This window comes from Adiantum capillus-veneris, chromosome 16, assembly GCF_014529385.1.
Source record: "Adiantum capillus-veneris isolate H3 chromosome 16, ASM1452938v2, whole genome shotgun sequence".
Lineage (NCBI taxonomy): Eukaryota > Viridiplantae > Streptophyta > Polypodiopsida > Polypodiales > Pteridaceae > Adiantum > Adiantum capillus-veneris.
The window spans coordinates 116133492-116205580 of record NC_140946.1 but is presented as its reverse complement, the minus strand read 5'-3'; the positions used below and the strand labels follow the sequence as shown (position 1 = coordinate 116205580).

Sequence of the window (72089 nt, the reverse complement as noted above, 5' to 3'; positions counted from 1 at the left end):
CCAATTTATTAAGAAGATTAAACTTACTACAATCAAAAATTCTCTTCTAATTCTTAATTCTTTGCTGATTATTGAGATTAAGCTTAGGGATACTAATCTAATTAATTATTATGTTATATTAGGGCTAAAATTAATCATTTTAATCATAAATTAATGGTAATTATATTAATTAAACTTAGATTGAGATAAGATAATTATCAAAGCTGTAATAGACTATCAAGATGCTAGGAAAATTATCTCTTAATTTGTCAAATAATTTTTGTAATTATTTAAGCAGAATAACACTGTTTTTAAGAGAAAATTAAAGGGGGGAAATAGCATATTAAACTAAAAAGCTTTGAGATATTTTAAGAGGTAAAATACATCTTAGGAAACCTGTGATAATTATCTTAACTATAGATAATTAGTTTAGCTAAGTATCTTACTAGAAAAACACTATTTTTAAGAGAAAAGTAAAAGGGAAAAGTAGTAAACTAAACTAAAAAGATTTGAGATAACTTTCAGAGGTAAAGTAAATCTTAAGGAACCCATCATAATTATCTTAACCACACACAATTAGTTTAGCTAATTATTTTAGTAGAAAAACATTGCTTTTAAGAGAAAATTAAAGGTGGAAAATAGCAAACTAGAATAAAAACATTTGAGATAATTTTCAAAGGTAAAATACATCTTAGGAAACATTTGATAATTATCTTAACCACAGACAATTAGTTTAGCTAATTATCTTAGTAAAAAAACATTGTTTTTAAGGAAAAATTAAAGGGAGAAATTAGAAAATTAAACTAAAAATATTTGAGATAATTTTCAGAGGTGAAATACATCTTTAAAAACCTATGATAATTAGTTTAACCACAAATAAATATTTTAGCTAATTATCTTAGTAGAAAAACATTGTTTTTGAGGTTAAATAAAAAGAAAAAATTAGAAATACTACTTAGATAATTACTCAATAATTATCAGAGATAAGATTCATAATAAAGAAGTCGGGATAATTATGGTATACTCAAATAATTAGTTTACCTAATTAAATAAGCAAAAAATATCTATTTTTGAGCAAAAATAAAAGGGGAAAATTAGAGAAACTACTTAGATAATTATATAATAATTATCAGACGTATAAAATATTGTTAGAAACTCATAGTAAATAGATCATACCCAAATAATTAGTTAAGCTAATAATCTTAGCTAATATTACTAGATTTTATCTATAAATTGAAAAAAGAAAATTAGTAAATGAATTTATATAATTACACGATAATTATCAGAGATAGGAAACAACTTTTGAAAGTTAAGAAAATTACCTTAACCCCAAATAATTAGTATAACAAATTATCGTAGCCAATATTGTCTAGGTTGGACCATAAATCTAAAAGGGAAATTTATAAATCAATTTTTAAGTTAGCCGGAAAATTATCATGAGTTATAACATATCAAACTCCATCTAGGATAACTATCCCACTAGCAGATAAGTAACTCATAATTTACTAAGGCCAAAATAGGTTATTCTAGAACATAAATTAAAAGAGGAATTTAGTAAAATAGCTCCCATAATTATAAGATAATTATGGGAGAATAATAATAGCACTTGGAAGCTACTAGAGAAATATCTCTAACAAGGATACCTATTTACTCCAAAAATCTCTATTTTTGGATAAAAGGAATAAAAGAGATTATTCATTTAATTCTCTAATCGATTAAGTATCCTTTTATAAAGGCTGCCAATATGGCTCCAAAAAGGACCAGAGGAAATCCTCTTTCCATTGAAGAGAATACATTCCACAAAACAATTAGAGCAACCCATGACCATGAGACTGGGCCTAGTCATAGGCCTACGGAGGAGAGTATGCAGGCGCCAGCACAGCAGCAAATGGCTGACCAGTCTCAGGTGGGTTTTCCATTATTCAATGAATTCTTTCAATAGTTTAATTTCTTTTATAAGTTAGCATTGCATATGTAAGGAGTGAGTAAGAATCAGAAAAGGAATAATTGACCAAAAATGAAAGGTAACTTCCAGCGTGCATTTGTTTATAATGTAGGAAAGAATTATTTGGGTTAAAACTGGTTGAATTAGGAAAGATATGATTGATCATCCTTAAGACAGCTTGTCGTAAGACACCTTCGACTCCTTGGTATAAATTGATGATAATGATGGCTTTCCGGCCACGGATAAGTGTTACCATATACATGTGGTAGTGATGTGTGAACACACTAGGACCGCCAGGCCATTTTTTCCTCTTTAGGAGGTTTTTTCCCCCGTGCATTGTATATACGCCCATCACTCTAGGGCTATCCATCTTTCCATTACACACTAAGTAACACACTTTCTATTGTGTGCCTTGAGCTTCCTTCATCTTCTCCAAGCTGTGTGCGTTTCTGTGCAACCCTAATTCCAAAAATTGGTATCAGAGCAAGTTGCGTCCTCCCGGGCTTAGTTGCCAGCTGCTCCAGTACACGCCTGATCACTTTCTCTGATTTCAGTGAGCTTTGCTAAGTGTTCGCAGGTCGAAAAATACTTTGGGTGAGCTCGTAGGGCCTCGTCTGCTCAGATTTCTTATTTGGGCTCATTTCGGCCTCCGATTCCACTACATGTAGTACTGCACATGCTATTTTGTCATTTTGTGTAGAATTTTTGTCAGTGTTGTTTTCTGCATAACAGGTGCCTTATAGTCTTCTACGGTTTGTGCTATATAGCACGTGTTGTTCCCGCTCCGTTTCTCCTATTTTCGGGCAGTTTTCACATCAGGTGCAGCATTTACCATGGCTGACAACAACAACACAGATGTGTTCAAGATGTTTGTTGCTACTGAGGACAGGTTGGATGGGGACAACTACCCTATGTGGGCTTATATGATGCAACATGTTCTTGTGTCAAAGGGCGTCTGGAACATTGTGCAGGGCATTGATGTACGTTCTGGTTTTGAAGATGTAGGCGATGTTGAGGATGGTGCAGATCTTGCTGCAAGGATTGTTGCTGTTAGAGTTGTTTTGCCTGCGGCAGAATAAGCTCGTTGGGATGTTAAGGATGTGCAGGCTCATGCATTAATTGTGTTGTCTGTGAAGCGCACCATTGTTCCTCACATTCGTTCAGTAAAATCTGATAAACAGGCTTGGGATATTTTGGCTGGTCTTTATGCAAGTCACAATGAGGCTAAAATTGCTTTGCTGCGTAAAGAGTTGGAGTTGAAGATTATGCATGAGGAAGATGATATGGACACTTTCCTTGCTAGTGTCAAGGATATCAATGAGCAACTTATTTCTACAGGAGAAGTCATTTCAGACAGTTCCCTTGTGCAAACTGTTCTTGATGCCTTACCAGATTCTTACCAGACTTTTTCTAGTACTTGGAGACTTATGACCCAAGGAAATCCAGAAGTTGTTCATTATGCACATTGCTGTTGCAAGAGTCACTTTCCAGAAAAAACAGGACTAGGCAGCGTGCAGTTGAACAGGCTTTCATTGCTTCTTCTCAAAGAAAGGGTGGTAACAGTAATGTAGCCACTTCTTATGGTTCTGCTGCGAGTGGCAAAAATTCTGTTCCTAATGCTTTTGCTAGCAGCAATTCGTCTAGAAATTCTAGTAACAAGGGCAAAAACAAGATGTGTTGCCATTATTGTAAAGCTAATGATCACTTGATCAAGTCGTGTCCTAAGTTGAAAGAGGCTAAGAAGAAAGAGGGTGGTTCCACTGCAAATGCTGGTTCCACTACAAATGCAGCCATTGTTGAGTCTTCTGTGAAAGGATATTGTAATGCTGATGTTGACACAGAATGGGCTTTTAGCGCAGAGTGCACTTACAATCCTGTTGTCCATGATGCATTCTTGTCAGTTGCTGCAAATTCACATGTGTGGTATTTCGACATTGGTGCTACAAAGCACATTACCTCACATGGTGAATTGTTTACCTCTCTCGAGTCTGTCCCTCATGGGAATTTAGTCACTTGTGCCAACAACGCCTCTTATCCAGTTCAGGGAGTTGGAAAGATTGTGCTCACTGCTGCTAATGGCAGCTCCTTCACACTTGTTAATGCACTTTATGTACCTGGGATTAAGAATAATCTCTTGTCTGTATCCGTACTTGCTAGACTTGGAATTGTAGTCAAATTTGTGGATGACAGATGTACAGTTCATGATCTCAGTTTTGGTGATGAAATTGTTCCATCTGGGCGTTTGTGCCGTGGGCTTTATAAGCTCACTTTGTATGACAAGTGTGGACAAAACTTTGCAAATGCTGTTGTAGATTCAAGGGCTATTTTAGATGCAAAACTTTGGCATGCACGTTTTGGTCATTTGAATTTTACCAGTTTGCTGCTTCGTGTTTGCAGAAATGTGATATGGTTGCTTCTTTGCCGCCTCTTGAAGCACCTGTCAAACATGTTTGTGAAGGCTGTATTTTGGGTAAGATGCAGCGTTCTAAGTTTCCAAAGGATGGTTCACTGTCCGAGCCACATGCAGGTTGCAGCTTGTGTATAGTGATGTTTGTGGGCCCATGCAAACTCTGTGCTTGGGCAATTACTTGTACTTTGTGACTTTCATTGATGATTACTCCAGGCATGCATGGGTATTTCCGCTTAAAGCGAAGTCCGAAGTTTTTATGTGCTTCAAACAATTTCTGGCTATGGCTGAAAATGTCTCGAAATGTACTATGGGCACCCTTCGTTCCGATCGAGGGGGGGAGTATATGTCTCATGAATTTAATGCATTTCTGGCTAGTCATGGGATAAAACACCAATGTATAGTGCCTTATACACCTCAGAAAAATGGTGTTGCTGAGAGGAAAAACAGGTCACTGACGGAAATGGCATGATGTATGGTCAAAAGTCAAGCTTTGCCGCATTCTTTTTGGCTTGAGTCCATCATGTGTGCCACTTATGTACTAAACAGGTGTCCTACGAAAGCTTTGCAGTCTATTACTCCATATGAAGCATGGCATGATAGAAAGCCTTCTATTGAGCACATGGGTGTTTTTGGCTGTTTGGCATATGCTTTGGTGCCACAAGTGCAGCGCAGAAAATTAGATGATAAGGCTGTCAAATGTATTTTTTTTGGTTATAGTGATGAAAGCAAAGGTTCAAGGTTGTATCATCCGCAAACAAATCATATTCTGGTTTCACGGGATGTAGTGCTTATGGAAGATTCTGTTCAGCCCTTGCTGTCATGTACTAGAGACAGTAATGTAAGCTCACAGGACATTTATGACACTTTGTTGCCTCTTTTCAGTGGTGGAAATACGAATGTAAGTTCCAATGAGGCAAATGTACAGCCTATGGGGGTTTTTGATTTTTTTTTAGATCAGCCTATTACTGATGCAGATGTACATGATGTACTTGATGACGAAAGGGCTGAAAATGAGCAGGCTATTACATCATTACTTGGGTATACAGTTCAAGCACATTCAAATCAGCCTTAAATTCAGCAATATGTCTCTCATTGCATCATTACTTGGGTATACAGTGCAAGCAGTGTGATGGTGGTATTGCCTTGTGTCAAAAAAAGTTACATAGAGACATTGCTATGTAAGTTTGCACTTGAGGATTGCAAACCTATTGCCACTCCCATGGAAACAGGTTTGAAGTTGAGTCTACATGATGCTGGCGATCCTACTGATGTCACTCTTTATCAAACTGCTATTGGATGCCTCATTTATGTATGCAACACGGGGCCGGATATTCAGTTTGCAATCTCACAGGTCAGCAGATTATGCATAGCCTAGGGTCTAAGCATTGGCAGGCTGTCAAGAGGATTTTTCGCTACCTTAGTGACACTTTACATCTTGGCTTGTTTTATCCCAAGGGGAGATCATTGCCGCCAGACTTACATGCTTTTTCGGACTCAGATTGGGCTGGTTGTTTTGACACGAGAGTGTCCACAAGTGGTTTTTATTTCATGCTTGGCAGTTCATGTATATCATGGTTGAGCAAGAAGCAACCTACTGTGGCCACTTTGAGTTGTGAGGCTGAGTACAGGGCAGTCTTCACAGCTACGGTTGAGTGTGTATGGCTCAGACGCCTTATGGCTAATTTGGGTGTTGGACAGGACACTGCCAACACTATCTACACTGACAGTCAGAGCGCATTGGCAGTTGCGAGGAACCTAGTTTTTCATGCTCGCACAAAGCACATTGAGGTGCATTACCAGTATGTCAGGGAGAGGCTCTCAGCAGGAGAGATCAGCTTGGCTTATGTGCCAATACAGGACAACCTTGCAAATCTTTTCACAAAGGCATTGTCTGGTGAGAAGCTTGAAGCTTTCTGCAAAGCTTTGGGCTTACTCCCCTTTGTGGACTGATCATGTACTTAGGGCATGGCACTTCCCTTTACTCATGTGCCAGCTGTCGTTCACCGCATCACTCTAGGGGGGATTTGTTACCATATACATGTGGTAGTGATGTGTGTGAAGACACTAGGACCGCTGGGGCATTTTTTCCTCTTTAGGAGGTTTTTTCCCCCGTGCATTGTTGTTAACCCTCACGACTCACAGACACCCTATCACCTACAAGACAGACGTTGTAACCTACGGTGGACATTGTATTATTTATTTGGTAGAGTCAGGTACCGGGCTTGTCGGTTCAATAGGAAAAGGGTAAGAGTGATCGCCGATGAGAGGCGCACTCTAAATGGGACATTCAAGGGATTAGTTGGCTAAGCATGGGCGCCCAAGTGTGAATGGGGTGAGCTCATATAAAAGCCAACTAAACCTAAAATTCACTCATTCTCTCATTTGTGCAATGCAAGAAGAGTGCTCTTGCTCCATCTCCTTGTGTACTAGTGTGTGTGTGTGTGTGTACTTGAGAGAGAGAGAGTGTGTGTGTGTGATCGAGCATTGCGGCGGCACGACGGCGGTGAAGCGGTTGAGCGCGACATAGCGGTGTCTCCTTCTTCTTCGCGGAGAGGAATCCTCCACAGCAGGAGCATAGAGCGGTGAGTGACACACCATTGCCATCTTTTGAGCTTACTAGTTAAGCTAGTTGTGTGCTTGGAGCCGTCTGTGGCTCGCACACAGTGTTAGGCAAGTCCCTTGCTTCGACAGTGCGGCAAGGAGTGCACATTTTTGGCGCCGTTGCCGGGGAGTCGCCTTGCACTAAGCCCAAGAGGCACTTTGTGCTTCTTCTATGAGTGGTTTGTAGTAGGAAAGAAGAGGAAGAGGAAGAGGAAGAGGAATGAGTTATTTTTTTGCAAGTTGTTAATTTCTGTATTGTCTGCAAGTTCTGTGATTTCTGCATAATCTTGTGTTTTCTGTTTGCACACAGTCTTTGCACAATTAGTAGTCGTTAGCTTGTTCGTAGTGAATGAGTAAGTAGGTAGACAGTTAGCAATTTCTGTTTGCACACAGTCTGTACACAGTTTTCTGTTAAGGTTTGCATGCACACAGTCTTTGCACAGTAACGTAGTGAGAGAGGAAGTAGGTGGATAGTTAGCTCACTGTCAGTAAGCAGTTAGCAGAGTGGTTAACAGATTAGTTAGTAGATTAGTTAGTGGTTAGCAGCACTGTTAGTAAGTAGATAAGGTAGTGAGCTGTGAGTTGTTGACAGAGAGGTTAGGTAGGTGTTGACAGTGTGTGTGTGTGGCCAAGAAAGGGTCACCTTTAAAAAAAATTTAAAAAAAATTGTAAAAAATCCGAAAATAATTGAGCGTGAGTGAGTGGGGGGCTACACTAAAATTTTGATCGTGATCGGTTCCCCAAGCCCAAGCCCAAGCCAAGGCCCAGGCCTCAGTCCTCAGTCTTATGATATATACTAGACTCACTCTTATATATATACCCTACCCCCTCAAGAGGGAATGAGAGCATGTGGGGCAAGTCCTCCACTCTCCTCCCTTCTCTTTCCACTTGCACCCTTAGACTTTCTAATTTGAGCCTAGTTCCCTACTAGAAATTGACGGTTTTAGGGATTCCGAGGGCATAAAGTGACCAAACGGAGGGCTGTAAAGCACGGCACGTTCCTCTGACCGAGACGCTCATTTTGAGCTATCATACGTTCTATTGTATAGCTGGGTCAGAAAAAAAAGGACCAAAAAATAAAAAAAAAAGAAAAGAAAAGACTTGGGTTGGAAAACACCCAAAAATACTAGGTGAGCAGCCTTCACAGGCACTCACTGACACTTCTAGGGGATCAAAGTCATATGAACCTACTCTCTGGACGAGTGTTAGAGCACGAGCATGTTGGTAGTGTCTCCATTTACGCGGGCACCCATTATTCCTCCACCCTAGGTTCTGGACCTTCGGCCGGGACTCAAGGTAGCGCGACCCAAGATCCTCATATCGCGTCTAGTGATTCTTCCTCTGACTACGAAGTCATGGAGGGGTATCCTACACCAAACCCTGATACTTCAATTCAAGACATGCATGCCATGGGCCCACGGCCCGGGTCCAGCGTGTTTAGCCGCTTAAAAGAGACCCTTAGTAGAGCTACTCGCTCCGAACATGCGGTTAAGGAAATAAATGAAGGGAGTGGGGAAGTAAATTCGTCATTCATGCCTAAAATGGACCCTATGCTTCTTGAGAGTGTGCATGTGAATGTTCCATCCACTGCACCTTCTGATCCTTTAAGACTATCTCCCTCTGAGGTTTTACTACCTGATGGTAAGAGTCTTGCCGAAGTACAAGAGATCGAACGCTATATGCAAGCAACAAGGGAGAGGAAAATTGAGAACCTACGAAGGCTAGAACAAAGTTGAGCCCTGAAAGCAAAGGCTCCTATGACAACAATCATGCCAGCCGAGCAACCGAGTGCTCCCAAGGTAGCAATCACGGAGGGGCAAGCGATGGGGAGCAATAATGCTTCCACTTCGAGGGAAACCTCCAGCACGCCAAGCCTAGATGGGATATTCCTAAACGAAAATTGGGAGTATGACCTACAAGCAGAAGCTTTAACTGATCTGTACACAGGACACACCTATCATGTGGGTTGGTTAGATGTTCTACAATCCACATCGGGTGCTACTAGCATAGATGAGCAACAACAGAAAGTCTGTGATGTCCTCCATAGGATTGTCGAGTTAGAAAGACAGAACACAGGGATCAACATGCCTTCAACAGGCCTAATGAGATTCTTGGATACGGGAAAGGCCAACCAACCAACCCTATCACAAATGGAGACTCCCTCAGTGAGCCCCATTGATCCTCCATATGTTGTTTCGTCGGGAGCCTCAGTACAATCTGAGCCCACAAGTGGCAACTTTACCTTCCCAGATCTAGCTCATCTTTCTCTTAATGACACTACGGCTACCATGCATATCCCAGTGGTGAGCATGACAAGAAGTACACCATGGAGTTCATTTGTTAATACTGCGCCGATGCCTAGTAGCACAGTGCCCCCAACTATACCTACATATATGTATCAATCATGTACACCTGTCGTACCTCAGCCTCATGTAGCTCCTACACCTCCGATTATTCCAAGAGCTTACAATCCACAATGGCATTATCCAAGATCTTATACAAGTGGAGCCATGCCATTTAATAATAACATGCCATATCAGGCACCCCCTATGCCTAGGGCCACGCCTGTAAACTTTGGACCACCGTCTGGTACACCACCATACGAAATATGGGACCCAAGAGCCGCGCGTATGCCAAGGCCAAGTCCAACTCCCATCTCACATGTGGTTCCAGGAGCACATACACCCATTATACCTGCTCAAATAGGAGATTTGGCAGCATTTGCTCAAACTATCAGTCGCTCTATTGTGGAAAACATGCGTAGTGCACCTGATAGAGAGCCTAGGAGCAAGGCAGTTCAAGTAGCTAAGCTCACACAGAAATTCAGTGGAGACGGAGATGCTAGAAAGCATATGGAAGTCTTTGAACATGTGTGCGATTCCTTGGACGAGCACAATGAGCTACATAAGTGTAAGGCTTTGAGTTTGACCCTAAGCAGAAAGGCTGGAGATTGGTATAGAACCTTAAGAGTAGAAGAGAAAACGATCTACTCTACTCTTAGGAGATTGTTCTTGAAAGAGCACATACGAGAGGGAGTACTTTGGGGTGTAGCCTCTCAGATACAAAAAGCCCAACGAGAAGAAGGTGAATCTGTGAGAGACTTCATTAGTCGCCTAAAGAATTTGAATTCTCGATGCAATCCAAACGAGCGATTCAACAACAACCAATTACTCGATAGATTCATTAGGGGACTACGACATGAAAGTATCTATAATGGCCTAGTCATTAGAGGTATCACTACTTGGGAAGCAGTCACCATGAATGCAATCCAATTGGAGGATAATTTAATGATTGCAGGAGAAAGAGTGTCTGCCGAGCCGAAGTCTCGAGCCGAAGTCTAGTAGCTCGCAAGCGTCAGGGCATGAGCCAATGAAGATAAAGCCAATCGTGAAAGAGCAAACGATATCTGAGATAACTTTGGCAGATCTCACCAAGGCCATCCAAGAAAGCCTTAGGGGTAATCGTGCTACACAAAACACTCATATGTATCCAAGAACGGAGCAACAATGGTGCTCAATTTGCTTGGGCCCACATACTACGAGTGAATGCCCTACTTTCAGAGTAAAGTTTAACGGGACTTGTAACACGTGTGGTAGGTATGGCCATCAAGCGAAGGATTGCCTAATGCTTAAACGCATCATGGAAAATAGACCGCCTATAGCTTGGGCAGACTCACCTTGAGTTCTTGCATTGATGCCTACCCCACCCATGGAGCAACAGTTGCCATTACAGCACATGGTCCCTAGAACCCAAAATGTGGTCCAAACCACACCGTTGCCACCTCCAGTGCTAGGACCGCAACCCCCTCATCCAAGAGTTACACCTATGAGCCAAATAGGTTGCGAGTAATCTAGTACTTATGTAGATTGTGAAGAGGATATAGACTCTAGTATCACCTATGGAGTCGACATGCTTGAGGAGTGTCCCATGTACTATATGGAAGACCATTGGGGACAAATCAAACCGGTATATCAAGCTACTGCGCTAGCAGCAAGAGGCCAAAACATTAATAGTTTTTCCAAGAGACCACCTCTTCAGTGCTACGAATGTGGTGGACCACATCGAGTAGCTTAGTGCCCCATTAGAATGCAAACGAATGCTGCACTAATGCAAACAAGTCAAGGGAGTGCATTGTCAATGCCAATACTCACTTGTAATCATTGTGGCATAGATCATTTGATCGCACAGTGTCCTAACAATCCAAACGCACCGAAAATCACATCATTGAACTTAATAGAGATTGTTGATGGGACACCACCAACTATAAACATAGTACCAGTAAACGCACTCACACGATCGATGCTCCAAAAACAAAATTATATTCTTGAGGAAAGAGACACGGCATCAATTGCCCAATCTCAGAAAAAGAAGAAAACACGAAGAAAGAGATCGCAAAAAGCAGCGAAGTCAGACCCCAGCTCAAAGACCAACATAGGGACTGGTGATGAACCCGTATATATGAACGACGCTGAAGAAGATTCTGATTCAGGTGAAACCATGGAGACCAAAACGACCACTAACATAGAAACCAACAAGGAAGATCTTCATGAGCCACAATGGCCAGGATCCAAAAAGAAGATAGGAACTTACCCAAACCCTACAGAGGAGATTGAGCGAGTCAAGCAATTAAGGAGTTTGGTAGAAGATACCCAAAGGGATCTAGAACCAGCACCTACGAAGATCCAAATTACAGACACCGTGTTCCCTACGCAACAACAACCTCACCAAGTCCATAGACCCTTGGACATACCTAGTGTCATCCAAGAAGAAAGTGACTTAAAGTCATGGGAAAGTGGGCGTACTCACTTCTTGATGGAAAGAATGTTTACAGAGGGACTACCTGATCCTATCGAAGAAATGGAGATCCCATCTTCCCCACGTCAAGGGAATGAAGTCCAAAAGGTGCCTTCAAACATTGCGAAATTGATGAATTTCATGTCTTCAGAAGTTAGAACCACCATCATGTCCAAACTATATAAAGACCTTGAGCTAGTCTCAGCTCTTCGAGCCTTCCTCAATGGAGAACTAAAGTTTGGGCTACCACAATTTGCACAGATGGATGGAGCTGCGGAGATGCCAATAGAGGAGGAACACATAGATCCACAACCCTACCTAGATGAGAACCTTGTTATAGAAATACCTGTTAACAAGTTGGGGCAATACTTTGAAGGTGATGAATCTAATGCTACTCTACCAATCACTACTAAAGGATTAACTGTAAAGGGGGTCCTTGACGGTGGTGCGGGAGTCAGCATGGTGACAAAGAGTTGTTGGGAGTCTATGGAGAGACCTCACCTTGAAGCCACAAGCGTAGTGGTAAAAATGGCTAATCGATCTATTGTTATGCCTATTGGAATGCTAAAGGATCTCAGGATCAAGGTCTTGGGACACAAGGTAAGGCAAACTTTCATTGTTATGGATTTTTCCAAGCATCCTATGTCATTTGAGATGATCTTAGGGCGTCCATTCATGAGGGAAGAAAAAATGGTGCATGACTGGTCCAAAAACCACGTCTACTTACAGTTCCAAGACTCTGTCATTCGAGTTGATCTTTTAAGTGGTCGAACGCATCCTCTAGGAAATAAATTCATCATTGATAATCGATCAGACACAAAAATTCACTCAGCTCCATTACAGTATTGTTACATGTGTAACGAAGACACGGATATTGGGGAGAACTCTCCTTATATGGATATCCTACCCGGAATGGCTGAGTCAGACAATGTCGATTGGGTACACCTAGCGGCAACTATAGATACATGGGGAGCTAGAGGAACAACCTGGGTAACACCAGATGGGGAAGAGATACCACACATTGCACCAGTAAACATGTTAGGTGTAGCGCATGTAACATCCGATGATAAGAAAGAGGCACACCTACCTGAGAGTGAAACTGATGATTCCTCAAAGGCTTCAGGCCAATACACATTAGAAACGGAATCTCAGGGAGAAATGGATTCAGAACCTGAGGAAACATCGAGTGAACCAAGTATAGAAACTAAACACTCAAGGCCTAGTACGACCATCTATGGTAATTTATATGAGAGTGAAGAAGATACAAGCGAAGACCTATCAGGCGAGTCGAGTTCAAACATTTACCAAAATCAAAACCTTAACAAGAAACAAAGGTCATATAAGAGATGACGATAGCGAGCAAATGTGAGAGCTAGGATAAACAAGGAAAGATCTACTGCAGAATGGCTTAGCTATCTAGGGGCATGTGATGCTCATCGAAAGCTAGTAGACAATTGGGGTGAACATCTCCAGAGTGTCATGTGGTGCAGCCCGCGACCCATTGACCTCGATCAAGTGACCTCGATCAATTGGAGGTTACAGAGCCGAAATTGAGTCGAACTATAAGAAGACGTCAAAACCGAGATTTAGCACAACAACAAAAGGAGGCAGAACTAAAAGAAAGGTCTCTGTCACGACAAGAGCCTGTTGACTTACATACGGCTCCTGAACATTTTAAATCTTATACCACGGGGGAGCAAAAGGTTGTGTATGCCAAAGCCCAACGAATACCTACCAATGGAAGCAGTGGAGTCTATGATGGTCTAGCGGTAGTTAAAGAGATAGAATTAGCAGAACCAGGTGAGGAGTCTAAACCAGTCTTTATTGATCAAGACCTTACCGAAACTGAAGAGGCTGTACTTAAGGAGCTCCTCAAGGAATACAAGGATATCTTTGCTTGGACATATCATGACATGAAGGGAATTTCACCTTCTGTGGTGCAACATACAATTCCCATGATCAACATTGCTAAACCCGTCCAGCAACGACCCTATCCAATGAATCCTAAGTACGCCAAAATTGTACAAGAGGAGATTGAAAAACTTATCCAATGTGGATTCATATACCCTATTGAGCACTAAGAATGGGTTTCTCCAATAGTCATTGTGCCAAAAAAGAATGGGAAACTAAGAGTGTGCGTGGACCTCAAGAAAGTTAATGCAGCTACCAAAAGAGATCATTATCCCTTGCCATATTCAGAACATGTGCTTGAAAGAGTTGCGGGCAAGGAAGCTTATAGCTTTTTAGATGGGTACTCTGGTTACAATCAAATCACAATTGCATTAGAGGACCAAGCTAAAACTGCTTTTATCACAGAGTTTGGAGTGTTTGCATTTCGTGTTATGGCTTTTGGCTTAACAAATGCCCCTGCTACATTCCAACGATTAATAAACAGTGCGTTTAAATAATTTCTAAGGGAGTTTTGTGAAGATTTCCTAGACGGCCTTTGTGTTTATTCTTCTTGGGAGAAGCATTTGTTATATCTACGAAAATTATTTGAAAGGTGCAGATTTTATCGCATCTCATTGAACCCTTTCAAATGCCAATTTTGGGTTAAGCATGGAGTCATTCTAGGGCATATAGTGTCCAAGAACGGGATATCCATAGATGAGAGTAAGATTAAAGCCATTGCCGATTTGCCACCACCTACGAACTATAAAGGAGTTCAAAGATTTATGGGCCATGTTGGTTATTATCGAAGGTTTATTTTAAACTTTGCTGAGATAGCGCGTCCATTGTACAAGCTTCTTATCGAGTTTCACTGGACGGAAGAATGTCATCAATCTTATGAGTTATTAAAGAAGGCCCTAACAAGTGCTCCAATCCTGCGAACACCTGATTGGAATGTACCTTTTCATGTGCATATTGATGCATCAAACTTTGCTATTGGGTGTGTTCTAACTCAACCAGGAGAACATAAATTGGACTACCCTATTAGCTTTGCAAGTCGCCAATTAAATGATGCCAAGATGAACTACACTACTACAGAGCGCGAAGGTCTAGCTATGATTTACGCAGTAAAGAAATTTCGCTATTACCTTCTTGCTACCAAGTTTGTGTTTTATGTTGATCATCAAGCATTGCTATATTTGGTAAACAAGCCGTGTTCCACAGGTCGAATTACACGATGGTTGTTAATTCTTCTTGAGTTTGACTTCACCGTTGTTGTGAGGCCTGGGAGGAAACATGTCATGGTGGATCATTTATCTCGTATCCCTAATGGCGAAGCTCCTACCAGGATTGATGATGAATTGCCTGATACTCCTTTGTTCATTGTTGAGACAATGCATGAATGGAGTGAAAAGATTGTTAACTTCTTAGTTAATGGTTTTCCACCCAAAGAGCTGCGAAAAGATATAGCTCGAATATTAATCAAGGAATGCGAACCCTATTGCTTACTGGCTGGAACTCTCTATAAGAGAGGAAAAGATGATGTTCTTAGATGCTGTGCCCGCGAGGATGAGTATTTATATATTCTACAAGAGGAACACATGGGCGTAGCTGGTGGTCACTTTTCAGGAAAGTTGACTGCCCGAATGATCTTACAGTCAGGCTATTGGTGGCCCACTCTGTTTAAGGATGCATCACTTTTTGCAAAGGGATGTGATGAATGCTAACGCTTCAACAAGCCACAAAGAAGGGATAGGATGCCTCTACATCCCATCAAGGTAACCCAACCATTTGAAAAGTGGGAATTAGACTTTATAGGACCGATTAGTCCGGCTGCACGTAACACGCAATCACGATATATCATTGTGGCTACTGACTATGTAACCAAATGGGCTGAAGCAAAAGCAACACGAAAGGCGGATGCAAAAACAACAGCTAAGTTCCTCTTTGAGAACATTATCACACGTTTTGGATGTCCCTTTGAACTTGTGAGTGACAATGGAACTCATTTTATAAATGAAGTAATAAAAGAACTCACATCAAACTTCATGATATCTCACCACAAGTCTACACCCTATTATCCCCAAGCAAATAGCCAAGTTGAGAGTACCAACAAAACTCTCATCTCCATTTTGACAAAGAGAGTTGAGGCTCATCGCACTGATTGGGATCTAAAGCTTACATCAGCTTTATGGGCTTATCGTACTGCGTATAAAGTTGCTATTAATTGCACACCATTTAAGATGGTGTATGGCCAAGAAGCAGTTATGCCATGGGAGTTTGTCATTCCTAGTCTTTGAGTAGCTTCTCAAGAAGGTTGGGATGGTAACCCCTTAGTGGAGCGATTATATATCCTGGAAAGGCTAGATGAAGAGAGACAATTAGCTATGCGAAATGCTCTAGTTGAGAAGGATAGGAGAAAGAAGTGGTTTGATAGCCATTTAAAGGATAAAGACATCAAGGTTGGTGATAAAGTTCTTATGTACGGGGTACGTAATGAAAAGAAGAAATTGAAATACGTTGGTAAGGGACCATATCGAGTGTGTGAAATTACCCCGCAAGGTACCGTTCGTGTGGAGACTCTAGATGGAGTTGAAACCATTGGATTCCTTAATGGGAGTAAATTCAAAAGATATTATGATCCTCTAAGCCAGGAAGAGTTGCAAGCCATCCATCAAAAGAAGGCTGCCAAGGAACAAGCAGAGCTTAGAAAAATCCAAGCAAGAGTTGAGGCTCGAGAACGACAACAACGTCTTAGACGCCAACGAGAGGCTAATCTGGGAATCACGCAAGCATTTTTCGAGGACACAGATGACGACTCATTAGAATCTGAGCCACCCCTACGATACCCAATTGAGCTAAATAGCCCCTATGGGAAAGTACTATACAATGCCTTATTAGATACGGGAGCTAAACACAATTTGTTATCCTATGGAGTTTGGTGTCAATTAAGGAAATCGACCCTATCCCCGAGTACGATGCTAGTCAAGGGCATTAATAAAAAGAAAACTGCTATTCTTGGAGTCCTTCAGACCCCTGTTGTCTATGACAATGGAAGCATAGTGCAGAGGTTTCTAGTCATGCTCGCGGGAGCTATGGAAGGCAACGTAAACCTGGGACGCACGTGGATGTTGGCAACCAAATGCACTATTGATTGGGATACTGGTAGTGTCACGACGCGACCACCGACTCTTACCCTATCATTCAAGCAAAGTCACCTACGTTGCAAACTCTAGCAAAGTTGAAGGATAGCCAACATTCACAAGCCAAGGTGGTTAACTCGTCTTTGCCGGCTACCCATGAACCTAGCACTTCAACACTTGTAGTTGCAGCAAGCAGTAATATTTCAAGTACTCAACCTGCACGACCTAAGAGTACATATCAATGGGTCCCCAAGGCCTTACTTCCAACTACCTCAACCCTCCCATCCATTCCAAGAAAAAATTTCCCTGGAAAACCAAGAGCGCGCTCTAGGAGAGTCAAGACCAAATCACGATGGATTCCAAAACGACTATTAGAAGACCAAGGCTACTATGATGGAAATGAGCAAATTTGGGTACCTAAACGTAAAATGTGTCCTTCCCTATCGACAACAAACCCATATGAGTCAAACAGTGTAACGCTAAAGCCAATGGCAGATCGTGGGAAGGGAAAGATCACAGAATGCTACACACCTAGTCCAGAGCTAGTTTGGGCTCCAAGGCAAAACCAATTTATTCCACCTAGCTCAGGAAGGGGGGAGTTCCATGAAGCTTCTAGCTCCTCATGTAATACATCCATAGAGGTAAAAGCTTCTACACAACCTCCACCTACAATAGTGGATATCCATGAAGCTACAAAGGAATCCACACCTTCCAGTGTTCAAGAATCACCTGATGAACCACTTCAAGTTCGATCTTGAGAGAGTACCTTACCACCCTTGCAACTCGACGAGGCACCTAAGGTAATAGAAAACTACTGGAAAAAATCTTCACCTATAACAAATTGGAACAACTGGTTTCAAAGGGTGACGACATCATTTCAAACGGTATGATCTACCCAAGGAAGGGGGGAGTGTTTGTAGAAATCCATTATTCACTTGCTTCCCTCTCAACCTTTCTCCCTGACCTCTTAATCTCCAATCTTAGGGAATGTATATATAAAGCCTTATACTCACAAAAACAAGATAAAAACATAAAAGATCAAGAGCCATAACACAAAATCATAAAAACAAATTATGCACAAGAACACGACCCTTGTAATATTTGCACTCTAACCATCATCTATTTCCTGCCTTGGGTGAGAGGTACCCTAGTTACTTTTCACAAATATTTCACATGGTCTTTCCAGTGCTTGCATGTGAATGGGATTTGATAGGTATGCTAGCATGTGAGAGGAATTTTGAGGAGTTAGAATGGCTGATACGTCTCTTGACCACGTCTGATCCATACTTAGTAGAGAGTGTTTCTCCCATTGCACAAGCCTACCCTTTTGACCAAGATGACTATAGGCGTCTAGTGACCTTCTTAGTAAACATCGGCACCTATGATGAAGAAGAAAATTTACAGGACTACACGGATGGCACATATGGTCTCATGGATGATGACTTTGTTTATCTCGACGACGAGGATAGGGGTTTAGCCTTAGGGTTTCCCCCCAACCTTTACAATATCCTATTCCCTTGACTCTCTAGGGGGAGTGCAAATAATTAGGTTAGGGTTCCTTATGTTTTTTGTTGTGTTCAATAAGTGTTGGTACCTTTTCCCACTAATGTGCCTCCTGGAGGTATTCCTTTTGTTTCCTAGTGTGTACAGGAGCGTGTTTCTATTGATAGGATTTGGACCTTCATGGAACCTTTCTCTCGTTCACACTTCAGATCAAGCGCGACCATCAACACAAACAAGTGTTTTTTGTCCATTAGCATTGCCCCTATCTATTTTTCATCCATGTTTGTCTGCTTTAATTGTGATTGGTAGCCTAATATTCACCGCATTTTCTTAGTATCAAACATTTAATTCAATGTAATTTTTTGTCATAATCACTTGTCTAGGTTTAAAAATCAAGCAGTCCGACTAAGGTAGTTTGACCAAGCTAGGTGTTAGAAATCTTCTCTTAATACCATGGGGAATGCCTTCCTAATAAGCAATGGTTACTTAGGTTCTTAATCCGATTTAGGCAGCATTGTGTGAAATGTACTAGGGATTTCTAGTGGGCTTGACCCTATTGACCTTTAGCTTAAGTATTATAAAGTGAGTTTACTAGTGTGATGAGCCTGGGGAGGTGTATTAGAGTTATATGACCCCCCAAAGCTACAAAATTAAAATGATGAAAACAAACAACACAAAAAAATATCAAAGTGCCACAATGTAAAATTTTAAGCTGGAAGAGAAATCCCTGCTTAAATTGTACTCCACTCACATGTATCGCCTATGGTACTAGAGCCCTAGAGGTTCCCAGTGTGGGCGCTTTTCCTTGAAAAGCAAAAAACCCAAGGCATACAAAATAAGCACACACATCAAAATTGAATCACTGTGAAAAGACTTTGGGGGGTCAAAGCAAAGGTAATCAGTCAGGCGATGATTTCATGAGAAATTCCTTTTATCGTAGCTTAACTACAAGGTCCTCTAGGTATAGCCTCTAGTCAGACCTTGAACATGAAATACTTGGCTCTCGCGATTAAACAACTTAATTAACCAGAGAAAATTAAGAAGATTACCCATGGTATTAATAGTCGATCTCTAGTGTCTTTCGTCCGTTAAATTAGCGACCCCAGACTTGTTTAATTTTTTACCTTTACATCTGTTTATGCATTTGATTACATTGCAATTTAATGCTTATTGCTGACAAATTGTTTAAAATTCTGTTACCAATCAATTGTCTGCCTAAAATTGCATATGCTTTTTAATCGCTTAAGAGAATGCAATTACTGTGCAATGTTGTTTGATTTTGCAGTGACTGAAGAAGGCTAAGGACATTCATCTCAAATGCTCTTCCACCTCGACCAACAAGCTTCAACTCAATAGATTCCGAGGATGGAATCTACATCAGGAAGGGGGGCATGTTAACCCTCACGGCTCACGGACACCCTATCACCTACGAGACAGACGTTGTAACCTACGGTGGACATTGTATTATTTATTTGGTAGAGTCAGGTACTGGGCTTGTCGGTCCAATAGGAAAAGGGTAAGAGTGATTGCCGATGAGAGGCACACTCTAACTGGGACATTCAAGGGATTAGTTGGCTAAGCATGGGCGCCCAAGTGTGAATGGGGTGAGCTCATATAAAAGCCAACTAAACCTAAATTTCACTCATTGTCTCATTTGTGCAATGCAAGAAGAGTGCTCTTGCTCCATCTCCTTCTCCATCTCCTTGTGTACTAGTGTGTGTGTGTGTGTGTGTGTGTGTGTACTTGAGAGAGAGAGAGAGAGAGTGTGTGTGTGTGTGATCGAGCATTGCGGCGGCACGACGGCGGTGAAACGGTTGAGCGCGACGTAGCGGAGTCTCCTTCTTCTTCGCGACGAGGAATCCTCCACGGCAGGAGCATAGAGCGGTGAGTGACACACCATTGCCCTCTTTTGAGCTTACTAGTTAAGCTAGTTGTGTTCTTGGAGCCGTCTGTGGCTCGCACACAGTGTTAGGCAAGTCCCTTGCTTTGACAGTGCGGCAAGGAGCGCACAATTGTATATACACCCATCACTCTGGGGCTATCCATCTTTCCATTGCACACTAAGTAACACACTCTCTATTGTGTGCCTTGAGATTCCTTCGTCTTCTCCAAGCTGTGTGCATTTCTCTGCAACCCTAATTCCAACAATAAGTTGATTGGTTACCCCCATGAACGATGAGTTTCTACTCTGTGTCATGTCTTGATGTTTCTACATAAGTTAGGATACCGTTTTTATCCTAGGGGAGCCGCCCGGTTGTATGGGCAACTGGTTTGGTGTATGGGCACCCGGAACCTTGGGTGGGGGTTTATCCACTCTGGATTGTGAACAAGGAATGGGTGCCATTTTTTTTTCACCCTTAGGTGGTCTTGAGACAAGAAGAGTACTGGCCATGCTTATTATGGACAATGTTTTGATTGACAGTACCCTGTCTGAAGTTTAAAGATGTTTGCTTGTTAAAAGGAATGCTTTTCAATACTATCTTTAATACTTGATTGAAGGAATTACTATGACATAACGTTAAAAGAAACCATTATTTTAAATGTTAAAATAATGTGATAGTAATTAGAAAATAAATGAATCATGTGTGAGTGTGGGGTGGTAAGTGGGGATTGACTAAGGTTGTCAATCATGGATGGGTGGACTTGATTAGTCACTTGGAAGAAGAGTCCACCAGCGGCTGTGCCCTCACATCTGTTAGGGGGAAAAAAGCGTTGGTTGAGGATACCTTAGCACTACTTGTGAAATTTATAGGGCCAAAATAGTTTTGGACTTTTAATATGTTGTCCCATTTTCGCTGCGAGATAGGACTAGATCTTCTTCTAGGGCTATAGACCCAAACCATTGTCAATGGTAAAGTTCTATTCCCTGGATTTTTCTTGTTTAGAGACTCTAATTTTTATTAGGCCTAGAGACCTATCAAGGATCCCATCCCACTTTTTGGTGTCGGTGCCGGGTTGGGGATCTCACAAGCTCCACTTTGAGCTCTAGTGGAGCCATATCTAGAAGTAAAGTAGTGGTTTCAGTCTCCTCCATGCACTATAAAGACTATAAAGCCTCTAGCTCCTTGGTAATTGGCTCACAAGTATCTTCCTTTGTGACTATCTACTTGCCCTTGAGTTGCTATTGAGCTGCCTTTAGGTCCTCTTGAAGCTTGGAAATTTGCTTTTGGTAATTTTCTTCTTTGTTTATGAAGTTAAGAGATTCTTTGCATCTATTCAAGATTTAGTTCAGTTTCTAGGTCTTTACTCCTCTTTTCCATGGCTTGGTAGGCAAGATCAAAACCTTGGAGAGTCAAGAAAGTTGGATTTGTCCTTAACTTGTCAAGTAGCTCCTTTTGGTCCTTAAATCAGATTTTTTTAATGTCACTTGGATGTTGGCCACATCCAACTACATTTCAAGCCATTAAACATGAGCATTTGTGTCCAATACTGTAGCATTGAGCTGTTGGATCTTCTTTTCTCGTACCTCATTTGCTGATGCAACCGTTTCACAAGAGTAGTTATTTTAGTGAGCTCGGTCTTTTGCTTCATGTTGGCATCTTGCAAGATCTTGATCTCTAATTTGGATTTCTCATGAAGTGCATTGAACTCTTCCAAGCAGGTGTATGCCACATTGAGTCTCGGTGTAAGGTGCTAGTTTGAGGTATCCGCCTTCTTTATCTTGTTTTTTTGAGCATACACCTTGACCTTCATCTTCTCAATAATGTGGTAGGCATTTAAACTGAGTATACTCTTCTATATCTTTCATGGCATCTAGTCAAGATGTGCTTGCATGTAAGGTCCCCAAACCGTCGACACCAAAAACGGGATGGGACCATTGACAGGTCTCTAGGCCTACTAAAGTCAGAGTCCTTAAACAAGAAAAGTTCCAGGGAATTCACCCTTACCATTGACAATGGTTTTAGGTTTTTAGCCCTAGAAAAAGACCTAGTCCTGTCTCGCAGTAGAAACGGAACAACTAAAAAAAATGTTATTCCGGCCATATAACTTCATCATTCAGATTATGGTTTCCTTAGCCAACGCTTTTCCCCCCCTAACATATGTGAGGGCACAGCCGTTGGTGGATTCCTCTTCCAAGTGAAGAAGTTTCTAAACGTTTTAGTACGCGGGAATGGATAGTTACCTGACTAATCAGGTCCACCCGTCCATGATTGACAACCTTAGTCAATCCCCACTTACCACCCCGCACTCACACATGATTCTTTTGTTATTTAATTACTACCACGTTCTTTTCACAATTAAAACGATGATTCCTTTTAACTTTCATAACTAAATTTCATTAAGACAACCCCTTGAAAATAGTATTGAAAAAATTCTTTCAGCAAACAAACATCTTTAGACTTAAGACAAGGTACTGTCATTTTGAAGTATCTCTGACCAGTACTGGCTTGTCTCAAGACCACCTATACAGGGGTGAAAAAAATGGCACCCATTCCTTATTTATAAAAATCGGGGTGTAAAAATCCATCACCCAAAGACCAGGCGCCCATACGCCAACCAGTTGCCCATACAACCGACGGTTCCTCTAGGATAAACTTGATATCTTAAGTGATATCCACAAACACAAACAAGCACGGGGTAAAGACTCCACACACGTTGAGGAAACCGACTCATCCATGGTGAAATCACCATCATTACTCATTACCTAGAGTAAAATATTCCAAGGAATCAGAGGTGTCTTGAGACAAGCTTTCTTAAGGATGGTGAAACATTTCTTTCCTAGGTCAATCAGTCATAACCCAATCATTTCTTTCCTATTTACAATTATTGCTCGTTGGTTTCTTGGAAGTTACCTTCCATTTACAGCCAGCTTATCCTTCCTAACCCTTACGTATGCAATGCTAACTTAAAAATGAACTTTAAAAGATTTAAGCAAACAAAATAGAAATCCACCTGGGACTGGTCGTCCATGTGCTGCTGCGTTGGAGCCTACAGACTTTCTTCCGTGGCCTATGGCTAGGCCCAGCCTCATGGTCATAAGTGGATTTATTTCTTTTGTTGCTAATATCCTCTTCCTCGGTAAGAGGATTTCCTCTGGTTCTCTTTGGAGCCATATCGGCAGCCTTATAAAAAGACTTAATCAATAAGAGATTGAATAATCTCTTTTCTTCCCTTTTACCCAAAAATAAAGATTTTTGGAGAAGTAGGTATCCTTGATAGTTAATTGGATGAGATATTTCTCCTGTAACTTCCTTGTACTATTGGTAATTTCCATAATTACCATTTAATTAGGGAAGCTATTTAACTAGGTTTCTCCTTAGTCTATATTTCATGAATATTTTATATTTAACCTTAGTAAATTATAATTCCTATCTGCTAATGGCTTACTTACCCTAAATATAATTTGATATGTTCTATCTTTAGGAATTTTCATAAATTTGATTTATAGCCTTTTCCTCCTATACTTATAGTCTAATTTAGGCAAAATTTTGCTGATAGTAATTTGTTATACCAACCATTTATGCTGAGGTAATTTTTCCAACCTTCAATAGTGATTGTTGACCTCAAGTATTTATTTGGTAATTAGATAAATGCATTTACTAATTTCCTTTCTCTATTTTATATGCAAAACCGGTTACTTTTAATGAAGATAAGTATTTAAACTATTAATATGAGGTAAGGATATTTATCACGGATTCCTCAAGGTGTATTCTACCTTTGGTAATTATCTCAAAGGTTTTTGGATTAATTTACTATTTTTTTCTAAAAATAATGTAATTTTACTAAGATAATAAAGTAAAATAATTATCTGAGGGTAAAATAATTTTCATGGTTTCTCTAAGATGTGATTAACCTTTAATAATTATCTTAAAGAATTTTGAATAATTTGCTATTTCCCCCTTTTAATTTGTCCTAAACATAGTGTAATTCTGCTAAGATAATTCAATAAACTAATTATCTAAGGTTAACATAATTATCAAAGGTTTCCTAAGATGTCATTACCCTTTGATAAATAACTCAAATCATTTTGAATCAATTTGCTATTTTCTCCCTTTTAATTTGTCCTAAAAATAGTGTAATTTTGCTAAGATAATTAGTTTACCTGAGATTAACATAATTATCATGGGTTCCCTAAGATGTAATAAATCTTTGATAAATAACTCAAAGCATTTTGCATCAATTTTATATTTTCCCCCTTTTAATTTGTCCTAAAAATAGTGTAATTCTGCTAAGATAACTAGGTAAACTAATTATTTGAGGTTAACATAATTATCATGAGTTTGCTAAGATGTAATTAACCTCTGATAAATAACTCAAAGCATTTTGAATCAATTTCCTATTTTCCCCCTTTTAATTTGTCCTAAAAATAATGTACTTTTTCTAAGATAATTAGGTAAACTAATTATCTGAGGTGAAGATAATTATCACGAGTTCTTTAATATGTAATTAACATCTAATAAATAACTCAAAGCAATTTGAATCAATTGGATTATTTTCCCCTTTATTTTTCTCTAAAAAAAATATAATTCTGATTAATTAATTATGAAAAATTACTCAAAAATTATAAGATAATTTTTCTAGCTTAAAAACAGTCTAACACAGCTCTAATAATTATCTCAATGTAATCTAAACTTAATTAGTATAATTCTCATTAATTTATGGTTAAAATGGATAATTTCAGTCCTAATATGATATAATAATTAATTTGCTTAATATCCCTAAGATTTATCACAATAATCAGCAGAGAACATTTAATTAAGAGAGGATTTTTGAGTATACATAGGATTAATCTTGAAAATAGGTTAACTTAGCTTTGCTAATTAAGAAGGATTAGGCTAATTATCGTTTAATTAACCAACTAGAGCTTGATCTCTAGTGATTTCTGCGTAGCGGTCTCTCTAGATGAGAGAGAGTGTGTCAAGGCTCCGAGTCTAAATTTTTATGAAGGAAAGGGGGTCTTTTTATAGTTTTTCTGGGCCCGGGGATGTTCTTAGCAGGTTCTGACACCTCAAGCAAGCCCCCAGCTTCAAGGTAGGGCTATTTCTATCTCTGGCAGGTTCCCCACATCTCCACATTGCCCCCTGAGCTTCCAGAATCGATTTTGGTTGATTTTATTGATTTTTAATGATGAAAATTGGAATATTAGTTAATTCTAGAACCTTAATATAAGAAAGCCTTTGTTAATAGTAATTACTGAAACCATCCAATTTTTATTAACTAATTGAATTCCCAGTGTAACCTTTCAGGGCCCGTAACTTTTTCAGATTTTATCGGATTCTGATTTTGAAAATTACTAACTATAGTAAAGCTCTGGTTATGATTTCAAAAATACCAATATCAGCCATGATTGAATCACTCAACAATGGTTTTCAAGTTAATTTTATAGGCTTTATACAATTTTTAAGGTTTCAAAAACTGGAAACCTTACAATCACCCCAAAAAGTCCAACATTAAAGGAGTTAATCCTTTATGAAGGACACAACGCTCCAGCTGCCGAAAATCTTGGCTAAAGTAACCTTTCAGGGCCCGTAACATTTCCAAATTCTATCGAATTCTGATTCTGAAAATTACTAACCATAGTAAAGATCTGGTTATGATTCCAAAATTACCAATATTAGCCATGATTGAATCACTCAACAGTGGTTTTCAAGTTAATTTTACAGGCTTTATACAATTTTTAAGGTTTCATAAACTGGAAACCTTACATTGCCTCTCCAGTCTCTATATCTTTGCTTCCTCTTTTTGATCATCTATCTTTGACAAATCTTCTTCTTATTTCTTTTCTTCTGTGTTTGTCTCTTTGGCTCTTTGTTCTTGAGCTTGGTCTTCCCTGTCAGCTTCTAATTCTGCACGTACTTGATCCTCTTTATTTTCTTAGACCGTAGACTTTGGCACTTCTATATTTGTGATTGGAAGCTCTTCTGTAGCTTCTTCTTGCATTCTCTCGTGGGTTTCTTCTTGGATGGGAGAGAAGATTTTTGTTGAGGTATATGGTACAACTATAGTTTTAGAGGTGGCCTCACTCTCAATTTTTTTGTATCTAATGTTCCACCTTCACCCTCTATTCTCTCTCTTTATTCTTGGCCATAAATGATTGTTCGCAACAGGGTCTTTGCCTTGCCTTTTGATCATGTTCTTGGTGCAAATCTTGCAAGGGTTTGGTTGCCATAACTCCTAAAATTCTCCTTGAAGCCCTCTTTCTCTTTCAAAGGCCTCTTTTTCCATTTCTAGCTGGGCAAATCTTTGGGTAGGATCTTTCATAATGACAGGTGGTGGTACCTTTAGTCTCTTGGAGCTCCATTCTCCTACCTTTTTCTTTCCTTTAACCGCTCTCTTCCTTGCCTCTTTGGAATGAGACAACTCATGAGCACTCTCAGCAAATTGCTAATCTTCAAAATTTGGCTCCTCCATAGGCCCTCATCGCTTTCTTTGTCTTCATCTTTTCATGGTTGTACTATTTTTATCTTTGATCTTATTGTGTTAGAGGGGCACGTTCTTGTCCTTCCTCTATTAGTTCTTCATTCTTGACTTGAGCTCTATCAGCTAGTCATTTTGGTTAGGGGCAAGAGGTAAATTGCCAGCCATCCTTGCTGAATGATATGCAATCCTTACGAGTACTTTTGGGGATCCCAATTATGTGATGCCACTGGTTTTCTTTGCACTTTTTAGAGTGTTGAGCACATGTATCGATGCGTGGTCAATTGGCATTGGCAGCTTTTTCTTCAGTTGGAGTAGTGATAAAGGTGGATGTCATTACATGGTTTGAGAATGTGTATCAAGGTCATATCTTTGCAAAGAAGTGGAAGTATATGCCATCTTTGTTTCTTCTCCCAATTCAACTAGGTCAATGCGCTTGGCCTTTTTAAGTCCATCATAGAATGTCCTTGGTTCTTTACGCTCCCTCATCAACTGCTAAAATATGATCTTTTGTTCTTGTATCATGTAATTTTTGTAGTGTGAGAGTGCATCAAATTTTCCCATGTTTGATCCCTCGTCACTCTCCATTTCTGTCATCCAAACCTCTTTCAAGGTTTGCTTCAATTTTTGGTATTCATGTTTTTCCTCAATTTTTTTCATCCTTGATGACGTCTCAGTTCTGTCCTTGAATTTTTCCCGTCTTTATTTCTTTGAAATAATCTTTGTTGAGGTGGATTTTGTGTATCCTCATGTAATTTTGTTCTTGACATAGTCATTTGCTCATATGAGCATCAAATAATGTGTTTTACTTGTCAAAAGAGGCATAGGTTTTCCTTGCGTGCGCTTTTGTTTCCTCACTCATTTTTCTCAATACCTCTTTTGTCTTCTAGACTTCCGGTTGGAAAATTTGTAAAAAATTACCTCTTTCGTTTTTGGTTTCATCTCATTATCAGATCTACTAAATAGCTCATCCTCAACATCAATCTCTAGTGCATTGTCGTGTGAATCTTGGAATCATTGTCACTTTTGTTGCCTGGATCTTTGATGGAAACCTCATCAATTATGCATTTGCAATCAACCGTTTCTTGAGTCTCTAGGTCCTTGATTTTTGACCTTGATTCCACAATAACACTCACCATTTGGAAGGGTGCTATGTCAAAACCCTCTTTGTCATAGAATTTTGTTGGGGTTGTTTTGTTCCCGCATACATCTAGAGTAGCTAGTATTTGATCCCATCCAAAAGGTTCACACGAATATTTTGGAAATGGTTGCAATCTTCTTTAATCAGCCTTTTGGAAATGGTTCTCAAAAGTAGTCCATATCCTCCATCGACCTCTCTAGAATGCAATCTTCTTCAATTAGGCTCTTGCATTTGGATGCTCCACACATCCAAATATACTCTTTGTTGTGCAACCATGCGGGTATTTTATTTTGTGGACTGTAGTTGAATCAAATTCCTCTGAAGGAGTTTGACTGTCATCTCTATAATTATGTTCCTTATGACACTAGTCTTTAGTGTAATGTCCTTATGCCACAAGTAGATATGGTCATAGCCCCAATCTTGCACCTATTTAAGTTGACACATGAATGGTTTGCCCAAGATGATGTTCTCTTGCTAAAATAAACTATGGAAAAGGACTTCTTGTACTAAGATCCACATGAGAAGACTATACTCTATTCTAGCATGGCCACTGGTCTCTCCACAAATCCATCTATGAGTTACAGCTTCATTCTGTTTTCTGGAGAGTTGACCTTCCCATTTATCCCATATTCATTTGGTAGCAATGGCCACTCTAGGTCCATTATCAAGTATAGCAATGGTTTTCACTCCTTTGTGCTCTAGTGGCAAGTTGGTGTTTCCTTCAAGATTCTCCTTTTCAATAATCACCCACCTTGTTTACAGGCACTAGTTTTGCCTTTGGTTTCTCTTGTAGAGTTGTACCCATGTGTTCATCTACAAGGGTGTCTTGATGAGGAATTTTCAACCCCATCTTTTCCAAAATTTTGCCCACTTCATCTCATAAATACGGTGTAATTTGCAAAAGTTGTGAACAAGTTATAGTACACTGTAAAGGAGTTGACATCAATTCATGAAGGCTCTTGGTGTCCATCATCTTTGGAATTGGATTCCATTTAGAGGGCACAATCTTGACCTTTGATTTAGTTTCATGCTCTCCTATGAACAATGGCAAAGTGTTCAATGTTTTGGGTTTTCTTTCTATAGATACTTTTGTTCCTGTTTCATTGCATAAGGACTATATATCTCTAGGATACAACTAAATGTGATCCGTATAGATCTTTGTGATAGGTGCAAAATCACACTACCATCTTTGAAATTTGTGATCATCTCCCATAAGGCTTGTGGCCATGGCTCTTCGATTTTTGGAATGGGCATCATTCCTTGTGACTTGGCATTATCAATGGTATTTACCGCTATTCTTGTATATACAATGGTATCTCTATTCAAGTCTCGTTTGATCAATCAATTTGTTTCCCATGTGCTCAATTTCTTGGTTCTTTTGGTATATCAACACTTCTTTCTGGGTATGTTTGTCCTTTTTGGACGCATTAGAGCTTGAGCTTCTTGGATGTAGATATGTAAACCATCTTTGCTCCAAAGTCTGGTTAATTTTTAGTTTAGCCTTGTAAGCTTGCAATAGAGTCTCCAAATATTCTAGCACTTTGTTTACTAAGACTGAACCACCTAAAGATATTTTGGAATATGAAACTCCTTCCACTCGCTCTTCATTTTCTCTTTCATGTTTAACCTACCTTGTCTCCAAAGTAGTCTTTTCTTTTAGCCTCTTAGCTTTCACTTTGTCTCTTTTTACTTTCCATGATTTTCTCTCAGTCCTTCCATCAAACTCTTGAATTCAATTTGAATTGGTAGTTTTTACTCGTCCTCAATTGACGTATTCTTTGTAGCTTCCTGAGCCTGAGTTCTAGTCACCACATTGATTGGAATTTTTGTCTCGGTCTCTAATCCACTTGACAAGTCAAAATCCAATGGAATTCATCATTGCTTTACCCTCATTTTTAGGATTCATGGGGAAATTTGGAAGTAAATGGTCTATTGCACAACCAATACAAAACTTAAAAATCTTTGTGTGCTCACCCTTGTGTGGAAAAAATCTTGCCCAATGATTACCTTTGATTCATAGCAAGGACCTTCCTGTTGAGTAGCTTGGTATGCCCCCATTGGCTATCCTATCCTAGGAGGATATCCTCTAGGTTTGTAATTCTCATTTACTATAAAAATGAGTTTGTTTTTGTCCATTGTATAACAATTCTTAATGATTTGAGCTATGTATGAAGGTTTTATACCCTTTTCTAAGTTTATCCAAGAAGGATAACCTTTGTTGACATACACAACAACCTGACTTTGGTAGGTCTCTACTAGCTCTTTATAATACAAACTTGGTGGCAACATTTGCTTACTCTCATGAGTGCTTCCACCAAATACATATATCTGACAATTTCTCTATTGCCTTGAGGTAAAGGAGGTTGTTGGCCCAACATGAATTGAGGCTTATCTCCCCCTTGTGATGCGTTACTTGGGCCTGTTTGTACCTTAATAAAGGTGGCAAAGGTTTCACCCGGCCTTTCCTTCATGTAATTCATATTGTGAAAGCACTCATTCCTCTCATGATTGGTGTTCTTATGCTCAATTGCACATCACTGCAACATGCATGATACATTTATTATTGATGGTTGTTGTTGTTGTAGGTTTTGATTCTGTTGATAGACCTAGTTCATTCTCTTAATCACTTCCTCAATTATCTAATCAACATTTGGTACATTTGGATCCTGAACACTCCGCTTTGTTGTGGATTCACTTGTCGTTGACAAGTTGTTGAAGAGGCAATACTGGTAATATTGTTTCCATCTTTCAATACCTCTTTGTAAACCTTGTAGTTGTCAACTAGATAGAACGGCTCTCTAGTGACTTGATCAAATATGGTGCGCACTTTTAAGTGTGGGTCCTTTTTGAGAGTCTCATTTCTCAAGCCCTCAATAAATAGAACTGATCATCTATTTTCTTTCATCAACTCTCTAGCTGGACATCTCTCTATGTATTTCTTGAAGCAAAGCAAAGCTGCCTTCACCTTTTCATTTTTTTTCTACTTAAAAGCATAAACTTGGGACATTGTGTTACGATTGATATCCCTTTGAGAAATCCTCGACAAACTCTTGCAAGAGTTGCTCTATGTTTGGGAAAGATTTGCTATTTAATGGTTGCAACCATGTCATGGTGCTCCCTCCAAAGTCAACCCAAATCCTTTGTACTAGGTTGGAAATTTGCCACTTGTTTTCCTCTCAAGACTTGCTTAAATAATGAAACATGTGCATATGGATCCCCCGAGCCATTGTACTTTCTAGCAACACACTTTGTCACTTGAGATGGTCACATCTGGCACGTTTCAGCAATGACATCTCTAGCTTTGTAACCCCCATTAGGAACTCTAGTTGGAGTTCTCTCGGTGACTCTCTTGTCTGGTTGCACATCTCTGGCTTCTCTCTAAGTATCTAGAACTCTCATTGTAGGGATTGTTTCTAGAACTTCATAGCCTTGGTATGTAGTCATAGGAATCCTTGAATTCAAGGATCCCATCAGTCTTGGTATTGAAAATTTTAGTTGACTAAATGAGTCTTCCACCCCCAAGGGGTCCACCTTTCAAAAATTCCTACAACATGTGCATTCAAGAGGTATTTATAAAACCCCTCTACACACGCACTTCACCATTAATTAAAATATTCCTCTTCCTACCCCACGAGCTTCCACCCTGGTTCTATTAGAACTCACTTTTCTGTTTTTGTGGTCTCGTTTCTAAGAAAAAATGTCTAAATGTGCTAGGAGTGACAAGGATTTGTTCAAATTTTCAATTACCTCGGCTGTTACCTGGGGCATCTGTTTAGAAGTGGGTACTTGTGTTGTCCCCTTAGGTTTAGGAACCTCTATCGAACGCTCTTCCTAAATACAATTCAATTTCTTGTACTTTAGGGCAACCCTAGTTTCAGCGGCATCAAAGGTAGAAGGTGCACCACTTCAACCTTTACCTTGAGTGTGGGAAATGAACCCACTATGAATCTCTCCTTATTTAAAAATTATGTGCCATCCCTGGGGTTAGCACAATATTTCTAACCCATATAGCCCAAAGACATAGAAACTCCTGCTTGTAGGTGTTGTAGTCATCTAGGTATTTTTTCTTGTAGGCACCAATGTCTTGCCATAATTTTTGAGTGTTTTGGGGTTTGGAAAAGTATCGCTTGAAGTGATCCAAAATAGATGCCAGTTTTGAACTGTTTGTATTCAAGACCCAAACCTTGCAGAGAGACTTCTACTTTATCACCATCATCTATTGTAGCACCAATCAATGCAAGTGACTCACATATGTCCTTTATCTTCAATAAATACTCATTGATGGACAGAATTTTCTTGTGCATACTATTTAGCTCAGTCTTCAACTACAGCTTTCTTGCCTTAGTGTTGGTCACATCCAATGGCAAAAAAGTGTCCCAAGCCTCAATAGGAGATTGAGCATCCTGTATATGTACAATCATAGTTTCCTATACACTGATTAAAAGACAATACATGACTTTTCAATCTCCATGGTTCCAATCGAATGTCTAAATTTGTGCAGCAGTCGCACCTTCCTCTAGCAGTATGATGCTACCGCATGCTCTCCATCAATGTAGTCCCAATAACCTTTGCCCATAAGGAAATTAGTCATTCTAAACTTCCAAGCATGGAAGTTTTCCCTGTCCATCTTCTCACTGACAACTTGGTTAAGCCCATCATTGTTGGACAACATGTTGTAACCCTTCACACAGTCTTTGAGCAGCCTGCTAAAAATAGTCGGCAATCATCTGTAACCACAATCTGCATACATACACCTGTTTCAGTGTACTAAACAATGTTTGTGCACATTTCAACCAGTTTGTATAACGGACTATTTTACAAAAATAATTCTCTCCTTATGAGAGACCTCACATGAGGATTTTGAAGCAATCATACAATTTCAAAAAGTTTCCAACTGTCATGAAAATTTAACTAGATATTCCTTTTCAATTTGACATCCAGTGTTACAAGGAAAGAGATAGAACAAGATATCTATGAGTTCACGAAGCCCATGCCATAATAAATAGCTCCAAAACTTGTGATACCCACACATTGCAAACAAAATTTACACGACTATCAAGCGTGATATTTATCAAAAGAGTCCGAGAATGGAAGGAGGCATTTTTGAGGGGAAATATGCACCCGTGCACACACAAACAATACTTCTAATTTATTTGAATTAGACCCTAATGTCATCTCAATTTTGAGCACTCAATAATGAGTGAAAAGAAAAAAGTACATTTTGCAATAAGGTCATCTTAATATTGAGCAATCATCAATGAATGACAAGAAGATTGACAATAACGATATTGTCCCACTAGTTTTGGCATTGTTATGCCCATATATGTATAATATCTTTATGAGGCTTCAAAGAAAACATCGCTCTGCACCAAATGACAATAGCATATTGCAAGCCCATAATCAAGTGTTTGCATAGACAAAACAAGCTTAATGTAGTCCAAAAGTCTAGGCAATGTTTTGCCCAAATACATATTTCTCAAAGTTTAATAAAACTAAAAGACAATAGTAGTGCATGGCTAGAATCAAGTTTTTGCACACCCAAAAAGAAGCTAAGTGATCATGCAAAATAAGATCCACTCTAAAGAAGACTACTCCAAATCTATGTGGTCATCACAATGAAGATATAGCTTCGCCTTCGCCTCTCACGCACGAGTGATTGGTCATATGAATAGGTGGTCTCCATGTGCCTTGCCATTGCCTCTGCATAGCAAGGTAGCTCACTATCAATCACAGTGAGATAATAATGTCATAAAAATTAAAAATTAGGTGCTACAAAATAATGAATAAAGAAAACTCACTAGTCTGAAGGCACATCATTAACAACCAAATCATTCCCCACATCATCAATGCTATCATTACTATCTCCAAGAACGGAAAACTATGGAGCACCATAGTACTCCTATACAAAAGGAGACAAGTATCCCTCGCATATCTCTAGATCACTCTCCATGACCAAGCAACCACAAGAAGTGTGCATAGCCGCCTTTAATAAATGCCCTGTACCACCACCAAGCTCCAAACATGTACCTATTTTAGGACATAAAGCCTCTACAAACAATAGCATATGGGAAACACTCCTCTCTAACATGCCTCTCCACCCACCGCTCTTGCGATTATGTGTTGCGTGAGTAGACGATGGCAAGTAGTGAAATAATCTCCATTGAGAGATCTTGTTGCAAGACTCTCCCCACCTATCATACAAGAAAATGAGGCAACTATGCATGAATATTTAAGAATTTTAGTGCAAAAACAATCACATTGAATAATAAACAATGACACAAAAACCTTTTGAGCACCCTCATGATCAAATGAAGGATTACTTCTAGCCTTGTGAAATGCCAAAGCATAGAATACATTCATCTATCATAGCCATGGACACAACACATAAAAAAGCCAATTTTGCATGTATCAAATTTCTTTTAAAGAATTGCTCATGTTTCTTGAAGGATGATTTATTACCTTTCGTGTATGCCCATTCTTTGTTCGTGATGAAAATGGCTCAGAGCTCTCCATGATCCACCTAAAACTTAGTTCTAGGCTTGTGAGTATGGCCAAGTGCTCCACAAGACTAAGAGCGGTGCTAGAACAAAGAACGTCACTTAACCCATGTCATCCATCATTGTAGATGCAACCACCAATGAAAACTTGACATGGTCATTTGTTAGCTCATTCCATGTAGGAATGTCATCAAAACCTTGAACGAGCCCACCTACAAGTAAAATTATTGTATTTGAGTGTTAAGATTTTGAGCTAAGTATATGCATGGTGTATACAAGATAGCATTGAAAATTCTCTTACCGGTAGGAAGATCAATAACAGTAAGATCAACACTCCATGCTCTAGGTTTTCCATTTCTTATCTTCTCACATTCACCCAAGCCAACAAAAAACTCTCCCATCACCACAAAACCATCCTTGAAGTTTCTTGCAGTGAACTCCTTGCCAAGCTCAATGTAATCATAAATCCAAACCTTTGACTGTTTTATGTATCCTTTCTTTTGAATGGAATGGAAACTAGCCAAAGGTGCATGAAACAAAGCTCCCTTTACAACATTCTTTTGGGTATGAGAACTTCCTAAGTTTCTTGTATCTAACAATAGCCAAAAAAGTTACTCATTTTTCTTCAAATCAATCCGTGCCATAATGATTAGCATAAGACATAACAAAAGAGAGAATAGCAAGAACATATTGTTACCACCAACAATTTAACTTACTTACTCTTGATTGACATTCCACCCTTGCTTGATGGTGGATGGCCACCACAATTCTCGCCTTGCTCTTGTCTTTCTTGATCCTCTTTTTCTTTGAGAGCTTTCAACTCTTCCTCCATCTTCTTCCTTTGCTCAACAGTCATCTCTCCTGATGATCCTGAATCAGACTTACATTCACCCTTCAAATGACGAAGATAATTCTCCTTCTCCTCTTCTAGACACTCACCTTTCTTCATATCAATCCACCAAGGTTAGTGCTTATGCTCCCAATCCGTGAGAAGAAAGGCTCCACCAGAATCATTGTTCTCTCTGAAGATAGTGGAGGTGTGCATTCTATATGTAGGAGGACACATAGTTGTCCATGCTTTACATATGTCAGGCATGCAAGTGATCTTCTTACTTCTTACACTACAAGAGGCTATTCATATTAGCGACGCTCAAAAAAAAAAAATCCCGGCGTCGCTATGAGCGTCGCAAATTTACAAGTAAATTTGCGACGCTCATAGCGACGCCGGCTAGGCTAAAAAAAATAACAGAGAGCGCCCAAAAACTCAGATCTCAGATCTGAGTTTTTCGGCGCCCTCAAGCAAGGAGCAGGTAACGCTCTCCCTCTCCCTCTCCCTCTCTCTCTCTCTCTCTCTCTCTCTCTCTTTCTTCTCCACACACACACACACACACACACACACACGAGGAGAGGAAGGAGAGCCAGGTATGCTCCTTCCCTCTCCTCACTCTCATGTTCCCTTCCCCTCTTTCTCTCTCCCTCTCTCTCTCTCTCTCTCTCTCTCTCACACACACACACACACATAGTGTTTTTGAGAGAGAGAGAGAGAGAGAGAGAGAGAGAGAGAGAGAGAGAGAGAGAGAGAGAACAAACATAAACAAAAACGCACACACACATACATAAACAAAGAATGCACACACACACATTGAGAGAGGAAAAGAGAGAGAGAGCATGCATAAACAAAAAACGCACACATTGAGAGAGGAAAAGAAGAGAGAACATGCATAAACAAAAAACGCACACATTGAGAGAGGAAAAGAGAGAGAAAACATGCATAAACAAAAAAACGCACACACATTGAGAGAGAAAGAGAGAGAGAAAACATGCATAAACAAAAAAACGCACACACATTGAGAGAGAAAGAGAGAGAAACTAATTTAACATCGTAGGAAACTAATTAAAATTAAAAGACCTAAAGATCTAGCCGACGAGGAGTTGAACTCAAGACCTATTATTCAAGAGGGAAATGGCATAACCAATCTATCATACTTGGCATGGGTGATAGAAAGGTTATACCATTTATCTCTTTTTATTGGCACACACATCCACACACGCGCACACACACAAGAAGAAGAGAGTTATAACGTCGTAGGAAACTATCCTAAAAGACGTTAAAGATTAGGTTAGATGTAGACTTACGTTAAATTAGATTTAGGTTTATTTAAGTTAAATTAGATTAGATTTAGGTTTATTTTTAGTTAGATTTACATTTATTTATGCTAGATTTAGATTTACGTTATATTAGATTAGATTTAGGTCTCCATAGACTGCGATGCCTGCATGAAGCGGGTGAAGAAAGCCCTGAATGGAATATAGGGTATTGCTGCCTTCACTCATGGTGGGCTCCGTCGATCCAAAATTACTGATGAAATGTCTTCAAAAGATAGGGAAGAAGGTGGATCTTCAGGGCAGCAAGAGTCACTACATCCCCAACAATGACCATCTAGACAACCTCTAGTCATTCAACAGCAACTTCAAAGTTAGTAACAAGAGCAAGAACGGTCCAAAGGGCCAATTGCTGTTGTCAGATGTGGATGGAGATGAGGCAGCGTCACCGCCGGAAGTTAACTCTCACATCTTTAGTGATGAGAATGCCAACTCTTGCCAAGTTATGTGAAAAATTATGTGTTAAATCACTTTTAAGGTTCTTATAATCCCTGTTAGTTTAGTTCTTTGTTTTTAATATAACATAATTTACGCTAGATTTAGATTTATGTTATATTATATTAGACTTAGTTTTATTTAGGTTTACCCACACACATACACACACACACACAAGAAGAAGAGAGTTTTAACGTCGTAGGAAACTATCCCAAAAGACGTTAAAGATTAGGTTAGATGTAGACTTACGTTAAATTAGATTTAGGTTTATTTTTAGTTAGATTTACGTTTATTTAAATTTACGCTTATTTACGTTAGATCGAGTCCACGCAAGAATTACTTATGGTTTAGGGTTTAGAGTTAGACGAACAGTGAAAAGATCTACTGTGAAAAGATGTTAAGATGTTGTGAAGTGCTACAGCTAGAGAAGAGGCAAAGGGGTTTTGTCCACTACATGCAGTTCATGTAGACGTGGGTCTGTATATTTCTTGTACCCACAAATATAGGTATTGACCAATAAAGACGAGATTATAACCCGGTGGTTCTGATCTCCGTGCACCTCTAGACCGAGGTGTGCGGGGATTGGACATGACTAGAGAATGTGAGGTAGAGAGAGAGAGAGAGAGAGAGAGAGAGAGAGAGAGAGAGAGAGAGAGAGAGAGAGAGAGAGAGAGAGAGAGAGAGAGAGAGAGAGAGAGAGAGAAGACGAAGAATGCCAATAGAATATTAAATTTGTTGTCCAGGTTATAAGATTTTTATCCTCATTATGAGTAGTAACGAGAATGTGGGACCGTCCAACCGAAACACCTATCTCTCAACGAGGGTCTTATGTCCTTGTAATCAATGCAAGCATGCTGTGCGACGGACAAGACGTGTTTCTTTGCAGCACGTTCACGAATTTGGCGAGTTCTATCCATCTATTATAGATCGAGTTGTTGCCAATTATAACTCGTTGGACTCTGACGCTGGCCAACAAGCAGCAATCTTGCAACCCAATAGACGTGTTCGCAGGCGCTTTGGTCAAGCAGCATATGTGAGGCCACAAGATGTAGCCTCTGACAGCTCGGGGGATGATCATGAAGAGCACATTCCCAACGAGGCAATGTTTGAGCCCGAGATTGATGAAATGATCGAGACGATCATGAATTCAGAAAGGCTTATCTATGATGATATGAAAAGTGATGCCGATACGCCATTGTATAATGGAGCACGTATGTCTAGATTGAAAGCACTCCTGGTTCTTCTCAACATGCAGGAAAAGTTTGGATGGAGTGACACTAGCGTCACAGCGCTTTTCAGGTGATCTATTACAATTAGTTTACTTTAATAAAACTCTAAATTTATAATGATCTGATAGATTTTTACACGACTGTATCGTATTTTTATGTTGTGTAGATTGCTTAAAGAGCACATACTACTAGCTGACAATGTGATGCCAGATTCCCGAGATGAAGCAAGAAAGATTTTGCGAAACTTGGGGATGGATTACAATTCTATCCACGCTTGTCCTAATGACTGCATTCTTTTCAGAGGGGAATACATAGACATGGAGAAGTATCCGAAATGTGATTCCAAAAGATATCGAGTAGATCTCCACGGGACAAAAATTCCACAAAAGGTTTTGCGACATTTTCCTCTGCTTCCTCGCATCAAGCATTTCTTCGAATGTAAGTCCATGGCCGAGAACGCAAAGTAAAAGAGAACATTCGATCTTTGTGGACCCCCACTGGCGTAATGCACTCGCTCCGAACGTGTTTTACTAAAGAAGGAAAGCTTACCGGTTTGAAGTCACACGATTGGCATAAAATGTGTCAGGTACGTTCATAGTGGACTTTAATATCATTGCATAAAATGTGGACTCTAATATCATTGCTGCTCATACTTTATAGTTTATTTTACCGGTTTCCATTGAGGGATGTTTGTCTCTCGACATCCATAACACAATCTACAAACTTGCAAAGCTGGTGCAATGGATCTCACAAAAGGAGATCAATGTAGACTCCATACCATTCGCCAAACTAAATGCTGCCGAGCTTGTGTGCATGTTTGAGAAACATTTTCCTACTACCATGCTAACCATTCAGGTGCATCTTCTTGTTCACATAGTTGATGAGGTGGAAATAGCTGGCACAGTTCATTCCAGATGGATGTTCTTCTTAGAACGTTTCATGAAAACGCTTAAGGAATATGTGCGTCAAAAGGCACGTCCAGAGGGTAGCATGGCAGAAGGTTGGTTGTTCACAAGATCCCAAGAACGCAAAGTAAAAGAGACCATTCGATCTTTGCGGACCCCCACTGGCGTAATGCACTCACTCCGAACGTGTTTTACTAAAGAAGGAAAGCTTACCGGTTTGAAGTCACACGATTGTCATAAAATGTGTCAGGTACGTTCATAGTGGACTTTAATATCATTGCATAAAATGTGGACTTTAATATCATTGCTTCTCATACTTTACAGTTTATTTTACCGGTTGCCATTGAGGGATGTTTGTCTCTCGACATCCGTAACACAATCTACAAACTTGCAAAGCTGGTGCAATGGATCTCACAAAAGGAGATCAACGTAGACTCCATACCATTCGCCAAACTAAGTGCTGCGGAGCTTGTGTGCATGTTTGAGAAACATTTTCCTACTACCATGCTAACCATTCAGGTGCATCTTCTTGTTCACATAGTTGATGAGGTGGAAATAGCTGGCACAGTTCATTCCAGATGGATGTTCTTCTTAGAACGTTTCATGAAAATGCTTAAGGGATATGTGCATCAAAAGGCACGTCCGGAGGGTAGCATGGCAGAAGGTTGGTTGGTATCAGAGTCCCTAGTGTACATTGGAGAGTGGCGAACCATAGATGATGAGCGCATATCTGGGATTGTCATGTGCAATCTCGGTGTTGAGAAGAAGATGACGGAAGATCTAGAGGCTAAAATCAACCGATTTTGCATGCTTCACAATCCACTGATGCAAAAGTGGATTTCACAATATGAGGATGCAAAGCAAGAGCGACAAAGGGCACGAATCGAGTGGAGATGGGGAAGACGACCACCGATGCACTATCCGACGGTTCTGGAGAGCCTACCAACATTCATGAGCTTAAGATGGTTGCACAACCAATTGATAAGCGCACAACAATGCGGTGACGAAGTGACTGAGGAAGAGTGGGAGTACTCTCGGGGTTGCGCGACCAAGGTAAGTTTACAATGTACGACTAGCTAGTGACTTTATTTCTAAACGTTTGAACGGCCACTCATAATCTTTGTTCGTTGTAGTATAAGTCATACACAGCAGCATGGTGTAAAGGTCGACATTTTAGGGTGGAACGGATCGACAAAAAGCGTTTTACTCAAGATTGTGGAATCATGGCAAAATTTGAACAGTCTAGTCGACGACGTTCCTCTGATACAGATCCTGTGGTGGCGGAACTCACATACTTCGGCAGGCTACAAGAGATTTTGAGGATCGATTACAGAGGATTTTTTGTCGACTTGTTCGACGTGCAATGGTTCAAGATAATCATGGAGGGTCGCAACGCTACTGTGCGTAGAGGAGAGTCTGGTTTTCTTGAGGTGGATTCTACTAAGAAATGGACTGACCTAAGAGACACTTTCGTACTACCCGAGCATTGTGAACAAGTAAGTATGTAAATAGTTAACATCCCCCTTTTACAAGTTATGTGCTTGAAAGCTCGCATGTAAGTTATGTGGCTCTGGAAGGTAATATTTCATCCTACAAAGTCTACATCAAACTGGTGGTACGTCATAGAGGTAGCCCCTCGTAGTGCAAGGACGTATGAAGGCTACCATGTGCCAATCACAACGGCATCAATGGAGGAGATCAGAGAAGATGCTCAATCAAAAGCCGATGCGGTGGTGCCAGACGAGCATCAAGATGCTACTACTCTATATGGGGTGCATGCAGAGGAGCTACAAAATGAAACAGAGGATATGTGTTTAAACGGAGAGCTCTATATAGATATAGGAAGTTATGCTGAGTTATGCAAGGATGAGAGAGAGATCTCTTAAAGCCACAAATATTGTATTTGAACTATTTTGAACAATCATGAGACGGATTTTATACGTCTTTTTGAACCATGTATATTATTACATTTGTCACCGCAGTTCATTTTGCCAATCAATTCTTTATGCCTATGATGTTGGCCAATTGTCATTATTACATTTGCCAATCAATTCATTTTGCCTATGATGTGTACAATTGTCAATTTTACGCTTGTCAATTTTGCAAACAATGCGTCTTGTGGGTGACTATTTTGGGTCTATTATCTACCCTTGCACTTTTTTTAAAAAGTGAATCAAGTACAATATGGTTGATGGGTGGCAGGGCATTCAATGCCCTGTCACCAAAAAAAATAATTCTCGGGCGTCGCTATAACCGTCGCTATTTATGGCTCTGGAGCGTCTCTATAGACTTCTGTGTAAACGTCGCTATGTGCGTCGCTATAAGCGTCGCTATAGACTTCTTTGTAAACATCGCTATGACCGTCGCTATGAGCGTCTCTATATAGCGACGCATATAGCGATGCTATTAGCGACGCTATTAGCGACGGTTTTAGCGACGCCGGTGGTTATAAAAACCCAGTGTATTTCCGTCGCTAACAGCGTCACAAGAGCACACAACCTCTTGTAGTGTTATCCTTGATGGCTCGTTCATTTTTGGCCTCCTTACCTCCCCATGGATGAATCTAGTGTCATGATAAGGAACTTGGCAGCCATGTTGTGCCTCTTATTTCTTACCCGATGTTTAGCACCCATTGCATGTACTGGATTGAACAAGGAAGGCCATGTTTTATTGCAGTTTTGAAAGGGAATTAGCGAAGATCCTTGGTTGACACAATTGAAAAACTACATTCCCTGTCATAGGACCGTGGTGTTGCCAAATTCAATAAACTTTATCCTATTTGACTTGGGCACCCGACTCATTTGAAATAAATGATTTGAGGTGTTCTATAAGCACTCAAATGAAAAGAACAAAGGCAAGCCAAGAGCATGTTAGGTTATCAAATTTGTGTGGAGGTAGGCATGTCATTTTGGGCACCCATTGCTAAAAGTACCTTCCAATCAACAACTTTCACATAACTGATCGAGAGAGACCAAAAGAACATTCTCAAGTTTTAGATCTGTGTGAATGAGGCTCAAATTGTGCATGTTTGCATGGTCAAAACATTCTTGGTGAGATAGCAAAAAAAATGATCATGTAGTCAACAACCATTCAAAGAGGCATTTAACATAAGCAGACACACACATGCTACTGTTTCCAAAAGCTATCGTCCAAGGCCTTAGAACAGATCATAGAAAATGGATGCTAGTCATAAGACTGCAAAAAGTCATACAAGCTTGGACCAAGCTTCTCAAATAATTGGTAACAAATGCAAGTGAAGCTCAAAATGAAAGAAAATATCAGATTTATATAACTAGCCATAGAGACCTATCCATATTATTCACTATGCATAAGTGGTTTTCTTAATCAAACCATCTCTTGATCTGGACACAACCTTATTAAAGCAACAAAAACTTTTGCCAATCAAGTAGTCCTAGATATGCACGTTCATAAAATATTCTCAGACGAGAGAGAGAGAGAGAGAGAGAGAGAGAGAGAGAGAGAGAGAGAGAGAGAGAGAGAGAGAGAGAGAGAGAGAGAGAGAGAGAGAGAGAGACAGAGAGAGACCAACCTAGAACCCAATCTATCTTTTTTTGCAAGAGTGTGAAAAGCAACAATTTCAAACATTCTAGCTTCCATGTACTTATCGGCATTACATACGACTTTAATGGCAACAACTTCATCAGATTCTTGATCCAAGCATTCCAGCACCTACCCAAACATGCCTTCACCCATTCTTTGTAAAATTTTGTCTACACATGACCAATGCTATTTAAATTATTTGTTGCATTTTTTTGCAAATCTTGAGTCTCTCTTGAAGTAGCCGCAAAGGGGAGAGGGAGAAGCCACTTCTGTAGCTTGTGCAAGAGTGACGCCAAGGAATGTAGATGGCAAGAAAATCTCAAAAATGAAGAGAAAGGAGAAGATTGCTTCTGTACTCAGACTCCTCAACCTGACAACAAAGGTAGTTCTTTGGGCTACACGCTACCCTGCTCTTTTGCAAGCCCCTACTGATGAGCCCACGTGACTTCTCTTTTCCACCTGCACTTCTCCTTCCATGCAAAAAATTGCTTGCTGCCCTAACGTTTTTTCTCTCTGTTATACCAATAATTCCATGGGTGCCAAAGGCTTAGTAGGCAAGAGCCCTTGCCCACAATGTGTACATGGCGAGTGGGCACAAGTAGATGAGGTAGGTACTAGATGCTATTCATGAACCTTTTATCTATGATATTCCTTCATAGCAAGAAGGGACAAAGAATGAAGTAGGTCCAATTGCAACAACAGGTGGAACTTTCTCCTCCCAAAGAACATAGCACTAAGGAAAAGGAAAATATGGGTGATCCTTCCCCTAGCCAGAGAAACATTTAGAATGATACCCTACTGGCCTCTTGATCTGACAGTGAGGTGGAAACTATTCCTAACTCTCAACCTATCAACCCACAAGTTATAGAAAGGGGACACTTTTGCTGAGTAGTTGGCTACTCAAGATGAAGAAATTAAAGCTCAAATGTTGGAGGATCCTACTCAATCAATATATATCCTCACGACCCAAGCAAAGGAGGAAAGGATTTCCACTCCACCTATAATGAAACCTAAGAAAAAAGAGTCCTCACAAGACGCTACAAGAATTTTAGTTTCCCTAGCTTAACCACCCAAAAACATTAAAGAATATAGGATCCCCTTTTTAAAGGTGTCAGCCTCAACTGCAAAGGCCTTACAAATGCAATAAGGGCACAAGTAATTGAAAATTGGCTTATGGACACTAAGCATAGACCATATTTCGTCTGCTTGCAAGAGGTCAAAATCTCAGGGATGAATATTTTAACCTCAAAAGACTAGGAAATGGATTTAAGTGCTTCTATACAAATCATCCTCAATAAAGAGGGGGCGTTGCTATTGTGGGGGATGACCATTTTGCGAGCATATTCCCACGAGAAAGACGAGTGATGGCAAAAAAAGTAACATAATAAAAAAAACCCAAAAACATAAACATTATGCTTGATGTATTTCACTAAGAAACACTCGATAAAAATCAAACATAGTTTTGCATCTTATCACAAAGAACCTTGTGAAGCAAAGGTACATCAATGCTACATGTTGCAAACTCCCTTTATGATATGTATGAGCATCATAGTATCAATACCTTTGATAAAGATTATTCTATTCAACAAACAAATTAGCGAGGATAATTTTGTTTTGCAATTTCATTTGGATTTAACTCATAGAAATTGCATGTAGTAATGGTGGTTTTATTTGAGAAACATTTCCAAGAATCACAAGACCATATGCAAATTGAATCTTTATGCATTGTAAATGTATCACTAGAAAAACAAGAAATCACACTTTGTTAAGATCTACCTTTAGTTAGCTCTCTACCTGTTTGAATACCTAATTGTGGAATGTATATAATAATAGCCAAGGATACATGCTCATTTTAGACTAAAAACTTTGAAGGTTGTATACCAAAAACAGTGCATTTGGAAATAACTCAATTGCTAGAAAAAATACCTTGTAAGTAAATAGACAATTGCAAGTTTTTAAAATTGTGTATAGTACAACTATAGGGAAAAACTTGAGACAATATAGTCCAGCTGCGAGATTTTTAAGACTGTATATAGAAGCTAAAAATATTTTCTCAAAAGAGGCCCAGAACATATAGAAATGTGTATATGAGCAATCACGTAATGTATACAAATACAACAATCGCACATGGTAGTTTTGATACAATCACATATGGTAGTTTGATTGAGCAGCTATACATAGACAACATTTTCCAAAATTTGCAAAAATATTGAAGGTAATCTAAAATCTATGACAAAAGTCTAAGTGCTTGATGGAGCTCTCTTTTAGTCAAGGATGCTTGATGAACAAACCTTTCATGAAACACATCTAACCCAAGATTTTTTGTGAAGAAAAAATGAAGATGCTTGCAAGGCATATATTTTTTACCCTCTCGTAAATGCTTTCAAAAATCCTCACAAGTGCAAGAAGGAAAAGTGGACACTACCACCCAATAGCTCTCTTCATTTTGCTCGCTTGCATTGGTTGTCAAAGTAAGTTACACATGCTCATTTTGAATCACCAAACGTTGGCCATGAATTGTGCAAATCAACTCTGCAACTCTATTGATCCTTGCCTCCATCTCTTTTGTTATGACCCTAGTGACCACCACCACCCTACCATCACGGTGCTTAGGACGCACATCAGAATCATCTGCATTGTGCACCAAATTTGCATTTTGTTGCAATGTGGTTTCAATATTTTGCAAGTCAAATCCTGCAGCCCACAATGCTTCTATTTTTGTATAATATAAGGATGTTCCTTTTGCAATTGGCCATATAGTAGGAAGGCTTGCTGGTCTCTCCTTCACAATTTCTGCTGGTCCCATGTATGATCAATGTTGTTGCCACAAAACCATACAAATTGTTTTCTTAGACCTGAAGAGATTTCAATGAAACCCTCAAAACAATGGGTAGGCACCCCTAATAATCCTCCTCTACCCTTCTTATCAATCAGCTCATTGCACTTTTTGTTTTTATGTCATAAGTACCCTTGGCATCACACTTCATTCCCTGGATTTGTCCTTCGAATAGCCCATCGTGTGTGGTGAACATCCACCTCAATAGTGCTTTGTATTCCAATTGAGCTATGGGTAGGAGTTGAGCAATGTGCAGCTTGTGTAATATACTCAAATTCAAGCCGATGTGAATCTCTATCTCTAATTGGATTATTGTGTCTGCCTTGTCATCGCCACCTCACTGTCCTTGAATCACCATCTGCCAAAAAGTTTCTACTAGCACCATTACGCTCAAATGTTGCCTAATTAGTTAGGTCCACCACTTCTGTAGGTCTTGGGAGGGTTGCAATAGATGAAGCTCGGCTTTTTTCAATCTTCTCAATTCCAGGGCTACATCCAAGGTGTCCACCCTTAAGAAAAGAGTCATATTTTGACTACTGTAATAGAATAGTACAAAGAACACCATAACAAACACTGTATAGAGAAATATATTTAACCCCATCATTGGAAGCTAACCAGCTTCCATGCACGGACTTCGCTAAGTTTGCCTGTGGTACTAGTTGCCTGTCACTTCCCTCCAAAGCCTGGAATAAATTAAGAAACATTTAAACTTGCAATTATTTAATCTACTCTAAATATTTAACAATGACTCACCTTGACCATGTATTCACCCCAATGTGAAACTCTGGCATGCCACCAGACAAGCCATGTCTCGAGAGTTGAAATCTTAGTCTTGTCTAAATGTCCTTTTCTCAACCACATACGTAGATTGTCCAATCCTGTTTCGGTAACCTCTTCAGAAGGTGCAATCCCCCATGCTCTACACCTTTGTTTAAACTCTTCTTGACTGTGAGTAAGGATACATTTTCTTGCATGTTGTTGCATACTCTATTTCCAATGAAATGAGCATGATCTTTCCTATCCAACCATAACATTATTAGGGCCCCCATTAAAACCTGTCCTCACAACTCGCCAATTTGCTTGAGCCTCATTAGCCATAAATTCTCTGAATTCAGCCTTTTTGTAACCCTCCTTCTCCATCACTTGATTCAGTAGCAGCCAAAAAATATTTTGAGCTTCAGTATCTTCCACTTTAAGATCTCCAATAGTTAATTATGGTTTGCATTTCTTGAACATAAGGGTTATAGACATGGCATGCCATAGTTGTCCATTCTTGCATTCTTTTAACAAAATCAAAGAAAACCCAACAACTTTCGAATTCACCACCAGGACGCATTTTATTAACCAAATCCACACCATTGCCAGGTCCTTGGGTTGACATTCTAAAAATGTGACATCTATCAAAGCCAGAGAACTCTAGCTGACCAAGAAAGGCCATGCTTTGAAAAAAGTAAAAAAGCAAGCACTTATTCAAACTAAAAATGGAATCATAGCCAGTAGTGAGTTGGCCAACCTCCTCTTGTGCTTCTTTCCTCCACCGTGTGACAATTTTCTTTTGTCAAGTGTAGGTGCAAGTTTAGCAAGGACCTCACCTAAGTTTAGCAAGTTTAGCTTACAAGGGCATTCAGATATGCAAGTTGGGTGAAGATTGCAATAAAAGCATTTTAGGCTTCCATAGCTGCTTGTCATGGATCCCGACGGACAGACTTTTGACAAAGTCCCTATCCAAAAAAAATCGTTCATTTCTTTTGATCTTTGTACTCCTGAACATATATAGTTTAGGAACATCATGTGTCCACCACATTTTTTGAATCTAACAATCCCATCAAATCGAGCGATATTGCTTGTTACTGCATTTGTCCAAATATGTCCATCAAATTTGTCATTTTCTCCTGTTGTCCTGTTGGCAGGGTCTGCATATGGAAGCTCAAACATAATATTTCCATCATATCTTTGTGGTAGCTCATCAATCTTTCTTATCTTGTGAACGAGCTCAAAGTTTCTCTTTTGTGGTAGATTTCTAAGCATCTCAACTATGCTATGTGCACTGGCAGTTTCCAAGCTAGCATTTTCGTGTTGCTTTTGGCTTACCTTTCTCATCCACTACCTGCTGTATTGAACACTCTTCCACAATTTCTATAGCAGGAGCTTGTCTTGATAACTATCTGCCATGCAAAACAAATGTCCTTCCAAATTGAATATCCAACTAAAACACATTATCCTCTCCTCAGTGAATATTTGGCACCTCGAAAGAAAGACCTTCATTCTGATCACCAAATATTTGATGCAAACTTATTGTATGATCTACTAATCTAAAACGTGCACTTAACTCATGGCGTGAGATCTCCACAACACTGTTTTGAGTTGCAAGCTCTATCTGTTTAGTGCTCCGCTCATCTCGTATAATTGCAATATTCATATTTGCAAAAAGTAGAAGGTGAAAGTGGCAAAAGACAGTGTTAAACAGAAAACAAGACTCGTTTATATGATGGTATGAGAGTGAGTAATAAAGCACACGATATTTTGTTTTTAAAGTGATGATTGACGGTATTCAATGCGGAATATCTTACTTTAGATATGAATCAGGCATGTAATATCATTTTTATTATTTATCATGTATTATCATTTTTATAGTTTCCACACTACATATATTCAATAACTAAAAAAATAGATTTAAAATAGATTCATCCTACACGATGTGATCATTTCAAGTGAATGCATCAATAGCCCCTTTAACTCTCATATGCTCATTAAGATTAACATGCCTAGTGAAATGAAACGCTTGCCTGGCCTCTTAGTATTTCTGCTCCAAATGCTTGCGGATTGCGTGGAGCGCTTGAAACCACAACTTTGTATCCTCCTCTATGATCCCTAGAGCACACAATGAAACGGTGCAACCATAAAAAATGTAACCAGGTACTCCTCTCTCTCAGCTTCCTATTAGCATAGGTTGTCTCCCCAACTGTTTATTAGCAAAAACATGACCAGGTACTGGAGGGGTTTTGGTGGCAAACCTCGTCTCTTTCTTCAGCTTCCTACATACTCATTAAATCTATACCTTAACCACTAAGAAACTGAGCCTCTTTTGAAACAAGTCTAGATCCCATTTTTGCTAAGAAGAAGATCTCCATCTTGAAAAGTTCCACTTGTTGTACTGGTAATACTAGCATACCCACATTAGGAGCACGTTTACATAAGCTGCCTTGCCTGGCTTGTACACAGGTGTATGCATCACGGCTATGAACACTTCTTGCACGAGCATCAAGGTCAAGATCAAGATAATGCCAAAGGCAATTGATGCCGACAAGCGATGGAGATTACAAAAGTAGAAAATGCAAGTAGCAGTTCCATGATTCAAAAATCAAGTTTCCCCTAATTTTCCATAAGATCCACCCACACATGGCATACTTGTCAAAAACGTGACCAGGCACTGGAGGTGTTTTGGCGGCAAAACTCCCCTCTTCGTTGGCTTCCTATCAGCATAGGTTGGGCTGCCACACTTTGTAGGTTGAAATGAGCAGGTGGCTCAGAGATTTTGGGATGACATGATTATATGATGCTATGGAAACGACTAAGCAGGTTGCTGGGAGCTCTTTGGATGATGCCGAATCCAACATATGAGCTCTTGGGATGACTGAGCAGGTGGTCGAGATCCAGCATGTGAGCTCTTGGGATGATGACTAAGCACGATTGGAGTGTGACATTCTAGGGGTTTCACTGGCGAAATCCCTATGAGGACGTAGAATTATGAGAATAAAGAATGGTTGTGGGGGGGTGTGGGGGCAGGGGGGGATGTAACATCCTTTGCAATGTTACCTGGCTTTGATGTGGGTGTGTTGCCAAACTCCTCATACAGTTCATCTGGCTCCGTACCCATTGACCTGTGGCCAATGAGAATCCCAAGCTCCAACACTCCTATTGCATCCATTAGTGCAAATAGGAGGCTTCATATCTACTTTGCACTAGGCCTGATGTTGCTGCTGTTGATTGGGGCTGGGTTGAAGTGTGCCATTCCAAGGCTTTCACCGGTGAAACCCCTGTGGGATGTAGAATGGTGAGGAGGGCTGAGAATGGTGAGAATCAGCTTCATGCCAGGGGTTTCGCCGTTGAAACCCCTGCGAGGATTTAGAATGCTGTATGGAAGAGAACACACACACACACACACACACACACACACACTACGTACACATAAATGGTGAGGCTGGATACAAAGTCCAATTCTACAGGATGTGATGTCGAAATTGACTAAAATGCATGTTCTTAAGTTTCGAATTTTAAATTTGGCCCGTAAATAAGCATCTTGTTTTGAAGATATTTTAAATGTATGTAAGTTTAATATTTTTGTTGATATTGATTTATTTGTTCTTTATGAAAGGCTTCTAGCTTTGGAAATAGGACCAAAGGTTCATCGAAAGTCATACACAAGAAGAGGAAATTTGTTGCTAGCAGTGATGGTAGCGAGATAGTGTTGCTAGCGTGATGGTAGCTCCGAGTTTATAGACAATTTAACCCTGAATAAAGGATGTATACCCCCTATAATTCCTCTTTGTAGGTGTTTGATAAATGAGAGAGTATGAGATCTTAGAAAGGACCTTTCTCTACTTAAGAAGGTTTTTGAAGAAGAAGGGTACCTTAAGATGAAAGGTATGTTCATCTTATCCATAAATATTCCAGATGGTTCAACTAGAGATGTTGACAATGACATTACAAAAACTTGGGACAAGTATTGGCATATGGTTAACAAAGAGTTTGAGGATGAGCTTGAAAACAACGATCAATGATCCATGTTGAAGGGAAAGATGTTCTTTGTCTGGGAAGGGAATCATCAAGCAGCCTCTTGGATGGAGAGCATAAGCGAGGTCTCATGTAATGCCAAGAAGAAACATGTGAGGGTTTTGGCACAATTTATTGTCCCTACCCAGCAAGAGGAGTTAAGATTAATTGTTCCTCTTCAAAGATTGAACATGTAAGTCTTATTTTCATTTGTACATTAAATTTTGCTTTGTCTTTGTTTTAATGATACATCTTGAGGTAAATTTTTAATGGTTTATTGTTTATGTAGAATGAATGAAGAAGCAATCATTAAGACCAACCTCAAAGAATACTTGTATCATACAAGTACCATTGTTCTTTAGATGGGTCTCAAATCACTAAAAATTTTATTGAGGTTGAATGAGTGTCAATGGAGAAAGCAAGGGCTCAAGAAGCACAATCAGGAAAGAGGGTTTGGTATCCTCTTACCCAGTATATCCTTGGTCCCATGGTTTATGGGGTATGTACTTAAATTGATAAGATTTGGTAAGGTTCTAATAATCTTCTTGGTTCTTGATACATTTTATTGAAATGGTATGTGCAGAATAAATGGAAGTATGATTTACAGGTAGCATTAAATAAGATACCTCTTACTTTGTCACAAAAGATGAGCGTGTGAGGGCTGAGATTCAAGCAAAGAGGAATGTTGTTAAAGCTTACAATAAACGCATGACTTGGGTGACTAATACACTCTATTAAAAGTGTAATAAAAAGATTTTTTTTTGTTTATTTTGTTTGGTTATTGTAGAATCTATCCGTGGTGAATCCTGCTAATGGAGAAGAATGGTTTCTAATTTTATGGAGTCTTCCTTTTGAGGATGAAACATTCAAGATTACAATAGAGAAACTTTACTCTATATCTTGTGCTACATGTTCTCAAGAGCTAAAGATAAAAATGCTAAAGCTTTTGGGAGCAGATGAGAACTTTTGCCAAAGTTTTGGAATGCCTTTGGGAGATCATTTCTATATCCCTTGGTTGGCCAAGGAAGTATGGACGGATCAAGTCTTGGAGGATGCAAGAAGGCTTTTACAATAGGTTGTAGATTCCACACATGGAGTTCACAAGGTGGTTTTGCCTTGAGATGTTCACTTGGAGTCATATTTTGAAGACAATGTTAGTAGATATAGAGGAGTACTTTTTTACAAATTTCAAAAGGAGATGAATGTGGCTACTCCACCATCAAAGCATGTGGACTTGAAAAATTCTTTCTGTCAATTGGTCTATAGGTAATTCCTATGTTATGCACTTTGCTAAGTGACTATTGTTTTATTATATAAGTTTGTTTTATTTAAGGTTTAAGTAATCATATTGTTGTAGGTTCTTGATGAATCTCATAACACTACAAGAGGTTGTGTGCTCTTGTGACGCTGTTAGCGACGGAAATACACTGGGTTTTTATAACCCCCGGCGTCGCTAATAGCGTCGCTACGAGAGCGTCTCTATATGCGTCGCTATATAGAGATGCTCATAGCGACGGTTACACAGAAGTCTATAGCGACGCTCCAAAGCCATAAATAGCGACGGTTATAGCGACGCCCGAGAGAAAGTTTTTTTGGTGACAGAGCATTGAATGCTCTGCCACCCATCAACCATATTGTACTTGATTTACTTTTTAAAAAAAGTGCAAGGGTAGATAATAGACCCAAAATAGTCACCCACAAGACGCATTGTTTGCAAAATTGACAAGCATAAAATTGACAATTGTACACATCATAGGCAAAATGAATTGATTGGCAAATGTAATAATGACAATTGTACAACATCATAGGCATAAAGAATTGATTGGCAAAATGAACTGAGGTGACAAATGTAATAATATACATGGTTCAAAAAGACGTATAAAATCCGTCTCATGATACATAAGCTATGAGAAACCCTAAACTAATGCTATCTAGCTACGGCTAAACTGACATCGTCTAGTCAGACGTCTCATCGCGTCCAAGCAGCGTATCTGTCGGATTCTGCAAAAAAAGACAATAAGACAGCTTTCAGTAAGTATAAACATATAATGACATTTATAAAACAATACAAAAAATAAAAAAGAGTAAACCCTAATACTAACCATGCCGCCGCGAGAACTGAGAATGTCTATCAGGGCGTTTAAGCCCTTCCTGCCGGCGTACTCACGCTCGTACGGTGTGGGATCACGTCCTGTCATGACCACTGTCAAAACATACAAAGATTTCATTATGTTAGAATTAAAAAACTCATAAACCCTAAACTATCGAACATAAAGAGCAATTTTAAAACACTTACAAAATCGGCCTCAAATGATGCCCATCCACCGCTCCCCAAGTGGTGCGAGCTCCCTGCCTCTACTCGCGCTCTGGCTGCATCCTTTTGTTGCTTCCACTTGTCGGGATTCTCGCGCGCTGCTTTCTTCGCATTCTTCCAATCTTCTTTGGCCAGCCAATCTGGCCTGTTCCACCCATGCTTGATTGCTTTTTGCACTTCGGAACGCTTGTGTTTGCAGTATTCGCGCATTCAAATCTTCATCAGGTCTTCATTGAAGCGCTGATCCCGTGTTGGAACGGGAAACTCATCATGAAGTATGCTGATGACTCTGTTTTTTAAATCACTTGGTACTTCACTCCATTTGTGTAGTATGTAGTGTCTAAACAGCTGAGAGCAAAGACCACGCATGCGCGAGATCACCTTCTTGCCGTCATCATCCATGATGATGCCGCCGCTGAAGTTGACGGAGTAAGGCAAGCCCTCTGGCCGATGACGCGTGAACCTGGGTGTCCCGGCAGGGGTCTCTAGCGGCGTGTCGATGGGGGTACGGACGTCAGGTGTCTCACAACAACCACCACCACCACCACTAGAGCGCCGATGTCTAGACGAGTGTGAAGATCGTCTCGTCGACGCCGAAGCTTCGGAGCGCGCCGAATGCTCCGAAAGAGAGGGAGATGCGGATGGAGTAGGAACGCGCGATAATGCGCCAGAGCGATGACGCTCCACGTACCACTGTCTCTGCTGCGGTGACAAAGAAGAAAGAAACTCCTCATCATCCATAACTGCATTAAACACACGAATATTTAAACTTAATATTGAATGAATAGAGTAGACAATGATGCAAAGACCATTAAATACAATGACGTAATGACGCATATAAATACAATGACGCAATAAATTGAGTGATAGAAGAGGCAAGTCGAAAACTCAGAATTTTCAATCAAAAGATGTGAGCGTAAGTAGAAAAGAGCGTTATACACCATGGAAGGTACTTAGAGAGCCAGAGCTTTTACAACACGGAGCAAAATTGTTCAAATACAATATTTGTGGCTTTACGAGATCTCTCTCTCATCCTCGCATAACTCAGCATAACTTCCTATATCTATATAGAGCTCTCCGTTTAAACACATATCCTCTGTTTCATTTTGTAGCTCCTCTGCATGCACCCCATATAGAGTAGTAGCATCTTGATGCTCGTCTGGCACCACCGCAGCGGCTTCTGATTGAGCATCTTCTCTGATCTCCTCCATTGATGTCGTTGTGATTGGCACATAGTAGCCTTCATACGTCCTTGCACTACGAGGGGCTATCTCTATGACGTACCACCAGTTTGATGTAGACTTTGTAGGATGAAATATTACCTGCCAGAGCCACATAACTTACATGAGATCTTTCAAGCACATAACTTGTAAAAGGGGGATGTTAACTATTTACATACTTACTTGTTCACAATGCTCGGGTAGTACGAAAGTGTCTCTTAGGTCAATCCATTTCTTAGTAGAATCCACCTCAAGAAAACCAGACTCTCCTCTACGCACAGTAGCATTGCGACCCTCCATGATTATCTTGAACCATTGCATGTCGAACAAGTCGACAAAAAATCCTCTGTAATCGATCCTCAAAATCTCTTGTAGCGTGCCGAAGTAAGTGAGTTCCGCCACCACAGGATCTGCATCAGAGGAACGTCGTCAACTAGACTGTTCAAATTTTGCCATGATTCCACAATCTTGAGTAAAACGCTTTTTGTCGATCCGTTCCACCCTAAAATGTCGACCTTTACACCATGCTGCTGTGTATGACTTATACTACAATGAACAAAGATTATGAGTGGCCGTTCAAACGTTTAGAAATAAAGTCACTAGCTAGTCGTACATTGCAAACTTACCTTGGTCGCGCAACCCCGAGAGTACTCCCACTCTTCCTCAGTCACTTCGTCACCGCATTGTTGTGCGCTTATCAATTGGTTGTGCAACCATCTTAAGCTCATGAATGTTGGTAGGCTCTCCAGAACCGTCGGATAGTGCATCGGTGGTCGTCTTCCCCATCTCCACTCGATTCGTGCCCTTTGTCGCTCTTGCTTTGCATCCTCATATTGTGAAATCCACTTTTGCATCAGTGGATTGTGAAGCATGCAAAATCGGTTGATTTTAGCCTCTAGATCTTCCGTCATCTTCTTCTCAACACCGAGATTGCACATGACAATCCCAGATATGCGCTCATCATCTATGGTTCGCCATAGCGTGTCCCGGGCTTTATCAAATCCGTCTAGCCACCCTCCAATGTACACTAGGGGCTCTGATACCAACCAACCTTCTGCCATGCTACCCTCCGGACGTGCCTTTTGACGCACATATCCCTTAAGCGTTTTCATGAAACGTTCTAAGAAGAACATCCATCTGGAATGAACTGTGCCAGCTATTTCCACCTCATCAACTATGTGAACAAGAAGATGCACCTGAATGGTTAGCATGGTAGTAGGAAAATGTTTCTCAAACATGCACACAAGCTCCGCAGCACTTAGTTTGGCAAATGGTATGGAGTCTACGTTGATCTCCTTTTGTGAGATCCATTGCACCAGCTTTGCAAGTTTGTAGATTGTGTTACGGATGTCGAGAGACAAACATCCCTCAATGGCAACCGGTAAAATAAACTATAAAGTATGAGAAGCAATGATATTAAAGTCCACATTTTATGCAATGATATTAAAGTCCACTATGAACGTACCTGACACATTTTATGACAATCGTGTGACTTCAAACCGGTAAGCTTTCCTTCTTTAGTAAAACACGTTCGGAGCGAGTGCATTATGCCAGTGGGGGTCCGCAAAGATCGAATGGTCTCTTTTACTTTGCGTTCTTGGGATCCTGTGAACAACCAACCTTCTGCCATGCTACCCTCCGGACGTGCCTTTTGACGCACATATCCCTTAAGCGTTTTCATGAAACGTTCTAAGAAGAACATCCATCTGGAATGAACTGTGCCAGCTATTTCCACCTCATCAACTATGTGAACAAGAAGATGCACCTGAATGGTTAGCATGGTAGTAGGAAAATGTTTCTCAAACATGCACACAAGCTCGGCAGCATTTAGTTTGGCGAATGGTATGGAGTCTACATTGATCTCCTTTTGTGAGATCCATTGCACCAGCTTTGCAAGTTTGTAGATTGTGTTACGGATGTCGAGAGACAAACATCCCTCAATGGAAACCGATAAAATAAACTATAAAGTATGAGCAGCAATGATATTAAAGTCCACATTTTATGCAATGATATTAAAGTCCACTATGAACGTACCTGACACATTTTATGCCAATCGTGTGACTTCAAACCGGTAAGCTTTCCTTCTTTAGTAAAACACGTTCAGAGCGAGTGCATTACGCCAGTGGGGGTCCACAAAGATCGAATGTTCTCTTTTACTTTGCGTTCTCGGCCATGGACTTACATTCGAAGAAATGCTTGATGCGAGGAAGCAGAGGAAAATGTCGCAAAACCTTTTGTGGAATTTTTGTCTCGTGGAGATCTACTCGATATCTTTCGGAATCACATTTTGGACACTTCTCCATGTCTATGTATTCCCCTCTGAAAAGAATGCAGTCATTAGGACAAGCGTGGATAGAATTGTAATCCATCCCCAAGTTTTGCAAAATCTTTCTTGCTTCATCTCGGGAATCTGGCATCACATTGTCAGCTAGTAGTATGTGCTCTTTAAGCAATCTACACAACATAAAAATACGATACACTCGTGTAAAAATCTATCAGATCATTATACATTTAGAGTTTTATTAAAGTAAACTAATTGTAATATATCACCTAAAAAGCGCTGTGACGCTAGTGTCACTCCATCCAAACTTTGCCTGCATGTTGAGAAGAACCAGGAGTGCTTTCAATCTAGACATACGTGCTCCATTATACAATGGCGTATCGGCTTCACTTTTCATATCATCATAGATAAGCCTTTCTGAATCCATGATCGTCTCGATCATTTCATCAATCTCGGGCTCAAACATTGCCTCGTTGGGAATGTGCTCTTCATGATCATCCCCCGAGCTGTCAGAGGCTACATCTTGTGGCCTCACATATGCTACTTAACCAAAGCGCCTGCGAACACGTCTATTGGGTTGCAAGATTGCTGCTTGTTGGCCAGCGTCAGAGTCCGACGAGTTACAATTGGCAACAACTCGATCTATAATAGATGGATAGAACTCGCCAAATTCGTGAACGTGCTGCAAAGAAACACGTCTTGTCCGTCGCACAGCATGCTTGCATTGATTACAAGGACATAAGACCCTCGTTGAGAGATAGGTGTTTCGGTTGGACGGTCCCACATTCTCGTCACTACTCATAATGAGGATAAAAATCTTATAACCTAGACAACAAATTTAATATTCTATTGGCATTCTTCGTCTTCTCTCTCTCTCTCTCTCTCTCTCTCTCTCTCTCTCTCTCTCTCTCTCTCTCTCTCTCTCTCTCTCTCTCTCTCTCTCTCTCTCTCACATTCTCTAGTCATGTCCAATCCTCGCACACCTCGGTCTAGAGGTGCACGGAGATCAGAACCACCGGGTTATAATCTCGTCTTTATTGGTCAATACCTATATTTGTGGGTACAAGAAATCTACAGACCCACGTCTACATGATACTGCATGTAGTGGACAAAACCCCTTTGCCTCTTCTCTAGTTGTAGCACTTCACAGCATCTTAACATCTTTTCACAGTAGATCTTTTCACTGTTCGTCTAACTCTAAACCCTAAACCGTAAGTAATTCTTGCGTGGACTCGATCTAATGTAAATAAGCGTAAATCTAAATAAACGTAAATCTAACTAAAAATAAACCTAAATCTAATTTAACGTAAGTCTACATCTAACCTAATCTTTAACGTCTTTTGGGATAGTTTCCTACGACGTTAAAACTCTCTTCTTCTTGTGTGTGTGTGTGTGTGTGTGTGTGTGTGTGTGTGTGTGTGTGTGTGTGTGTGTGTGTGTGTGTGTGTGTGTGTGTGTGTGGGTAAACCTAAATAAACCTAAGTCTAATCTAATATAACATAAATCTAAATCTAACGTAAATTATGTTATATTAAAAACAAAGAACTAAACTAACAGGGATTATAAGAACCTCAAAACTGATTTAACACATAATTTTTCACATAACTCGGCAAGAGTTGGCATTCTCATCACTAAAGATGTGAGAGTTAACTTCCGGCGGTGACGCTGCCTCATCTCCATCCACATCTGACGACAGCAATTGGCCCTTTGGACCATTCTTGCTCTTGTTACTAACTTTGAAGTTGCTGTTGAATGACTAGAGGTTGTCTAGATGGTCATTGTCGGGGATGTAGTGACTCTTTCCGCCCTGAAGATCCACCTTCTTCCCTATCTTCTGAAGACATTTCACCAGTACTTTTGGATCGACGGAGCCCACCATGAGTGAAGGCAGCAATACCCTATATTCCATTGAGGGCTTTCTTCACCCGCTTCATGCAGGCATCGCAGTCTATGGAGACCTAAATCTAATCTAATATAACGTAAATGTAAATCTAGCGTAAATAAACATAAATCTAACTAAAAATAAACCTAAATCTAATCTAATTTAACTTAAATAAACCTAAATCTAATTTAACGTAAGTCTACATCTAACCTAATCTTTAACGTCATTTAGGATAGTTTCCTACGACGTTATAACTCTCTTCTTCTTGTGTGTGTGCACGTGTGTGGATGTGTGTGCCAATAAAAAGAGATAAATGGTATAACCTTTCTATCACCCATGCCAAGTATGATAGATTGGTTATGCCATTTCCCTCTTGAATAATAGGTCTTGAGTTCAACTCCTCGTCGGCTAGATCTTTAGGTCTTTTAATTTTAATTAGTTTCCTACGACGTTAAATTAGTTTCTCTCTCTTTCTCTCTCAATGTGTGTGCGTTTTTTTGTTTATGCATGTTTTCTCTCTCTTTTCCTCTCTTAATGTGTGCGTTTTTTGTTTATGCATGTTCTCTCTCTCTTTTCCTCTCTCAATGTGTGCGTTTTTTGTTTATGCATGCTCTCTCTCTCTCTTTTCCTCTCTCAATGTGTGTGTGCATTCTTTGTTTATGTATCTGTGTGTGTGTTTTTGTTTATGTTTGTACTCTCTCTCTCTCTCTCTCTCTCTCTCTCTCTCTCTCTCTCTCTCTCTCTCTCTCTCTCTCAAAAACACTATGTGTGTGTGTGTGTGTGAGAGAGAGAGAGAGAGAGGGAGAGAGAAAGAGGGGAAGGGAACATGAGAGTGAGGAGAGGGAAGGAGCATACCTGGCTCTCCTTTCTCTCCTCGTTTGTGTGTGTGTGTGTGTGTGTGGAGAAGAAAGAGAGAGAGAGAGAGAGAGAGAGAGAGAGAGAGAGGGAGAGCGTTACCTGCTCCTTGCTTGAGGGCGCCGAAAAACTCAGATCTGAGATCTGAGTTTTTGAGCGCTCTCTGTTATTTTTTTTAGCCCAGCCGGCGTCGCTATGAGCGTCGCAAATTTACTTGTAAATTTGCGACGCTCATAGCGACGCCGGGATTTTTTTTTTTTGATGGTCACTGTGTGAGCGTCGCTAATATGAATAGCCTCTTGTAGTGTAATGAAGCTGAGGGAGGAAGATAGAGAACACGCGATGAGCTAAAATGTTAGAGAGAGGGATTGACAAATCCATGACAATGAAAGGTGGACTATGGAGTACCTACGGATCTGTATGCAAGGTATGGAAACACAGGCCATGGAGATTTGCAAGTGTGGGGCTTGAGGCCAAAGTGGAGGCAAGTGTAGAGAATATCACAAAGTCTGAGCATGGATTGATTAATGTGGAGAGCCAGTACTTGCATGCGAGTTGGGTGTAGACAGGTTCCTATTCTTAGTGTATAGGCCATGTTGAGTTTTTTATGACGGTGGAGGGTTTAAGGTAGATGCCATGTATGGCATCAACTTAGATGTTAAAGAGTTGGAATGGCAAAGTGAAGGTGACAATCCCAATGTTGTGCACCAAATGCTCAAGGTTCTTATGAGTGGGTGCCAAGCATTACAAAGGCAAGGTTGTCTGTAAAACCACAACTCAAGGATACAACCGAGCACAACTCACAACTCATCTGTAGAAGTGACTCAAATAATTCTCTGCAAGAGTTTCTTAATGAATGCTTGGAGACAAAATAAGGAAATTTTGGATGTGGGAAAGAGTGGCCTCCAACTCCGCTTGTCTGCACGGTACGATCAACAGGAAACTAGCATGCACCTCAAATGGCACACTATGGTCAACGAGGTGGTGATTAAGTCAAATTTACAGCTTGTTGAGTCGGTACCATACGGTTTCATGCTTAATTTTCTTGTGACTGTAGTCAATAATTTTCATACGATGCCTTGATGATCAGATCTTAGGAAGAGGTCCACTTATGTACATAATTTCTGGCACATTTCTTGATCTTGTATTGTATTTATTTCTCACTCATTATGTGATGGTTGCCTTTGTGATAATTTGAGATTTTCCATGTCCCATGATATATGGTGTAGTGGGTAGAGTTCCAAGGTTTCCAATTGTAGAAGCGTAACATCTATGTGCTTCCAAATCCATGCTTGAACAAGGACGACACCGCATACCTCTACCCTGATTTCTACCTCTCACCTAGAAAATAAGAAAGTGGCATGCTAAGTACTTATCATCCACACCTCTCAGTAATCATATTGAAATATTCCTTGCTTCTGAGCTTCAAAAGTAACAAGAGGAGTATGTAGTGGACAAAAGAATCTCTCCTGCTGAGGTACCAGATCTGATCCCTCTTTGTTTGTTAATTGTTAACAGTATATGTACCTCTTTATATAAGAATAAGGCTACACTACTACACTACTACACTACAATACTACTCATCATTTCCATCATAGAGTACAAGGTTTATGCTAGGAATATATGTAACATTCATGATTCATGAATATCATAAAATTTGACATAGACATGTTGATTTTCAATCTAACTATGGATGTATGTGTATCATGTTGTATAATTATCTATGGTTTGTTCTTGCAACTATCTAATATATGAGGAGATAAAACTAATCCCCAAGAGCCCTACCTATGCCTTCATTTTTCCTATGTATATGTGAGCAACATGTTCCATCCATCAATGGACTTTATGGTGCATATAGTTTCTTCATTTTCCGTACAAAATGAGTCTTACCACGCACTGAGCGAGTTTTTCCGAGCAAAAACAAACCCGAGCAAGTGTTTGTATGCTATATACTAGATTTTATCATCAAGAAAATATTTATTGTTTGTTATATATTGATGCACTACAACAAAAAGAGTTTTCAATGGATAGACTACCTCCTAAATTCTAAAAGATCAAAGTTTACTTTAAAAAAAAGTAACACAATATTTGAAAATATTATCTTCTGGCTCAATCTCTATTTATCTAACTATAATCTCCTCTGCTTCTACTCTTCTTTGGATTGGATTTTTCTTGCTTGGGCTTCACATGTTTGAGCATGAAGTAAGCTTGATAGACTAATAAGAGCTCTAGGCCTTTACTTAATGCTTAAGTCATCCTATGTTTCAGTCTATAAGGTAAGTGCTCCCTTGTCTCGTACTTTGGTTCTTGATTTTCATTTATACTTGAGAGCATGTGCATCCTTCCTCCTCTGGACCACATCAATTTGATAGCAATCATCCCTTCCATGTCTTCTTGCCCTGTCCATACTACAAGGTTGTGATCTTCATACAAGGGCACTCTTTTTACATGACACATGTCCGACAAACACCATTATTTATGAAAGACTTCTTTTGTTACAATAAAATCATATTTTTATTTAATTGACCAATATATGCCCTTTTTAATCAATTTACAAAAACAACAATCGAAATTAATAGAGTTCTATGCCTGAAATTTTCTAGAAAGACATCATCATTATTGAAAAAAGTTAGTTGGAAAAAAAATTAAAAATATTGAGGATCTTTTTACCATGTGACAACTTCAAAGCTTCAATTGAACAACTTCTTTCACAAAGATTGAAGATGCTGCTCCTTTCAATTTTGAATCATTGTTTGAAAAAATGTGGCAGATGTCAAGAAGGCCATAGCATCCACCACACAATGGGCACATCATTGTCGGAATATGCTTTACATCTTTGGTCATGTGCAATATTCATGCTGCCACCAATTATAAGAGGCAAATTTGACTCCAATTCATGAAGATCAAAGCCATGCCATACCCTAAAAGGTGGTACTAGAGCCTTCTTCAAATCTGGATTGATAGTTTCAACAAGAGGGAAGGTCGCTGCAGTGACTTTACATAGTAATTTGTTTGCAGCAAATTCAATCTATTTTAAGCTTATGTCTGCTCGAGATAAGGTGGTATCCATTAGAAAGAACAATGCTAAGTGAGAGAAGATGCTTAGATCTCTCTCTCTCTCTCTCTCTCTCTCTCTCTCTCTCTCTCTCTCTCTCTCTCTCTCTCTCTCTCTCTCTCTCTCTCTCTCTCTCTCTCTCTCTCTCTCTCTAATGAAAAATAATATCACTATCATTAAAAACGAGGCCTTAAATGTATTTTTAAGGGCTAAAATCAAAAATTCCAGGCTAGTTTTGAGGCTAGCATTGAAGAAAACTGGCTAAATTTGGAGGATTTTAGTGTAAAACTCAGTAAAAATCCAAAGTTTTTAATTAAGATATTCAATGTTTTTTTTCCATTGGTTCCTACAAAAGGTTTTGGTGAACACTTCCTTGCAGGATCCTCTCTCTCTCTCTCTCTCTCTCTCTCTCTCTCTCTCTCTCTCTCTCTCTCTCTCTCTCTCTCTCTCTCTCTCTCTCTCTCTCTATCTCTCTCTCTCTCTCAGTCAAGAGGATAGAAGATCCTTGGAATACCAGTACTTTTCAAGTCATAACCAAAACTCCTATTAACTATTTCAGTATTTAGATCTCCACTCACAATTTTAATTGGTCTTGATCTTTCAATCATTTAAATTGTCTTACTAGAAAGTGGATATTTACAGCATGACTCCATCAATGCTGATAACTAGCGTGTCGTGCGTATATGGCACATAAAAAAGAGGCTAAACTATAAACCATCAGATAATTGCTCGACCTAAAACACCATTCAGCAGGCAACATGGGCATGTTTTTCTCCCCACGCAGCAGTTTTAATTCTTCTGGTGAAAATTGGCTTCGACAAAGCATACATCCCCATCAAACGAGAGTTTTAGCATGGTTAATAATCGATCCACTTGCAAAACAGTGAGGCAATCCCTAAAATTCTACATTGCATGTACATCATTCCTCACAATTGCTTTGGTATGATCAACAAACTTTTGGAGGCACAATTGCTTCATAGAGCCAAGTACGTCTATGACAGTGAGTTTGCCCTACCGAATAACATCTTTAACAAGCCAATCCAAGGCATTAGATGAGATAGCATAGAGCAAAGGAGAAAGTGTGCACCCTTGTCTTATGGATTTATGCAATGGAAAAACATCAGTAAGAGTACCATTAGCTGAAATTCTAGCTGATGCATTCCCAAAAAGAATGTGAAAAAGAATCTGTCCAAACCCATATCATATAGACTTTGAAGTATGAACTCCCATTCAATTCTATCATAGGCCTTATCATACGCTCTGTGGCCGATTGATTGTGGGAAGATCTTCTAGAAGAGAGTTTTTGCAATTTTGCAGTGTAGTGATTAGCATCATATCTTATAAGCAATGAATTATTATGCTCTTAGAATGTTGCATGTTGGTGCTAGTACTACTACTTGTAGTCAGTTGAGATATTGGCCGCTGCAGGAATCATATCATAGTAGTGGAAGCTACTCATAGTGAAAGTTGCTGCTCATGCCTCCTGCTTCTTCCAATATCGGATGGGCAATTAGCTCTCACTTGCTAATTGCACCTGCATGACTTACTACTTGACTTCCGCTGCAATGTTGTTGCATCTCCTTGGAGCTACGTCATATTAAACAACTCTTGCAAACACCGTACTCTGCGTTGGATCGGTCATGAGAGATGTTTCTGTTTGTCTGTAAATTGTTCCAAAATGCTTGCCTTATGAGATTTTCAAATAGGTTATCAACAAAGCTGGGACGAGGAGTGTGGCTGAAGCCAAAGGCTCATCAGACCATGACTTGCACTAGTGGCAATATTCCCCAATGCCTTACCCTCGACATTGAGTTGTTTGCCAGTAATCCCCTCACACACTCTGCTAAAAGTGCAAGCAGCTATAAGCTGCATTGAAGCCGCAGGCTTAATTACTTGAGGATTATAACCATCATAAGCTTTTCTACCCTCATGTCCACTTTGACGTTTGTTTCTTTGCCCTCTGTTGTCTACATCGCCAACAGCATGATAGCATCATGGCGATTTCTCAGTACTACAAATGGTACAAATCTTTAGGGATCTCAGGGCCCAAACCGTGCCCTTTCAGAATTCGCAGGACCTTGCTGCCAGTTACACTCTTAACCTGGCCAATTCCATGAGAGTCTCTCAAAATAACACCAATTTGAGATGGAGTTAAACCCTTCTTCGCAAGCTTGCAGATATGATCCTCAACCTCTTGATTGGAGATCTTCAGCCAGCTAGGGGGAGTCCTCTTGTATGGTAGGGCAGATGAGGACATACCCTTCCCGCGACTGTGCATACGACCCATGATGGGCAAGCTTGTTGAAGCAGGCCGGCAGGGGCGATAGAAACTCTACCTGCAACAAAAATCACCCGCCGAAGATCTGGGTGCAGAACTCTCTCTCTCTCTCTCTCTCTCTGAGTCAAAAAACTCTCTCTATTAGTGAAAAAGAAACTCTCTCAAAGCGCGCGCTCTTTGAGGCCCACTCTCACGAAACCCTAATGCGACGAAGGGTACGGTCTTCTTCTTCTTCTTCTCCTCCCTCTCATGAAACAAGCTCACATACCATTTCCTTCTAGGCTTGCCTGTCGATAGCCTCCTCACTTCCGCATCCATAGCGATCTCCTCTCTGCACAACTCGCTCCATTCCAATGCCACCTGACCAACATCCAGTCGGGATGCTATTGGAGCCCACGACCAGTCTAGCGCTACTCCTCTATTGCCGCCACCGGACTTCATCTCTTTCAGCTCATACATTGCAATCATGGGCACTTATACGCCCTTATGCCAATATATCTCCACCACCCACTAGTATCTTTTCTACCGATCGAAGCGGCACTACCTTGAAAGATGAGTGTCCTGCTAAAACTGTTGCACCCCACTCATCTTCCCTCGCCCTGTAAACATAGAGATTCATGCTAAGGTGGATGCTTAAGAAGAAAAAGTCTCCCGTGGCAAGGAACTGAAGGATGACGTTATCATGCCCAAGGTTGCAGCGCCAGCTATCTTATGCCGAAAGCCCTGCGCAAGCTTCCATTGCCTGGTTGAAGAGTTGTAGACTTGTAATTGCGAGAGAGGACCTGGGATGAAGGCCTGCAGCTGCAAGAGGTCCCGGCGAATGAAGTTGCCATTGTGGAAGTTCCGACCACTCCATGCATGTTGATCAGACGTAGTAGGGCTCCAGCACCAGCCGGACGCGCAGCAATCTTGGTCCTTTGAAAACATGTGTAGGGCCAATCTGCAAGGTAATGATGACGACGATGCGACATGCCTCTCTCTCTTAGTAAAAATAAACTCTCTCCACTTGCCGTCGACTGCCAATAGCTTCCATGGCACTGAGCTGAGCGGCTCAGATAGTGGCCATGTCAGCAATCTGGTTGTTGGCCCGCTTTTTGTAGTGTTGTTGGACGTCTTGAGCGTAGTGGCAGGATTCAATGGCCGCTTCTAAGAAAAAGGCACCATGGAGAACGGTGTGTTAGCTGCATTCCTTATAAGGCTTAAGCGTTTGCGAGCCATGGGTTGGAGCATCAATCAATTGAAGAGATCCTAAACGGAGCAAAGGGAGTTGGACGAATTTGAAGCATCTGAGCTCTTTATGTGTGGAGGTAGTGGTCTTCTTGCCCGCGGCCTGACGCAATCGCTGCCCAAGCACTGCTCATTGGATTCCACGTGGGCTGCTCACTCGATTCCACCTCTATGGCTGTCGAGAGCTGGCTGCAGCCCTTGCAGGTATTTGCTGCCACATGGCAACATACCCTCTTATTTTAATATAGATATATAAGATGTGCCTTTTCTATTTATTTTGTGTAGCTTTGCTATTTATTAGCCTTGAGTTCCACGTGTATAGGGAGGCCATTTTAGACCTTTACTATCGGCCTTGTTATCAAATTGCACTTAGCTCGTTGGTGACATAAGCAAGAGCTGCGAGGGAGCACTTTGCTCGAAGGCCTGCTCCATGCGAGGTGCAAGGAGAAAGGAGGCCCAAGTTGGTCGAATGCTCACATGGAGTTGCTAAGAGTGCTACGCTTCTTGGTGGTTTTGTCGTGCGGAGGTGGGTATCAATGTCTGGCTCGATCCCAATGAGGTCAATGAAATCTCTCATATGGCCAATTTAGGGCAAAAGATAAGAAAGTTGGTCAAAGATGGCTTTGTGATTCGAAAATCGACCAAGATACACTCGCAGGCAAGAGCAAAGCGTGCTTTGGAGGCTAAAAGGAAAGGCCATCATTCAGGATATGGTAAGAGGCGGGGTACTAGGGAGGCCACGCTACCCTCTAAAGTTCTCTGATTGAGGCGGATGCGAGTGCTTCGTCAGTTGCTAAGAAAGTACTGGGATGCTAAGAAGATTGACAAGCATATGTACCATGGTATGTATATGAAGGTCAAGGGTAACATGTTCAAAAATAAGCGCGTGCTCATGGAGCAAGTTTAAAGCTGAGAAGGCTCATGAAAAGACACTGTCTAATCAGTTTGAAGCCCGTAGAGTTAAGGGAAAAGCTATCAGGGAGCGAAAAATTCTAGGAGGGAAGAGCGCTTGGCACATGTATTGAGTACTGAAGCATCCCTGCAGCTACCCCTAAGGCCACAAAGAAGTCCAAGAAGTGAGTGGCATAGCAAGATTTAGCTAAGAGCTATGACTCGATAGTACTTAAATAGAAACCTTGGACCTTTGAGCTTGTGTAATGAAATACAGTTTTTGCTTTACTCTTGAAAGCATGACTATTACAAGCCTAAAAGGGTTTTCATTTTGCAAATTTCCCCCATCTCTTTCTTTGACTATTTGTTATTGTTGCCGAGACTGTTACTATGTCTTTTATGTTGTTTTTAAAGGGAGAAAGAAGAAGAAGAAGAGATTTTTAACTTCGTAAAAAACTATCCCAAGAGACCTTAAAGATCTAGCCGACAAGGAGAGAGAGAAGTGTGATTTAGCAGTTGCGCGCCTCTCCGGAGGTCGCCTTTTGTTGCCTCTACCCGTCCACGCTGGCGCGAGCTCGTTTAGAGACTTTTTTTTTTTGAAGAGATTGAGAGAGAGCGAGGAGAGAAAAAGGGAGGGGGAGGGGTTGAAAAAGAAAACCTAGGTTCAGTGTAATCACATCTGCAAATTTTGAGATTTATCTCTAAATTTTAAACTTGAAAGTGAGAAAACCTACAAAATTTAGAGAAATTTAGCGTCATATGGTGTAAAAACCTTCAAATTTAGTCTCATAGGTAGGTTTGTCAAGTTTTCAGAACAAAGTTTTTTCGAACACTGGTCCCTGGCCGTACGTGAAAGAGTTCGCGTCTCTTTCAAAGAGATTTTTAAAAGGGTTTTGTTTATATCTTCTTGCCTCATCTATTGTGAGTTTCCTATGATTCCTTCAAAACCAAATTTTTCAATGATTAGGGACCCTGAGATTTACCTTTCCTAGCCAGCACAATTGTCTCAATGTGGCGCAATGTTGTTTGTTGTAGCACAACCAACCTCCCAGTTACCCCTTCGAGGGGGTTACCTTATGGTGTGCTAGGGATCGATGCTTGGGCCACACCATCTTGCAAGAGGACAGATGCATGCGTAATGCTAGACTACCATCCATTTGAATTGCTATGAGGCATTGATGGACGTACAACTCCCAAATAGTAGATAGAGTACAAACAAAAATGGAGGGCTAAGCTGCATTAGGAAAAGAATTTCAAAGGAGTACAATGACAATCATACACCATGTCTCTAAGAAGTGTATTCAGCATAGAGGCATCACACGTTGGCTGAGTAATCTAGGACGAGGCATGACAGACAACTCACTAGACTAGGAACTTTGAGCTGTGCTCATATAAACATGGAAAATTTAAGAGAAGGTTTTTACACTAAAATTTTGTAAATCTTGTAGGTTTATTCACCTTACTTTGAATTTTGAAGATAAATCTCAAAATTTGTAGGTGGAAGTACACTAAACCTAGGTTTCTATTGATATGAGTAGGTGAAAGAGAACTAGCATGTGGACAAAGTTGTCATAAGAAAAGTGTTCATAGCTTTATCAACTTTGCGTACTCTTCTATCAAATCACTCTTTATAGTCCCCCACCATTACCACCTCCCTTGACATGTTTGTCGCCACCACCTTTGGCAACACCACTAACTCCCACTCCCCCCCCCCCCCCCCCGATGAAAGGCTACCTATGATGGTGTGATCCAAAATTTAATACATACCATGATGTGTATTTTCTCAAAAGAATAGCCTCATTGCAATAATAGGATTATTTTCAAGTTTCCACCATTTTCTCTAGAGTAACTTAAAATGCATAGTATGTTATCATACATCAACCCACAATAACTTAAGGTAGAGCAAGAGAGAGGAGGAGAAGAAGAAGAAAATGTGAAGAGAAGCTCAAGCTCCTAGACTCTTCTTATTCATGAGATTTATTCAAGTGGAAACAACCTTACTCTTTTAGTGTAAGTCTCATGGTCCTACATGTAGGGAGGTAGGAATATGAGATTTATATCCATTGGAATCATGGTGCCACTATTTCCAACAAGGATCAACGGTGGTAGAAATGAGCTTCTAATATCCTAGGGCAACTAGTTCCAAGAAGAGGAGTATCAACATACCATTGTATGGGTTCCAATTGTTCTAGCCCATCAATGGAAACATTCTACCAAATCCTTGTTCAAGGGTTTTTTTTTGTAGGACATTTGTGGTCGTTTATCATTATAATTAGGTGTAATCTTGTTTTAGTTTTTTTTTGTGATTGAAGTCACCTAACAAATCTTGTTTGGTTTTTGTTTTGTATAGTGTGCCTTGGCCACTCTTGCTCGTTTTAGGGATTGCTCGGAAAATCTCGCTCGAAATTTGAGATTCCTCGTACAGAATCCGTATGAGGGGGGTGGCTCATCACAAGAACATGCATATCTTGTCTATATGTAGGGGGAAGGTTAGCATGTAAGAAACCATACATAGGGTGGTTTCTCTAATTTGGATGCACATAGGTGACATCCCCCACTACTAATAGTGAATGCCCCAGGCTTCCAACCCCCATTTTTCCACAATGTCAAAATATTCAATTTTTAATTATTTTCACTCCGTTTAGATCCATGTGGAAGGTTCCTCTTTACTGGCTCTAACATCCATCTCAAATTCCACTGTATGATTATCAAATTTAACCACATATTTCTCATTAGGTTCCAGATAAGTCTGAGCCCCATGTTTGTTGGTCTTATAGAAGGTCAATATATGCTTGAACCTAAGAGAGGTCACAACACTTGAGTGATTTGAAAAGGAATACATTTCCGAATAAGAGTCGTAGTAAGTGTCTGACACCTCTTCAACTATGGTATCTAATGGTCCCCCTTGGTTTACACCTCTACACTCTCCTTAGTAGACACTCTACTCTTGTTTTTCCAATTACTTATCCTTGATTTTTAAGTACATGGCTTGATATAAGGTACATAAACCCCAATAACTCTCAATGAAATTGAATGCCTGGCCTTTAGAAGCAATACCAATCCATTTTGATGTTGCAGTTCCAAATTTGCTGTCGACTCAAGCTTGATCTTGATCAAGCTGATCTTGATCAATCTTGTAAATTCAACAATCTACAAGTCAGACTATTAGTTGCAAGTATGTACAAGGACTCTTGGTAAAAATAAATTGCTTCAGTATCATAAAAGTAGCAAAGGACCAATCTACAACCTTCAATTCCTAAAAACTCGGTTTCTAGTAGCAAACAATGTCCAAATGACTTCAATTTCTCACGCTACCTGTGTGATAAGTCTTCTACCCTTGGTAACCAAAAAATATCAAATTTGAGATCTGTCTCATCAAATTTAGATTAATTTTGGGTATACTTACCTTCAATTCCCTATCAAACAAGGGTGGAAGTTGTTTCGACTCAATTTTGTACACGAATGAAATCCAAACTTTTAGAGCATTCAATAAAGTGTTACTTCACCTAAATAAGATGTACTTGAGCTCCAAAAATATGATGCTTATAATCTACACGCCTTTTTGTTGTTGAAATTTTGATGCCATTCAGATCTTATACAACATATTGCCGGTACTTTTGGCCAAAAAAATCAAATGGACATGCATAAATCACTGTGGATACAACATTAACTTTTTTTGCTAAACCTTGATTTTTTTTCAAAAGCTAGTGATGACTTACTGATGAGTTTCCATAGATTTTCTGAGACCAATTTTGACCAAAAAAAATGTTATTTTGTGGTCTTTTGAGCTTACCTTATGATTTTGAAGCCTAAAAACTCTGAAATTTTGTAAAGAAACTCATTAACAACAATTCAGAGTGTGAGATAGGTTGGGAATTTACCTTGGGGATAGATAATGACTAAAGACACATGCCTATGGCCTCAAATTCCTCTTTTGATAACTCTTCAAAATTGCATTTACTCTCTACATGGAAGATTTGACCTAACTATTTTCTATCTAAAATGCACTCTGTAGCTTAGCAATGCTATCTTAATACCCCTTGTATGCATAAAATACAATTTGAAAGCATAAAACTTGAGTTATAAATATATTAAGAAGAGGATTAGCTACAACAAACCACATATCTATCCCATGAAACTTACAAAGTTGCGAAGAGCTTTCACCTAGAACCGCAATGGAATAGATGGCGCTCTAAACAAACCATTTGAGAGAGAGTTACAAGCTCGATAAGAAAGAGGAGGATGCACATTGCTTAGAGACTATACATGCGTTTATTATACATAAAACTTCATTCTAGATTAAGGAGCTTTTTACAAAAGCTGGCTTTTATATTTTAGCCAAAGGTGAAATAGACTCAAATCTAGGTAGGTAGAGGCTAAAAATAACATAGCGATAATTACAAAGTGGAAGCTCTTGGCCTTGACTATCAGCTTTCTATTCTTGTAAGAATAATTAAAATTATATCTTTGGACACAACGGGATTTTTATATCAAAAATAAAGGTAATTACAAAATTGGATAAAAAATGTGTTGCTATGTTAGCCTACTACTAACACATATCATGCAAGACTATATAGGAATCTTGGACTTGGATAGGTGTTGTTTGATTCTTCACTTGTGTAGATTTAGTATGAGTTGTGCTTGTTTACAAATCTACTTCCAAATCTTGGTGTATGATGTTGCATGATCAAAGTTAGTCCTTCATGCTCAATTTTGTAACAAAGTTGTAGATTTTGTATACGTAAATATTTACATAAAATTGTATCCATGAAAATTTTCATTAGCTCTAATCTTCCAATTTTTGGTGGATCAAGGCTTTCATGTAATTGCATTCCATTATATAAGCCATCAATTGGAATGTTTGAACTCCATTTTGATAGTTTTGAGCATTGTTTGATGGGTGCATTTTGCTAAGATTCCATCTATTCTTTTGTATTAGGTTCACCCACACCGTGAGTTGGTGGCCTTGTATATCGACGCTTTTCATGTGTGTCATTTGCTTGCAAGCGTACCATGTCTTCATAGCATGATGTTCCTATGGGTCATCAATATAGTTTAAGCAATCAAATTGGGATGACCTTCCTACTAATGATGATGCACTACTGCTATGGTTTTCACCCTTGTTGCTAGTTCCTAATACAATCTTTTGAAAAATGTCTCTCTGCTTACCACAACCATAGGATCTTACTTTTATTGGCACTAAATTCTTGTCACGACCCACGTCCTTCCACTGATCTAGTGCTCCACATTTGGTAAATGCTTGATCATAGGAGGTCTAGCTCCTTAATTTTCATAAAACACATTGTAGTAGCCTCTGGCAGTGCAATATAGGCTCATTCTACCATAGGAGGTCTAGATCCTTGATTTGCCTAAAATACACTATATTAGCCTCTAGCGGTGCATAGTAGGTTCATTCTACCATAGGCACATGTTGTGGTACATATTATCCCTCTTCTAATGGTAGGGTTGAACTACTCTCTTCATATGTAAGGATTGGCATGAAGGATTTCTCTTCCATTGATTCTTTGGGCACCATAAGTTTGACATGAATTGCATTGTTTCTTGGCAATGGAGATTTTCCACCCAAAACTTGTCGAGATTTCTAGTCCCATTACAAGCTTCTACACTTGGGAGATTCACTATTAGTAATGGGGGGATGTCACCTGTGTGCATCCAAATTAGAGAACCCCCCATGATAATTTGCTACTTACATACGGACAAGATATGCATGTTCTTGCAATGAGTCAACCCCCCCCCCCCCCCCCCCCCCCCCCCCCCCCCTCAATACAAATTTTGTACAAAATATAATGACAAAATGACATGCACTAGAAGCCATTGGTAGATGGAACATGTTCCTCACATAGATATATGAAAAATCAAGGCAGAGGTAGGGCTCTTGGGAATTAGTTTTGTCTCCTCATAT

At 40.0% G+C, this 72089-nt stretch overlaps 1 protein-coding gene and 2 pseudogenes across 1 annotated transcript; 1 reads left to right on the top strand and 2 right to left on the bottom strand.

Annotated features, from left to right (window-relative positions):
- Positions 1 to 34363: 34363 nt before the first annotated feature.
- Positions 34364 to 35210, bottom strand: LOC147439706 (uncharacterized). The gene is made up of 3 exons (XM_086484376.1): positions 34982 to 35210; positions 34563 to 34853; positions 34364 to 34473 (listed from the first exon to the last, which is right to left on the bottom strand). The coding sequence occupies exons 1-3, from the start codon at positions 35208 to 35210 to the stop codon at positions 34364 to 34366; spliced, it is 630 nt and encodes a 209-aa protein (XP_086340502.1).
- A 6472-nt stretch (positions 35211 to 41682) lies between these two features.
- LOC147439705 (serine/threonine-protein kinase AFC1-like) lies at positions 41683 to 42716 on the bottom strand (annotated as a pseudogene).
- A 22629-nt stretch (positions 42717 to 65345) lies between these two features.
- On the top strand, positions 65346 to 66300 carry LOC147439704 (large ribosomal subunit protein eL19y pseudogene; annotated as a pseudogene).
- Positions 66301 to 72089: the final 5789 nt, after the last annotated feature.

Coding starts and splice junctions, on each gene's coding strand:
- LOC147439706 (XM_086484376.1), bottom strand. CDS start 35,210: ATGAAGAAAGGTGAGTGTCTAGAAGAGGAGAAGGAGAATTATCTTCGT. Junction 34,854..34,981: donor GGGTGGAATGTCAATCAAGA/GTAAGTAAGTTA, acceptor GGCTATTGTTAG/ATACAAGAAACTTAGGAAGT. Junction 34,474..34,562: donor TGTTATTGATCTTCCTACCG/GTAAGAGAATTT, acceptor TTTTACTTGTAG/GTGGGCTCGTTCAAGGTTTT.